Below are 72,089 nucleotides of genomic sequence, written 5' to 3' on the forward strand. Positions count from 1 at the left end.
TCGCAGAGGTCTTCAGCTCACCAACTGGGACAAGCTTCGCCCCCTTACTTTGAACTGGACACAAGCAGAGAGCCACTGCCTAAGCAGCCCAAGAGGAAAAGGAGGAGGCGAAGACACTGAGATCAGGAAAAGCAGCAAACATCCTTTTTACTATTTTAACTACTTTTCTTCTTCTTCTTCTTCTTCTTCTTCTTATTATTATTATTATTATTGTTGTTACTAAAATGCATTTTTTTTCTCTCATAACTGATGTACTGTCATGAACTTTGGCACAGAAATGTGCAATTGTGAAATATAAGCTTAATAATAGAACTGTAAATTTTACATTAGGGTTCACACCCTAATCTTTAAACCTATTCTAAAGAAAAGTTCTTTAGAACTGAGCTAAATTTCGCTGAACCAAACTGGATTTAACTTCAACAATGTACGGATACAGAACATGCTTACCATTTGCACTATGATTATTTGCACAGCTGTACAGATGTTAAGTTTCTGTAGATATTTATATCATATCTGTACATAATAGTTTGTGTATAGAGCGCTACTCGGGCTACATATTGATGTACAGTACAGATTTCTGATTACAGATTTTTTTTTTTTTTTTTACAGTTTTGTTACTTTTTTTAACTTATTATTTATTCGATTTATTGTTTTGTGTATTTTTCTCTTTTAGTATAATACTTGTTAATGGTCTGTTTTTTTGTTACATGTCATAATTGTGTTGCTCTCACCAAGTAAAATTGTAACATAGTTGGCGGAATAAAGAGATTCTGAGATTTGGGGCTTACTGTGTAAAGTGGTCTGTTTTCATCTATTTCCAGAGGTAAAAAATAACATTCCCACTTCTTTCATTACAGTAGTTTTAATAAAGTATGAGGACATCACATATTTGGGCCTAGGTCATCTTCATTAATCTTTAATCACTTTCAAATGCATTAATAAAAGGCTATTAATCATCAGCTGACAACGATGCCTCCCAAAACCTGTTAAAAATCTCTACTTTTCCAAACTGCAGATTACCTCTTCATCTAAAATGGTTTAAATTGGTTTATGCTGGTCTGGTTTGCTGGTGTGTTTTTTTTAGAAGGGCAGTTTCTCTTTGTGATGCTCTTATACTGTAACACCTGCTGGTGCGAGGTGCGTTCCACTGATGTCTGTGTGCATTTTCACCACTTAAATAATAAATAAACCTGTTAAAGAATTGATTGTCCATAAAATACTCTTATGAATTATTCACACAGGATTATGAATTCTTTCTAGAAAACAAGCAGTACATTCTAATACACCAAATACAATAATAATTAATAAATACAATAAATGAAAGTCTAAATGAACTAAAATAATGACAATCACTTGTTAGTGTTACCTTTATGGTAATAGAAGGGAAGTGGTATTTTGAGGAACCAATATTCTGTAGACAACAGTAAACAATTATTTAATATTTAAATACTTTTGGTATTATATTATAAATGGATTATTCTAATATATATTTTCATTATGTAATATAACATAATTATAATATTATTTTTATAAGCACAGTCTATACTTACCTGACATATTGAGAGTCTCTACACCCAGCTGAATGACATGTGGAAGAAGCGCCATGTAGCGATTATTATGTCAGTAACAGCTTCCTTGTATAAAGACTCAGCGCTTCTAGGTGTAAGTAGGTCAGACGGGCCGGTGCCGTGACACCTCTATTATATATAAATGTATCTTTATTAATCAAATGTTAAACACTAGCATGTTAAACTGATGTAATACTGTTGTTGCTACTCTGGTATTTAAAACTGATACTAACAGGTAAAGCTAGTGTGACCCATACTAAGGGTATTACAGTAGGAGAAGAGCAAGTACACCTTTCTAATTGTTTGCTCCAATTATCGTTTGGTTGCCAGGGACATGTGCAGGTAGCAGGAGGAGAGCTCTCGTTAAAGTTCAGCACAGCTTGGAATTCTTCATTCGGACGGTTTGGAGGATGTGGAGGAGTGAACTGCTGTACAGGTCAGGGAGTCCGGTATGCAGCATTGAAGGCCAGATGCAGGTATTTGCTGTGTGTTGGTTTTAGTAGTTGATGCTGTAACGGAGTCACAGTATCTGCTGCTGTTCAGCTTGTGTGAAAGCAGGTGTCTGTTGGTTCTAGTGTGCAGCAGCTTGGACTGCAGTTTTAGTGAGGCTTTGAGGGATCATTTAAAATGGATGGTGTCTGTGGCATTGAACCCGGTCTGCAACAGTGAGGCCTAGATACAGGTCCCTACTGTTTGTGTCCAAGTGAGCATGTAGCAAATGTAGAGTCTGCTCGCTAATGCACTTGTCTTTAAAGCAAACTCTTACTGACTGCAGCGTGTAGCAGTGCCTGGGGTTTGGGACTGAGTCTGGGTTAGTGAGCAGAGAGCAGAGCTCTAAGGCAGATGTACTAAACCTTTGGTTACAGGTGTGTAAATGTATGTAATTGACTGGGGGTTTTGGTGGAAGCTGCAGAGCATTAATGTAGTGTGTTTCCCCTTACAGGAGTCGAATCCCCTGCTAGTTTAAATGAATCACTGCTCTTTCCTTCCCCTTTACATGCTTTTATAAATAAGAGTCTTAATCTCATTGTTTTATTGAGTGCCAATATTTTAGACCAGTGTTCTCTTTAGATTAGTTGTTTCAATGTACAACAATTAGTAAATGAAAAGTAGTAACTCCTTTTTTTCTTTACTGTAACATCGTACATCGAAGTGAGTAACAAGCTTTGGGTCATTGTGGAATGTATAATTCACATGTATTTATAATTTGGTGGTTTTGTAGTGAAGTTTGTAGTGTTCACTTATTTATTGAATTAATTAATTTATTTTATTTTATTTTTGTTGTGCTCTTTAAGTTCTTGTATCTCATTGTGTTTGTTTCATGGTTGTGCTCCTGACTTCCTATATATCCAGTTAAATGGATAATTGGTACTTGAGGTTGTAATACGACACTGTCTTATTTTTACTCATTTTTATGCGCAATAATTTTACACTAGTTATCATGCACTTGCTATCTGCTATTGAGCTAACCTTGTGCAAGATCATCAGATAATTGTGATCCAAATAAAATAATAAAGCAATAAAAACAACTACCACTAGATAAAACACACTGTGAAGGGGGGGGGGGGGCAACTCGGCTGGCTAAGCAGTAGCATGCTAGCTAATACAATCCAAGAGAACTTGTAGTGACGAGAAATATCAGAGACCCCCCTACTGAGGACATTATATGACCTATACTATTAGACATTATTCTAAATGGATGAACCACTTGATTATGCCTTCCGTTTTGTTCGGACCCTAGAGGCCGCTCAACCACAAGTCCAAAATGAATGGGTCCATACAGAGCTTTTGTGCAAAAGTAATAATGATTTTGATATAGAAAACTGCTCACATTCTCCACACAATACATCATAAAACAACTCAACACACATTTTAATCAATTATAAGACATCATTTAAGACGTCAGTGAGTCTGACCAGCCAATAAGCAGTTCAGTTCACCAGTCAATCAGCACTCAGCAGCCAGAATGGGAGCGGTTTCTGCTCTACATCTGTTTCCTGTAGGGCAGGACGTGTGTGCTGTTACATTTTTTTTCTTATTAATTTATGTAAGGATTTCTTCTGCTTTAGTAATTAAAGATTAAAGATGATTCCTGCCTGAAAGACCAGAAAAACATTCAAACATTTTTAACCACTGAAACCACTGAAGTCTTATAATTGTTGATTAAAAGTGTGTTGAGTTGTTTTCCTCTGTTCTGTGTTACAGTGAGAGCTGTTATCTGTATAAAAATGATGAATCATTTATAAATGACAATTTTGGGTCTCTGGTAATTCTTGTTCCTCCAGCAGCAGCAGAGTCACTGGGTCAAACGAAACGAGCCTCGTCATTTCTTTTATGATTGATACAGTCAGTTACAGATTCTGGCCGCTAGACGGAGACAAAACGCCAATTACACGGGTGTTACTCCAGTAAGGGCAGACATATGTTTGTCGTAGCATCTCTGTTTCTGGTAAACGTGTTATTTATAACTGTATATTCAGTGCCAGCATTTAATAATTTATCTGGCGCCCTGGTGGTGTCCAGCACTTTTCTGATACAATCAACGAAAAAATCACCAATTTAATTTAATTTAATTTAATTACATTTAATTAATTTTAATTTAAAAACATCTGTTAAAAGCCACCACTGTTAATACATTTAAATTCATGTAAAATCATTGATTGAATAATTCAATATCAGTATAATTGAAAAATGTTAAAAATGATAAACGCTGTGAGGGGAAAATACAGCGCTGATGTAATGTGGTTAAGTGACCAGCAGATGGCAAATATACCGTTTAATATCAGACTGAGTTAAACCTGTGTTAAAAGACCAGCAGCTGGAAAGCTCCAGTAGAAATCCTGATTTAATGATCATATATATGATCAGGACAGACGAAGAGGTTTGTTAAGCAGGGTGACCAGACGCCCTCTTTTTACCGGACATGTTCTCTTTTTGGGATGTGAAAAATGTGTGCGCATTTATTTCACATCTGTGTCTCTTTCTACAGTCACTACTCAGTCTGTGTGCGGATTTATACACTGGAGTTTAATATTAGAGAACAACACACAATTTCCTAAATGTCAAGGTCACAATGTAGTCCTATGTGAATTTATCCTAACAGGAGTGAGCAGTATTTTAAACATACTTCATGAGTTGCATATCTTCTAATGCACAGTATAAAAACGTAAATGAGGTATTTGAAAAAGAACACTGATCAAAATTAGAGAACACTCTCAGACACCTGCAAATTGTTGGTGTTAATCTGGCACGTGGTGCTAATTTCCTTAATTATCTGACAAACCCTATTTAACTGGCAGCATAACTTTCCTGTTTTCACTGACTTTGCAAAATGGAAAGCCGTTCCAAAGTGACTGAAACCCTCCGTCAGCAGGTTGTCAAGACGAAGGCCAAAAGGGTGACCCTATCAGCCATAGCAAGAGAAGTTGGTCGTTCCAAGTCTGTGATTTCTAGAATACTGCATCTTTACAACACCACAAACTCATTTAAGTCCCCCAAGAAGGCTGGTCGTCCACGAAAGACAAATGCAAGAGAGGACAGGATAATGCGGAGAATCTCCATGGGCAATCGGTTCAACACTGCAGCTGGAATTGCTCACCAGTTCAACGTTTACAAGCATTTGGACTGAAATCCCACTCTGCAGTGACCAAACCTCTCATTAGCAGAAAGAATCAAAAGGCTAGATTAACCTTTGCTGAGGAGCATGTTGTGTGGACAGAGGAAAAGTGTTCCAGAGTTCACTTTAGTGATGAAAGCAAGTTTCATTTATTTGGGTCTGATAGGAAACATTATGTTCGTCGACAAGCTGGGGAAAGACTGAACCCAAAGTGTGTAAAGAAGTCAGTGAAAGGTGGAGGAGGAAATGTCATGGGTTGGGGAATGTTTTCAGCAGCAACCATTGGTCAAACTGCTTCTCACCACAGTAGATTGGCCACAGCCTAAAACACAAATGTAAATAAACACAAATGAGCTCGTCTGTATCTGAGTTTTTTATTTTATTTAGGAATTTGTTTATATATTTTACATTGACATGAATCTGAAAAACTTAAGTAAACGGTGGTAAAAGTAAAACTTTGTTTTTAATTATTTTACTTGACACTCAAGTTGGACTGAAAGGAGATGATTTGGCCCTGTAAGCAGAGTAAGGCTATTTATTAGTTTTGTTAAATGAGTAAATGTACGTGCTTTAATGTTCATAAACAAACTTGCTTGAGATATTAAACATTACATATTAATGTCCTTCTCTTACTAAAATGACACTCAATGGAGTAATAGTCATACTGTTCAGTAATGACAAACACTTCAATTAAAATAAAACCTTTATTCATTTTTAAGCTTCTCAGGTTGCAGCAGATTAGAGCTGCAACAAACAACTATTTTTACAATCGAATAATCTGACAATTATTGAAATAAATAACTGATTTAGCTTGAGGTAGTTTAAGGTATTTGCTAAGTAACAATTAAGTTAATAAAAAATTAATAACTTATTCAGAAATTCACTGTGTTAATGAATTACCCCGCTAATATAAAAGTTATATAATATAAAAGATTAATAAAACTCCAATACCTTTTCTCTTTTAAATTTTAAACCCAAGGATTTGTAATGTAGCAGCAATAAAATATAACAAAAATAGATCCGTTTTCCCTTAATCAGTTTTCATATACATTTTTGGATGAACAACAAAATAAAAGTGGAAGTGGGAATTAATGTAAGACAGTAATTTTTCTCAGTCAAAAAGTATTTTATGTTGCAGATTCGTTTGTATTAGTGACTTTTATTTTGTGGGGTCTGGCCAGAGCCACAAAGTAGTCGAGAGACTTTAGCTCATTACTGGAGAGCGGGACTTAATCTGTAAGCAGCAACCTGATTGGTTGTTTTTGTTGAAGGGCGGGACATAAAGTAGCTGAAAGCATTGTTTAGAAGGGGTGTCCACAAATATTTGGACTTAGACACTGCTTGATTAGCCGGCCTAGGACTGGAGGACTGGAGAGTGATCCATATTGAGGCCATGGAACAGCAGGGAGGCACTCCACCAATGAAGCTCCTCTCTAGGACTGAATCAGGAGCAGTGGGTGTTCAGAAGGCAGTCTGAATCAAGAAGCACAACAAGAAGATTCAGAACCTGATTTCTGAACATCTTCAGTTGAGTCATGTATGATTGTTCCTGATCTGTTTCTTAAACTGGTTGTTTTTGGACCTAAATCTACATCTACAGAGGAGCTTTACTGCCTCTGCTCTGAAGGAGGAGTATATTAAATGAGGGAGGATCATAGATGAGGGGTTTCTAGGTTGAGCTGGTGTGTGGTTTACCTGCTGAGGAGTACTGATAGACGTGGGCTGCAACTAACGATTATTTTAATAATCAATTAACCTGTTGAAAAAAATTAATTTCCATGTCTTTATTTAAAAATAGAACATTGAATATCAGAGCAAATAAGTGCGTACAATAATTCAATAATAATAGATTACATTATTATAGTAAGTAAATAAATTAAAAATAAAATAAATGAAATAATAAAGAAAAATAAGTGCATTGCTGATGCAAACACTGCACTGTATTGGAGTGAGGCGTGAGACAGGATGAACTGCCTTTAGTTTGTATGTTGTTTTTTTTAAACTCAGACTTAAAACTTGAAGCTTAATCATTATTTACCACCATTGTGTTCAAGTTACATGTTTTTATAAAGCACATTTAAACACTGCTTAAGCAAATTACACAGATAATAAAAGTAACACACACACACACACTTACACACTCTATCACTGTCATTGTCCAGTTAAGCAAAAAACAGCATGTGCCGTGTTACACCGGTTCACATAGTGTGAGTGCACCGTTACGTTTCCTCACTTCAAAACAGAACTAACTGGGGTTATTGTAGTGACTGTGCTCCCACATTGGTGAGGATTTAAGCTGAACTTCTTTTCTGCGTCATTCATGTTTAATTTTTTGGAATATTTTTACTACTTGATGTTAAATTTATTTTAAAGATTACGTCTCCGCTCTGACTCACTTCGTTTATCTCCCTCTCATTTATTAATTTTTTCCAGAGTAGACAAAGCGCCGCAGGTAACGTAAGCGGATATGACCTGATATGACAAGGTGAGTAACACATACATCGTGCAACACAACAAATCCATAATGAAATTCGTTGCCAACACTTTTAATAATCGATTATTATCAATTTTATAGATTCAATGTAGCAGCTCTAATGCAGACATTTCCTCCAAGTCAGCCGTTTTGTAGGTACTAGTGTCCTTCTGAAGCCGTACTGGTCTGCAGAGGAATGATTCCTTGAATTCTGAAACTAAAATCCGAATGTTTAATTATTATTATTAATTATTTTGCACAGTTTAAAATATTACTATTTTTTTACATATACATTTACCATTTCTGTACAAGATGTTAAGGTTGTATAGAGGCCAAACCTTAATCCACTGCATTCAACCGATACTCACTTCGTAATCAATGCTAAACGAGTCTGCTTTCACTAAAGCTTTCTCTTCTTTTAAGCATATCATGAGTTTTAACTCTTTAAACAGTTTAAGAACTAGAGCTCAAGCTGTACGCACCTCTCCTCAGCCGTGCCGCAGAAGACTGGTGTTCTGCTGATTTGTGCTACCCATCCAAATGTGATCTGCGCAAGCGCGGACACACAACCCACCAACAAATGCTTTCATGTGTTTTTTATGATAAACCTGTTTTTCTTACGTGCAAAATACAATCTCAGCAGACATGTAGAAAGTACTAGAGACCCAGACTTGAATTAAAGTAGAAGTGTCTTTAAGCTCCAGACTTAAGTGGAAGTACTTAAGTATTGCATGCAGTTACTTAAGTACTGAAAGTAAAAGTACAGTATTGTGTTCTGTAGTTCTTACAGAAAGCAGTTAAAAGTCTGAGTATCAGTGTTTCTATTATTTCAAATGCTCAGACTTAAGGACTGTCACAGTTCCTCTGGCTGTAGTAGAAGGACAGAACTGTAGAAGACGGAGTTCATGAACTCTCTAAACAAACTCGCCCAAAAGAGAGAAAGCTGAACAGAACTGACTCAACCTGCCACATCAAGAGTTTCATCTGTAAAAGCAGTGAGGAGAGCAGCTTAAAACCCTGAGCTTCACTCTCTATAAACTAGACTACAGCTAAAAGATCTCTGGCCATTCGGCCACATACGAGTATTTGAAGGTGGGAAAGGTGGTGTTTCTTCTAGCGGTTCTTCTATCTCGGAATAAACTACAGAGCTCTAGCGTTAGTGTCCTCACTGCAGCTGCAGCACATAAACATCTAACGGAGTAAAAGTATTAAACTCATCCAAAATATGTAGTGAAGTAAAAGTGGAAGTAGGAGATAAAATAATCCTCCAGTAGATATAGATACAGTATTGTAGTACTTAAGTACAGTACTGAAGTAGTTCTACTTCATTACTATATATCTCTGAATCTGAGGATTTACTTGGGTGTTAATATATATAAATATATAAAAATGATTTCTTATTACCTCTATTAGCTTATATTTACACTGACATGGTGATTTACACTCTCCTGCTGGGAGCGTTCTCTCATATAATGATTTTAGTCTATCATCATTTCCTACTTACTGGTGTATTTAGGCAGCTTTACCTGTAAATATACACTATGGTTACATTGACAGAAAATGTGAAACCAAGCACAAACCGTTCCTGGTTAATGCGAGAAACATGAGTGATGACATCAACTAATTTTTTTATTTAACTAAATGTAAAACTAACCTTAGTTGTTGCACCCAGACTTTGCAGAATAGTGTAAAATAGTGTGTATTTATGTGTATAGATTCTGGATTTGAATGCGTGTATCTTATATTATATAATAAAAGTCACTTGACTTGATTTAGGTAAGCAGCCACTGAATCTGGATCATGATAATATTGTTAATGGTGATAATTCTGCAGATGATGCAGATCATTTGTCAGCCTAATAATGTCTAGGTCTGTCTGTCTGTCAGTACACACAGTGGCAGGGCAGGTGCAGGGACCCTGTCAACAGATCAGTGAAATGTGAGTACACACACAGACTAGCTTTCATCGAGCGAACCATCATCACTATCTCAGTGTATGTTCAACAGGGTAAAGTTAGTTAAAGGTTTTGGATTGGAATTAGGTTTATGAGTAGTGTTATGCTTTATTTTATAGGTGTTTGAGGTGTAGGATAAGTGAGACTCATGCACTACATGGACAGATGTATTGGGACACCTGCTCATTCATTCTTGATGCTGTTTTATTGGATTGACTGTCTCTAGTGTCTAGGGAAGGCTGGAGACAGCTTACTAGATTTTGGAGCATTGCTGTGAGGATTTGATTGCATTCAGCAAGAAGAGCATTGGTAAGGTCAGGATGTTAAATAATCACCACCCCAACTTATTCCAAAAATATTGGATGAAACACCATTAATCACTCCAGAGAATGTGTTTGAGCTGTGGCGCAGTGGAACATTCCACAGTTCCACTGTGCCACAGCTCAATACTGGGGGGCTTTATACCCCTCTGCCCCACGACTGGCATTAGGCAGCATGGTGCCAATAGATGAATGCTCCAGAGAGTCCTATTCTGTTGGCACTACTTCTCTACAAAGACTAAAGTGTGTGCATTTGCATATATGTGCAATGGGTGCAATTTAAAGTAGCTGAATGCATTTATTAGAAGGGGTGTCCACAAACATTTGGGCATATAGTGTGGGTTAAGTGAAAGGGTTTGCAAGTAGTTTTAGACAACCCAAATTTTACAAATATTTTTACAGTAAAATGTTACAATATCTGCAGTTTATTGAACAATTCTTCATGCAGCTCATGATTAAACATGAGAGAAAAAGTACATTTATTTACAAGAGAAGTGATCATTAAAGTGCAGTGGTTGAATGCAGCACCACAGTCTTCACCTCTTCTTCTTGTCCTGCTCAGGCATCCACTTGCGTGTTCCAGAGGGTGACCTGAAGACCTAAGTGATGCGGACCTAAATTTCCACACTTAATTAGTGTTGGACAGCGGACCTCCTCTTACAGACACTGCTAGATTTTTTTGGCCCAGCTGCAGACTGTAGGACTGGAGATGTCCTACCACATTCTGGTAGTCCCTCACACTGAGGTCATGGACCAGCCCGTCCGGGGGGCAGCCCGTCTCTGTGACTGAATCAGGAGCAGTAGGTGGTCGGCAGGCAGTCTGAATCAAGAAGCACAACAAGAAGATTCAGAACCTGATTATTGAACATCTTCAGTTGAGTCATGTATGATTTTTCCTGATCTGTTTCTTAAACTGGTTGCTTTTGGAAGTAAATCTACATCTACCTCTGAAGGAAGAGTCTGATCATGAGGTCAGTATGGTCCAGCCTGGAGCTCAGCACCTGTATTGGAAACTAGGTACACCAGCACAACCTAGAAACCCTTCATCAATTCTCATTGATTTAATAGACTCCTCCTTCAGAGCAGAGGTAGTAAAGCTCCTCTGTAGATGTAGATTTAGGTCCTTAAACAACCTGCTTTTGTTGGATGTCTTTAGTGTCCAGGGAAAAAAGACTCTCTACTAGATTTTGAAGCATTCAGCCACAAGAGCATTAGTGAGGTCAGGATGTTGGATGATGAACACCCCACAGTTCCTCAGTTTGCACATATGTGTCAAAAGTGTGTGCAACATAAAGTAGATGAATGCATTTCTAAGAAGGGGTCTCCACAAACATTTGGACATAAAGTGTAAGTTAACTGAAACGCTTGGTTTTAGGGGCAGCGGTGTCTCAGCGGTTAGAGCGTCTGGCTATCGATAACAGGGTTGTGGGTTCAATTCCTGGGCTTGGCAAGCTACCAATGTTGGGCCCTTGAGCAAGGCCCTTTAACCTCTCTGCTCCCTGGGTCGCTGGAGTTGGCTGCCCACCGCTCGGGGTGTGTGTGTACTCCCTGCCCCTAGATCACTAGTGTGTGTGTGTTCACTACCACAGATCGGTTAAATGCAGAGGACACATTTCGCTGTGCAGTGACAAATACATGCACCTTTACCTTTTTCTTTTTTGGTAGGTCTGAAAGTAGGTTAGTTTTAAACAACTGAAAAGGAGAAATTTGAAAAAGATCTTTTTACAATGAAATTTAACAATATCTGCATTTCATTGTACAATTCTTCATGCAGCTCATGATTAAACATCTGTTCTGAGAGAAAAAGTACATTTATTTACAAGAGAAGTGATCATTAAAGTGCAGTGGTTGAATGTTCTTCACCTCATCTACAGAGGAGCTTTACTACCTCTGATCTGAAGGAGGAGTCTATTAAATGAGGGAGGATCATGGTTGAAGGGGTTCTAGGTTGTGCTGGTGTGTGATTTACCTGCTGAGGAGTACTTACAGACTTGGAGATGCAGCTGTAAGTGTGGACCAGCCTGGAGCTCAACACCTGTATTGAGATCTCTGGAGCTTTGGCCTTAGAAAGTCTACTTTTTAGCTGCAAGTACTTCAGCCGTCTAGTAGGTACTAGTTTCCTCCTGAGGCCGTACTGACCTGCAGAGGAACGATTCCTCAAATCCTGAAACTAAAATATGTATATTTAATTATTACACACAGTAACAATAATTAGTCTAATTTAATAAAAATACACCTCAGAAGATAAATGTACCATTTCTGTAGGAAATAAATCTTGCTGTTGTTAAAACAACCCTTGAGGAGCAGATCTGTGATACTCATCACACTGGTTCCTACAACAGCTTGCACTGCTAATGACAGAAAGAACAGAAAAACCAGAGGAAGCTGAAGGTGTGGAAGGCGATGCCAAGGCCCAGCTCATTTGTGTGACTACTTGATTTCAGATCCCCTGAGGTGGTGTACTGAAGCTAAATTACACACATTCAGTCACTGTCCAATTACTTGTGACCCTGATTGTATTTAAAACAGCCCAACATTTTAAGCTCTAATGTTTATCTAATGTTGGTCTTGTCCATGGTTAGGTTTGGAGTCTGACTGTTTGAGGCTGTGGACAGGTGTCTTTTATACAGATAACAAGGTCAAACAGGTGGCATTAATACAGGTAACAGGTGGAGGACAGAATAGCTTCCTAAAGAAGAAGTTACAGGCCTGTGAGAGCCAGAAATCTTGCTTGTTTGTGGGTGACCAAATACTTATTTTCCAACATAATTTACAAATAAATTCTTTAAAAATTCTACCATCTGATTTCCTGGATTTGTTTTCCTCATTGTCCTCCCTTGTCTTTCATAGTTTCACACACCTCTTATTGTTCTAAGTAGGAGAACTTGCACAATCAGTGGCTGACTAAATACTTTTTTTTGTCTCACTATAAATGATTATTAAATACAACAAATGAAAATCAAAATAAATGAACTAAAATAAAGAATGACGTTCACCTGTTAATGTTATTGTCATGGCGTGTACGGCCAGACCTGAAGGGATGAACACTCGCAGAAATGGAAATCGAAGCAAGATACTTTATTAACCAAATACAAAACAATGGGATCCAAAAAGCAAAGTGCAGCAACATGGGCAAAACCATGAACAGAACCAAAACGCAACAAGTCAGATGGCAAACAAAACAAACCTGGGACTGGGAGGAGCAGGGAGCTAAACGAGAGTGAAACGAGGGGGAAAACTAAAGGGGTATAAACACAAAGCCACAAACCTCGCTTGGGCAGAGAGGGGAGATACTAAGGACAGAGCCGAGCTCTGTGTACAAACAAAGGTAGCGGGGGAACCAGCTGCCAGACCAGAAAGCAAGGCCGACCTAACCTGAACCTGTAGAGTACTGCCTAGAACTTGGTTCACCATGGAACCTGAGCAGGAAGCGAACGTACCTGGCTTGCCTCCGAGTCGGACAGAGAATCTCTCCTAAACATGGGCCGCAAAACTAGAGCTGACCTGAACACGGCGGTAACGTGTGAGGAATCCCAGAGCGTCACAGGGATTCCAGTAGAGTCAATTCACGGCAGTGAACAAAGGGAACTACGCTCCTTTAGTACTCCCAGTCCCAGGTGAAACACATGAACAATGAATCAACACAAATGAACAGAAACGAACAGGAAGTCCTTATTATTATTACTATTATTATTTAATATCTTTTAATTATAATAATATTATTTTTGAACATCCAGTGAACAGTTTAAACTCACCTGGCATATCGAGAATCTCTACACCCAACTGAATGACGTGTGGAAGAAACGCCATCTAGCGATCATTATATGTCAGTAACAGCTTCCTTGTATAAATATAAAGTGGTATGAGGAGTTTAATTGAACCCTACGCCACTGTTTCCTTAAACTAGAAGCTGAGTGAATATTTACTGCTGGAAGGTCTAATTTACACTGGAGAGTGATATCATTTTTCTTTATGCTTTAAAAATTTAATTCTTTAGAAATTTTTATTCAGTTTTTATTACACACTGTGCTGTAATGGCTCCCGCAAGCTTAAGACTCTCCACAGGGGGTGCCATTAGTGCACAACTAGCTCTGTTTGAGTCGATTCTGCGCATGCGTGGACCAATTATGTTTACAGTTTTCATGTGTTTTTCATGATAATTCTGTTTTTCTCGTTGCTTCATGCAATCTCTGCTTACCGTTAATATTTGCTAGAGTGAAAAAGTGTAAACTGTGATTAAAAAAATAAAAGTAATAAAAAACGATTTCTTATCACCTCTGTTACCTCATAATTATTACTCTCATATAGTCACTAACACTATATCTCTCATATACGTCTGCTGGGAGCATTCTCTGATATGATGCTTTTAGCCTGTAGAAATATCCCACCTACTGGTTCATTTAGGCACATTTACCTTCATAAAGAAACACATGGCTGCACAACTCGACCGGACCGCCATCGTCTGCATAGCAATTATCAAACAGGTACAAACTACATCCTCTCCTTATTAGAAGTACTTGAGCAGCTTTGGTGTAGAGATGGTTATTGAGAAGCTTTTCAGAGTATTAACACAGTTCAGTGCTGTTGAAGCATTTGACTCCTGACTCCATGCTGCCACCTAGCGTCTAGTTTCATTTCCTACAATGACTGTTTCTGTCCTTTAATACAACGTAAATGTCAATTTGATATTTTCTAAATTAAATTAATATACCACTGATATAATTCTCATTCTTATTAACAACCGATAAAGATAATAAAATAAACTTTATTTTACCTAAAATGTCTCTCTCTTTTTTCTTTTTTTACACACTTTCACACACTCTGGAAAGTGGGCGTCAGAGTGACTGCATTCAACCCATATTTACTTCCTAATCAATGCTAAACGAGTCTGTGTGTGTCTGTTGGGATTGTTGGGCCCTCATCTGTTTAGACGCATGCTATCCTAATTGCTGCTGCCCTAACATTGCATTTAAACCACTCACATTTGTTCAGAGGTGAAATTTCCAGTAGTGAAATATCTTCAATTAAGTAAAAGGTTACTATTAAATTTCCAAATTGAATTCAAAGGTGATTTACATTTGTTCCCAAGAGAGGAACAAGGTAACTGAACAGTGATCAGTTAAAGGAGATGCTGAAATTTCACAGCTTAAAATACTATCCGTCACATTGTGAGGGATTAACCAGTAGTGTAGCCTTGAACACTGACCGTTATTGGAAGCATTAAACCAGGTGTACTGTCTGGCATTGGGGTTTCCTGTCCTCCAACAGTCTGTCAGATTAGTATTGGAGACTAAGTTATTGAAAATATAATCAAAAAGATGATGCTGTCCTCTAGAGGGAAGACGGTCAACTGAGCCATCTGGAACTACATTAAAGTCTTCTCCTATAACAACCTGATCTGTCGAGTATTTTACCTTCCATTACTTTATCTTCCTACAAAGGTCTGCTTCAAATATTTGGTTAATCGCAATACTGTTAATCGCATATACGCAAACTAAAATGAATTTTGCTCCATCAGTATTCACAACTACCAATGACTAATAACATCTGTATCACATACATGGTCCAATAAATCTACACTATGGTAGCTTGCTTTGACAAGTAAGTGAAACTCACCAGAACATGTGATCCATGTACAAACGGTCCGAGTTAGCACAAGAAATATGCGTGGTGACGTCAACAACTAATCGTCTATTAAATACTAATGAACTAATTGGGTCGTCGATTTTTGTAGACTATGTCGATTAGCTGTTGCACCCCTACAGCAGATATTCTGTCTGGTTTGTTCTGTAAAGTAATGAAATAAAAACAGTAATATTACTAATTACTAATATTAGAATCTAAACAGTTGGTAATTATGTGGAATATTATATGGAAATTATATAAACATCAGGGAAAATATGTAAAATTGGTATATTTGGAAATGTACAATAATATATGTTGTTTATATCCTGTAATATAACCTTATTTTCTACTACAGACTCACTCACTATAAGAGCTTATATGTAAATATGTTTATTTGGAACAGATCGTGCATAATAGTGTAAAATAGTGTATATGTTTATATATTCTGTATTTGAATGTGAATATTGTATACTTGGTCACTATAAAAGATTTTTAAATATAAATATAAAAGACTATAAAAGATTTTAGGGAAGCACTCATTTGTTAGCCTGATAATGTCTCTGTCTGTCTGTCTCTCAGTAAAGGCTGAAGAGGCCATGGACCAGCACAGAGGTCCCTCCACCAGTGGAGCTTGTCTCGGACTGAGTCAGAAATAGTGGGTGGACTAACGTAAGTCTAAATCAAGTGTGATTCAGAACCTGATTTCTGAACATCTTCAGTTGAGTCATGTATGAATGCTGCTGATCTGTTTCTTAAACTGGTTGTTTTTGGAACTAAATCTACATCCACAGAGAAGCTTTACTACCTCTGATCTAAAGGAGAAGTGTATTCAATGAGGGAGGAGCATAGTAATGAGGCCGCCCTGACCTGCAGACAAACGATTTCTCAAACCCTGAAACTAAAATATGAATATTTAATCATTATGTACATTTAAAAATATTTATCTAAATTTCATAAAAATATACCTCAGAAGATAAATGTACCATTTCTGTAGGAGATGTTCCCAAATAAATCTTGCTGTTGGTAAAACAACCATTGAGGAGCAGATTGTGGTACTCATCATCCATAAGGAGCTGAAGGTCTGGACAGCGATGCCAAGGTTCCTATTTTCCTGTTATTTAAACAATTATTTTTTAAACCAGATATGAACCAATTATGGTTACCTGGTGGATTTGATTGCATTCTGCGACAACAGCTTTAGTGAGGTCAGTATATTGGTTGATCACCCCACCTAATCATCCCCAACTCTCCAACCCATCTCTAAAATTTTGTATGGAGCACCATCCATCATTTCAGAAAACACAGTTCCACTGCTCCACAGCTCAATCTAACCTACAGGGGCTAGACAAGCTGTGTGTGTGTGCATTTGCACATCTGTGTCAGCAATGGGTGCAACATAAAGTAGCTGAAAGCATTGTTTAGAAAGGTTGTCCACAAATATTTGGACTTATTGTGTAAGTTAAGTGAAACGCTTGGTAGGTTTGAAAGTAGGTTACTCTCAGACAACCCTGAAAAAAGTGCAGTGGTTGAATGTTCTTCACCTCAGGCATCAGCTCTCCACTGGTGTCCAGTTCAATATGGAGGGTGAAGCTTGTTCCGGTGGCCTCAGTGATACAGACCAGAACTTCCACACTCTGTTGGACAGCGGATCTCCTCCCATAGACACTGCTTGATTTACCAGCCTAGGACCAGAGGACCGGAAAGTGATCCATACTGAGGCCATGGAACAGCAGGGATGTCTCTCCACCAATGAAGCTCGTCTCTGGGACTGAATCAGGAGCAGTGGGTGTTCTGAAGGCAGTCTGAATCAAGAAGCACAACAAGAAGATTCAGAACCTGATTTCTGAACATCTTCAGTTGAGTCATGTACAGGTGCTGGTCATAAAATTAGAATATTTTGAAAAAGATGATTTATTTCAATTCCATTCAAAAAGGTAAACTTGTATATTATATTAATTCATTACACACAGACTGATATATTTCAAGTGTTTATTTATTTTAATTTTGATGGTTATAACTGACAACTAATGAAACCCCAAATTCAATATTTATATTATATCTATCAATATATATATAATATTGCCGTTAAGTAAATTCTACTCAGCTAATTTTATTATTAAAGCAACATTTGTGTTACATACAATTAATAAAAACATTAAAAAACTCGATTTGATTTTAAACTACATATATTCTTATTTTATTATGTGTTGGTAACTTTTAATTATTTAGTAAATATTAATGAACCCCAGTCCCACTTTTTACAGTGCATTGCTTCTTAGTAAGTCCGCTTCATGTCCACATCAGAAACAACTAAGTTTCCATTTAGTCTAGAAGGACAAGACTTTACTCTATGAGGCCAAAACTTTGTCATAAGCCTAGCCTGATGATTCCCAACTCCACTCATTGAAGCAACCCTCCCTGCTTACTTTCCAGCTCTCTTTGCTTTAGCACAGCTGATCCAACTCATCAATGGTTTGAGGAGCAGCTGATCAGTCTGATCAGTTCTGCTAATGGAGAGAGAATGGATTTCTGATCACTGAACTGATGAGCTCAGTTAACTCATTACTGCCGGTGTACAACCTATAGAACAAAGCCCTTATTTAATGAACAGGGACATGTCCAGGACTTCTCAGTAATGATCCTCTATAGTTTCTATAATTAATAAAAAGAAATCATTATTCACAGGACCCACAGCATACCTGCATCACAAGTACATGTTCAGATCTATACATGCACCACAGTTTAGCCTCACAAAAACAGGTACAGACATCCTGATGAAATTTGAGATCTGGAACTTCTTAGTGTGGCAGACCAAGCTAAGCTGCAGTTGTTCTACAGGATATTATCAGAGTTATTCACTGACATATTTCTCAGGGCAGTCCAAAATGCCTATGAGAGCCGGCTTCTCCTCATTCATGGCTGCTGCTTTGTTCACCTTCAGCAGTTTTTAGGACCAGACCATTAAGTAGTCTGATAAAAGAGCGGAAAAGGTCTGTGCTGATGACTCTCTTTAACCGTGTCCTAATCTGAGGAGACAAGGACAGACATTAAATAATAGCTACATACAGCACACTTGAATAGAATATTGAATATATTCAGTAAATCTGACATTTACATTTACATCTGACTTGTGTGACTGGTTAGCTGTCTCTCAGTGACCAGAGCTGACCATCTCTCGAGGATCTCCTTTTGGGTTCCTTTGTATGTTGTACAAATTCCACATGAGATTAAGATAAGCGAGTGCAGATCATTTAATTCCTGCAGTATTTTCAAGCCTGTCAAGCAGACTGGCATGATCTACGGTGTCAAAGGCAGCACTAAGGTCAAGCAGCACAAGATTAGTAGTGCAGCCTCTATCAAATGAAACGAGGAGGTCATTTGTGGCTCTTAGTAACGCTGTTTCAGTGCTGTGGTTGGGTCTAAATCCAGACTGAAAGACCTTGTAAATGCTACTGTTGTGCACAGCAGCAGAAACACTGCTTTTTCTAGGACCTTGGCTATGAAGGGGAGATTTGAGATTGGTGTATAATTACCAAGCTCATTGGGGTCAAGGTTAGGTTTTTTGAGAACAGGTTTGATAATTGCTGAATTAAGGGATTTAGGTATGTAGCCAATGTTGAGGGAAGAGTTAACTATGGCCAGTACTGATTGTATAACCCTAGGCAGAACCTGTTTAAACAACTGTGTTGGAACAGGATCTAGTACACATGAGGATGACTTTAATAGGCTATTCAGAGTATTCAGAGTGTGCATTAAAGCTGGTGCACCATTCATCAACATTCACTGCAGTGGTCAGGGACTGACTATGAATTTTTAATGTTTTCAATTTTATCCTGCTAATGTCAGCAGGAATGGCTGAGTTAGTTTGTCTGTGACTGCTGGTGAGTTTATTCACAGTATTAAAAAGGAATCTGGGGATATTTTTGTTATTGTCTATTAGTGATGCGATTTATGAGGATTTGGCTTTAATTAAAGCTTTTTTGTATTCCGCATGACTATGATGCCATTCAAGCCGTAGAGAGTACGCATATGGTCATTACACCAAGGCGCTAGCTTTCTCTCCCTAATTTGTTTGATCTTAATTGACGCAACATTGTCAAGATTAGAGCGGAGCACAGACAGCAGATCATCTGGTTCATGCTCAAGTTCTATATGATGAGATGGGCTGGAGATGGTTAAATCTGGAAGGTTATTAATGAATACACTAGCTGTAGACATTGTTATGGTACGTTTGCTCATAAAGCGAGGCATCAGGTGGATATCCTGGTTTAAGATTACAAACATGATTAGGTAATGGTCAGAAATGGAGTCAGGCTGAGAAATGCTTACTACATGTTCTGTTTCAATATGCAGGGTCAGAACTAGGTCTAGTGTATGGTTGGACCTATATCTAGGAGTTGGACCTATAACATTTTGAATGAATCCCAAAGCATCTAAGATTGATTTAAACCTAATTCTAAGGGGGTCCTAAGGACTCTTTTCAAAGTGAATACTGAAATCTCAAACAATAAAAGCCTTATCAGTTGTGGTGGAAATCTGTCAGAGAGTGATGAAGCGGAATATGCATTGAGTAGCAAGTTTAATGAATCTGCACGCAGCTCGTGACCACGATACAGACTGCCTCAATGGTATTCAACATACATACTTATAGGAATATCCCCCACCCACCCTCACATGTTGCATACGCATCCTGAAGTCATGACTTACGACACCTGGCACCTCCTAAGAAGGAGTGTATGTAATTAACACTAGTGGTGTGTGACCTCTGGCACACTTTTCTGCCTATTGTTGATAGATTTAAGACACTGTGCCCCTGAGTGTGAGGGTGAGTAAGGGGACAACATGATTAACTGCTCTGTTTCAGCTAATGCTTACCCATATATTTCTTATCTGGCCTCGGCTGGCGCCAGACATAGTATCAGAATGTACTGTACAACTGTGCAGTAGATTATATAGAACAGAACATGATTTACGAATACGAAATATTAAGGGGATACAAGATTAAATGGATACATTATGAATCAGCATGATTACAATATTTTTCATGACACAGTAGAGACAGCTACTTCTGAAAAGAAGTCAGCAATTTCACTAACTAGATCTGTATAAGGTCCAGGAGGACGATAGACTGTAATAAGCAGGAAAGAGAGCTGCTTTTTAGAAGCCGGAGAAAAGCCTGCCACTTTTAGAATAAGCACTTCAAACGATTTAGCTTCATAACCTGAGTTTAGGATTATGCCTAGAACTGAATCATAGATTGTGGCAACGCCGCCACCACGACCACACCTGAGTGGATAACTGCAGTAGTTAAAGCCTGGGGGAGTTGATTCATTCACAGCAATAATTCATTAGGTTTAACCCACGGTTCACAGAGACACAGTGAACTGAGGAGGTTTACAGTTAGAATTTCATTGACAATGACGGCTTTACGTGTTAGAGACCGTACGTTTAACAGCCCAAACTTAACGCAGGAGTTGCTAGTACTCGGACATCACGAAGCGCTGTTGATTCTGATTGGGTTGTTAAAATTGATTTTTGAACGTCTATGATTATCTGCAAGACTAAGCACACACCAAAGCTCTGCATACTGTTGATTTACTCATTGTAGCAGTTACTGATTAAAGATTACCCAAGGAAAATGCACTGCTGGGATTCAAACCCAGGATCTCCTGTGTACTAGACAGGCACTACAACCAACTAAGCCACTGCGCCCTACCTGAAAGGTAATCTATATCAATACAATATAGCTTCAGGCAAATTCAAAAACATTCTCTTGCATACAAACTTGACACAGACAGAAAAAACAACTTCCCTGAATAGGAACCTCTGCATTTTCCAGAAACAAAAAACATCACATGTACATATACATGTACAGAGTAGGAGACCTGGTCACACAGAATGTACACACAAAAGCTTAGCATCTTTTGTGTGGCCTTCAGGTTCCGTTTAAACATCTTTTAATGGATCAGCAAACATCATTCTCATTCAGAAAAGGCTAAAATCCTACATTTCAAACTGCTTCATCTCACTTTTCACAAATACACGCAGAATCTTCTGCAGCACAAATATGTTCCAATACCCCAACATCAAACAGAATATTTCTGAAAGTTTGAAATTGCTATTAATTAGGTAAAAAGACTAGAGAAAATCTTGCAAATAAAAGTACAAAAAGGTAGTAGACAGAGCTATAAAGAAGAGGAAACACTCTCAACTCAGGTGGGACTCGAACCCACAACCATTGAATTGCCCCAGCTATTTATCTAGAAGTCCAATGCGCTATCCATTGCACCACAGAGCAAAGGTGAAGAAGCTGGTTCCTTGGCCAACCTTCCTATAAAATAACAGTAGTGCTGCTAATATTTGAATCAAACAATGAATTTCCTATGCATATGTAAATCCCAGTGGTCTGATGATTATTTGCAAGTCTAAGCACACACCAAAGCTCTGCATACTGTTAGTCATAGTCTGACGCCAATAAAAAAACGGGTTGATTTACTCATTGTAGCAGTTACTGATTAAAGATTACCCAAGGAAAAGGCACCGCTGGGATTCCAAGCCAGGCTCTCCTGTTTACTAGACAGGCGCTATAACCAACTAAGCCACAGCATCCTACCTGACTGGTCTTCTATATCAACACAATATAGCTTCAGGCAAACTCAAAAACATTCTCTTGCATACAAACTTCACACAGACAGCAAAAACAACTTCCCTGATTAGGAACCTCTGCATTTTCCAGAAACAAATAACATCAACTCTGAAAGCTTGTCTCAATTGCTTAAACCTATCATATACATGTACAGAGTACTAGACCTTGTCACACAGAATGTACACACAAAACATAGCATCTTTTGTTTACCCTTCAGGTTCCGTTTAAACATCTTTTAATGGATCAGCAAACATCATTCTGATTCAGAAAAGGCTAAAATCCAACATTTCAAACTGCTTCATCTCACTTTTCACAAATACATGCAGAATCTTCTGCAGCACAAATATGTTCCAAGACCCCAACATCAAACAGAATATTTCTGAAAGTTTGAAATTGCTATTAATTAGGTAAAAAGACTAGAGAAAATCTTGCAAATAACAGTACAAAAAGGTAGTAGACAGAGCTATAAAGAAGAGGAAACACTCTCGACTCTGGTGGGACTCGAACCCAAAACCTCTGAATTGCTCCAGCTATGCATCTAGAAGTCCAATGCCCTAACCATTGCCCCACAGAGCCCAGTTGAAGAGATTGGATCCTTGGCCAACCTTCCTATAACATAACAGTAGTGCTGCTAATATTTGAGGCAAATAATGAATTTAATATGCATATGTAAATCCCAGTGGTCTGATGATTATCTGCAAGTCTAAGCACACACCAAAGCTCTGCATACTGTTAGTCATAGTCTGATGCCAATAAAAAAAGAGTTGATTTACTCATTGCAGCAGTTACTGATTAAAGATTACCCAAGGAAAAGGCACCGCTGGGATTTGAACCCAGGACCTCCTGTTTACGAGACAGACGCTATAACCAACTAAGCCACGGCGCCCTACCTGACTAGTTTTCTATATCAATACAATTTAGCTTCAGGCAAACTCAAAAACATTCTCTTACACATAAACTTCACACAGACAGCAATTACAACTTCCCTGATTAGGAACCTCTGCATTTTCCAGAAACAAATAACATCAACTCTGAAAGCTTGTCTCAATTGCTTAAACCTATCATATACATGTACAGAGTACTAGACCTTGTCACACAGAATGTACACACAAAACTTAGCATCTTTTGTTTACCCTTCAGGTTCCGTTTTAACATCTTTTAATGGATAAGCAAACATCATTCTGATTCAGAAAAGGCTAAAATCCAACATTTCAAACTGCTTCATCTCACTTTTCACAAATACATGCAGAATCTTCTGCAGCACAAATATGTTCCAATACCCCAACATCAAACAGAATATTTCTGAAAGTTTGAAATTGCTATTAATTAGGTAAAAAGACTGGAGAAAATCTTGCAAATAAAAGTACAAAAAGGTAGTAGACAGAGCTATAAAGAAGAGGAAACACTCTCGACTCTGGTGGGATTCGAACCCACAACCTTTGAATTGCTCCAGCTATGCAGCTAGAAGGCCAATGCGCTATCCATTGCACCCCAGAGCCCAGGTGAAGAAACTGGTTCCTTGGCCAACCTTCCTATAAAATAACAGTAGTGCTGCTAATATTTGAGGCAAATAATGAATTTACTTTGCATATGTAAATCCCAGTGGTCTGATGATTATCTGCAAGTCTAAGCACACACCAAAGCTCTGCATACTGTTAGTCATAGTCTGACGCCAATAAAAAAAGAGTTGATTTACTCATTGTAGCAGTTACTGATTAAAGATTACCCAAGGAAAAGGCACCGTTGGGATTCGAACCCAGGACCTCCCGTTTACTAGACAGGCGCGAAAACCAACTAAGCCACGGCGCCCTACCTGACTGGTCTTCTATATCAATACAATATAGCTTCAGGCAAACTCAAAAACATTCTCTTCCATACAAACTTCACACAGACAGCAAAAACAACTTCCCTGATTAGGAACCTCTGCATTTTCCAGAAACAAATAACATCAACTCTGAAAGCTTGTCTCAATTGCTTAAACCTATCATATACATGTACATAGTACTAGACCTTGTCACACAGAATGTACACACAAAACTTAGCATCTTTTGTTTACCCTTCAGGTTCTGTTTAAACATCTTTTAATGGATCAGCAAACATCATTCTGATTCAGAAAAGGCTAAAATCCAACATTTCAAACTGCTTCATCTCACTTTTCACAAATACATGCAGAATCTTCTGCAGCACAAATATGTTCCAATACCCCAACATCAAACAGAATATTTCTGAAAGTTTGAAATTGCTATTAATTAGGTAAAAAGACTAGAGAAAATATTGCAAATAAAAGTACAAAAAGGTTGTAGGCAGGGCTATAAAGAAGAGGAAACACTCCTGACTCTGGTGGGACTCGAACCCACAACCGTTGCATTGCTTCAACTATGCATCTAAAAGTCCAATGCGCTATCCATTGCGCCACAGAGGCCAGGTGAAGAAACAGGTTCCTTGGCCAACCTTCCTATAAAATAACAGTAGTGCTGCTAATATTTGAGGCAAATAATGAATTTACTATGCATATGTAAATCCCAGCGGTCTGATGATTATCTGCAAGTCTAAGCACACACCAAAGCTCTGCATACTGTTAGTCATAGTCTGATTCCAATAAAAAAAGGGTTGATTTACTCATTGTAGCAGTTACTGATTAAAGATTACCCAAGGAAGAGGCACCGCTGGGATTTGAACCCATGATCTCCTGTTTACTAGACAGGCGGTACAACCAACTAAGCCACGGCACCCTAACCGACTGGTTTTCTATATCAACACAATATAGCTTCAGGCAAACTCAAAAACATTCTCTTGCATACAAACTTCACACAGACAGCAAAAACAACTTCCCTGATTAGGAACCTCTGCATTTTCCAGAAACAAATAACATCAACTCTGAAAGCTTGTCTCAATTGCTTAAACCTATCATATACATGTACAGAGTACTAGACCTTGTCACGCAGAATGTACACACAAAACTTAGCATCTTTTGTTTACCCTTCAGGTTCCGTTTAAACATCTTTTAATGGATCAGCAAACATCATTCTGATTCAGAAAAGGCTAAAATCCTACATTTCAAACTGCTTCATCTCACTTTTCACAAATACATGCAGAATCTTCTGCAGCACAAATATGTTCCAAGACCCCAACATCAAACAGAATATTTCTGAAAGTTTGAAATTGCTATTAATTAGGTAAAAAGACTAGAGAAAATCTTGCAAATAAAAGTACAAAAAGGTAGTAGACAGAGCTATAAAGAAGAGGAAACACTCTCGACTCTGGTGGGACTCGAACCCACAACCTTTGAATTGCTCCAGCTATTTATCTAGAAGTCCAATGCGCTATCCATTGCGCCACAGAGCCCAGGTGAAGAAACTGGTTCCTTGGCCAACCTTCCTATAAAATAACAGTAGTGCTGCTAATATTTGAGGCAAATAATAAATTTACTATGCATATGTAAATCCCAGTGGTCTGATGATTATCTGCAAGATTCCGGTTCCGGTCGGCGGCGCGTTAACACGCAGCGGCCACTCTTGGTCCGAGAAATGGTGCTTATTGTGTCATTGTTTGTGGATATTTACATCCATCTCTGCAAATATGTGCACCGGAACACCAGTGCACATATTCTACCACCGCCAGACCCTGCTTCAGTGGAGAAATCAGCCTAGAAACAATCTTCCGGACGAAGTTCTGCAGACGCTACAAGAGCTCAGCCTGCTACAAGACCCAGGCCTGCAGTCCGCGGCGTTTCCTGATGGCGGAGCCCGGCGGAAGTGTCATCGCAAGCGGTGCGAGCGAAAGCGGAAGCGCGGTAAGAGAGCCGGGGTTCGCGCAAGGCTAAAGGCTAGCCCTAGCCGCCCGGCTATACCATCGCTATTCCTCGCAAACGTCTGCTCCCTCGACAATAAACTGGACTGCATTCGACTCCAGCGAGCGACCCAGCGAGAGTTCAGAGACTGCTGTGCTTTAGTCTTTGTGGAATCGTGGCTCAGCGACAGTATTCCAGACAGCGCCATTTAGCTAGACGGGCTAGCCTCGTTCAGAGCGGACAGGAGCGCGGCTCTGTCCGGGAAGACCCGCGGTGGAGGCGTGTGTGTTTACATCAACACGGAATGGTGTAACAACGCTGTGACTGTCGCCAAGCACTGCTCTCCACTGGTGGAGTTCATCGTAGTCAAGTGCAGACCTTTTTATTTAGTACGGGAGTTCTCCGCCGTGCTGATAGCCGCCGTATACATACCGCCTAGCGCTAGCGCTAATGCTATAATGCTAAGGAGGCACTGTGGGAACTGCACGGGGGCATCAGCGATCTGCAGACCAAACATCCAGACGGGCTGTTCATTGTCGCCGGAGATTTCAACCATGCAAATCTCCAGTCAGTCCTCCCTAAATTCCATCAACATGTGGACTTTGCCACGAGAGGAGCGAACGCGCTGGACCTTGTTTACACAAACATCCCCAGCGCGTACCGGGCCGAGCCCCGCCCCCACCTCGCGTTCTCGGACCACATGTCTGTGTATCTGACTCCAGCTTACACACCCCTCATCAGACGCTCCAGACCAGTTCAGAAGCAGGTGAGAACCTGGCCGGCAGGAGCCATCTCTGCCCTTCAGGACTGTTTTGAGTGCACTGCATGGGACATGTTTAGGGAGGCTGCGACTGAAGGCGACTCTGTTAACTTGGAGGAGTACACAGCATCAGTCACTGGCTACATCAGTAAGTGTATTGATGATGTCACTGTCTCCAAGACCATCACCACACGCCCAAATCAGAAGCCGTGGATGACTCCTGAGGTGCGTGCGCTACTGAGGACCCGCGACTCGGCCTTCAGAGTGGGTGACAAGGCGGCCCTGAGGAAAGCAAGAGCCAAATTGTCACGAGCCATCCGAGAGGCAAAGCGCGCACACGCCCAGAGAATCCACAGCCACTTTAAGGACACCGGTGACACACGGCGCATGTGGCAGGGCATCCAGGAAATCACAAACTACAGGACAATGCCACCGTCCTGTGACAGTGATGCCTTCCTCCCAGATGCCCTGAACGACTTTTATGCACGGTTTGAGGCACAGAACAACACGTTGGTGAGAAAGACCACACCCAAGCCGGACGAGCAGGTGTTGTGCCTGACTGCAGTGGACGTGAGGAAAACTCTGCGCAGAGTCAACCCACGAAAAGCTGCAGGACCAGACAACATCCCCGGCAGAGTGCTCAGAGAGTGTGCAGACCAGCTGACAGATGTTCTCACGGACATCTTCAACGTCTCCCTGCGCAGCTCCACTGTCCCAACGTGCCTCAAGACCACCACCATCGTCCCCGTGCCGAAGAAGTCCACGGTGTCCTGCCTCAATGACTACCGTCCCGTAGCTCTCACGCCCATCATCATGAAGTGCTTCGAGAGGTTAGTCATGAGGAACATCAAGAACCAACTGCCCTCTTCATTGGACCCTCTGCAATTTGCATATCGTCCCAACCGCTCCACGGACGATGCCATCACCACCACCCTTCATCTCTCCCTTACCCACCTGGAGAAGGACACCTACGTCAGAATGCTGTTCATAGACTTCAGTTCAGCATTCAACACCATCATCCCACAGAACCTCACGAGGAAGTTAAGCCTGCTGGGCCTCAACACCCCCCTCTGCAACTGGATCCTGGACTTCCTGACAGGAAGGCCCCAGTTAGTCCGGTTCGGGGACAGCAGCTCCAGCACCATCACCATGAACACTGGGGCACCTCAGGGCAGTGTACTGAGTCCTCTGCTGTTCACCCTGCTGACTCATGACTGTGTTGCGAAACACAGTTCTAACAGCATCATAAAGTTCGCCGATGATACAACTGTGCTGGGTCTCATCAGCAAAGGCGACGAGTCAGCATACAGAGAGGAGGTGCAGCAGCTGACAGACTGGTGTACAGTCAACAACCTTCACTGGAATGTAGAGAAGACCAAGGAAATGGTTGTTGACTTCAGGAAATCAAGACCGGACCACTCTCCGCTTAACATCAACGGCTCCTCTGTGGAGATCGTTAAGAGCACCAAGTTCCTTGGTGTCCACCTAGCGGAGAACCTCACCTGGTCCCTGAACACCAGCTCTACAGCCAAGAAAGCCCAACAGCGTCTCTACTTCCTCCGGAAGCTGAGAAAGGCCCGTCTCCCTCCACCCATCCTCACCCTCTTCTATAGGGGAACCATAGAGAGCATCCTAAGCAGCTGCATCACTGCCTGGTTTGGGACCTGCACAGCCTCTGACCGCAAGTCCCTCCAACGCATTGTGAGGACAGCTGAGAAGATCATCGGAGTCTCTCTCCCCTCCGTCATGGACATTTACACCACCCGCTGCATCCGCAAAGCAACCAGCATTGTGGATGACTCCACCCACCCTTCACACAGTCTGTTCTCCCTCCTGCCATCAGGAAGAAGGTACCGCAGCATCCGGTCCAACACGACCAGACTCTGCAACAGCTTCTTCCCCCAAGCCATCAGACTCCTCAACACAACTCAACTCCTGAACTGATATCTTACACTCTCCCTCTCTCTCTCTCTCTCTCCCTCTCTCTCTCTTTCCAACCATTTATCCCAGATAACATGGGAAGCATTTTTTGCACAAGCATTTGCACTGATAACTTTACTACCTCACTGGACTCTATTTATCGCACATTGCACAACTTGCACACTACAGTCATTATTTATTATCCTCTGTCTGTACTGTGTTGTCTGTCCGCACTTGTTTGTTTGTGTTGCACTTGTGTCTTGTATGCACTGTCTATGTTGCACCATGGTCCTGGAGGAACGTTGTTTCGTTTCACTGTGTACTCTGTATGTAGTTGAAATGACAATAAACCCACTTGACTTGACTTGAAAGTCTAAGCACACACCAAAGCTCTGCATACTGTTAGTCATAGTCTGACGCCAATAAAAAAAGGGTTGATTTACTCATTGTAGCAGTTACTGATTAAAGATTACCCAAGGAAAAGGCACCGCTGGGATTCCAAGCCAGGATCTCCTGTTTACTAGACAGGCGCTATAACCAACTAAGCCACAGCACCCTACCTGACTGCTTTTCTATATCAACACAATATAGCTTCAGGCAAACTCAAAAACATTCTCTTGCATACAAACTTCACATAGACAGCAAAAACAACTTCCCTGATTAGGAACCTCTGCATTTTCCAGAAACAAATAACATCAACTCTGAAAGCTTGTCTCAATTGCTTAAACCTATCATATACATGTACAGAGTACTAGACCTTGTCACGCAGAATGTACACACAAAACTTAGCATCTTTTGTTTACCCTTCAGGTTCTGTTTAAACATCTTTTAATGGATCAGCAAACATCATTCTGATTCAGAAAAGGCTAAAATCCTACATTTCAAACTGCTTCATCTCACTTTTCACAAATACATGCAGAATCTTCTGCAGCACAAATATGTTCCAATACCCCAACATCAAACAGAATATTTCTGAAAGTTTGAAATTGCTATTAATTAGGTAAAAAGACTAGAGAAAATCTTGCAAATAAAAGTACAAAAAGGTAGTAGACAGAGCTATAAAGAAGAGGAAACACTCTTAACTCTGGTGGGACTCGATCCCACAACCTTTGAATTGCTCCAGCTATTTATCTAGAAGTCCAACGCGCTATCCATTGCGCCACAGAGCCCAGGTGAAAAAACGGGTTCCTTGGCCAACCTTCCTATAAAATAACAGTAGTGCTGCTAATATTTGAGGCAAATAATAAATTTACTATGCATATGTAAATCCCAGTGGTCTGATGATTATCTGCAAGTCTAAGCACACACCAAAGCTCTGCATACTGTTAGTTATAGTCTGACGCCAATAAAAAAAGGGTTGATTTACTCATTGTAGCAGTTACTGATTAAAGATTACCCAAGGAAAAGGCACCGCTGGGATTCGAACCCAGGATCTCCTGTTTACTAGACAGGCGCTATAACCAACTAAGCCACGGCACCCTACATGACTGGTTTTCTATATCAATACAATGTAGCTTCAGGCAAACTCAAAAACATTCTCTTGCATACAAACTTTACACAGACAGCAAAAACAACTTCCCTGATTAGGAACCTCTGCATTTTCCAGAAACAAATAACACTCAACTCTGAAAGCTTGTCTCAATTGCTTAAACCTATCATATACATGTACAGAGTACTAGACCTTGTCACGCAGAATGTACACACAAAACTTAGCATCTTTTGTTTACCCTTCAGGTTCCGTTTAAACATCTTTTAATGGATCAGCAAACATCATTCTGATTCAGAAAAGGCTAAAATCCTACATTTCAAACTGCTTCATCTCACTTTTCACAAATACATGCAGAATCTTCTGCAGCACAAATATGTTCCAATACCCCAACATCAAACAGAATATTTCTGAAAGTTTGAAATTGCTATTAATTAGGTAAAAAGACTAGAGAAAATCTTGCAAATAAAAGTACAAAAAGGTAGTAGACAGAGCTATAAAGAAGAGGAAACACTCTCGACTCTGGTGGGACTCAATCCCACAACCTTTGAATTGCTCCAGCTATTTATCTAGAAATCCAATGCGCTATCCATTGCGCCACAGAGCCCAGACGAAGAATTTGGTTCCTTGGCCAACCTTCCTATAAAATAACAGTAGTGCTGCTAATATTTGAGGCAAATAATAAATTTACTATGCATATGTAAATCCCAGTGGTCTGATGATTATCTGCAAGTCAAAGCACACACCAAAGCTCTGCATACTGTTAGTCATAGTCTGACGCCAATAAAAAAAGGGTTGATTTACTCATTGTAGCAGTTACTGATTAAAGATTACCCAAGGAAAAGGCACCGCTGGGATTCCAAGCCAGGATCTCCTGTTTACTAGACAGGCGCTATAACCAACTAAGCCACAGCACCCTACCTGACTGCTTTTCTATATCAACACAATATAGCTTCAGGCAAACTCAAAAACATTCTCTTGCATACAAACTTCACATAGACAGCAAAAACAACTTCCCTGATTAGGAACCTCTGCATTTTCCAGAAACAAATAACATCAACTCTGAAAGCTTGTCACGCAGAATGTACACACAAAACTTAGCATCTTTTGTTTACCCTTCAGGTTCCGTTTAAACATCTTTTAATGGATCAGTAAACATCATTCTGATTCAGAAAAGCCTAAAATCCTACATTTCAAACTGCTTCATCTCACTTTTCACAAATACATGCAGAATCTTCTGCAGCACAAATATGTTCCAATACCCCAACATCAAACAGAATATTTCTGAAAGTTTGAAATTGCTATTAATTAGGTAAAAAGACTAGAGAAAATCTTGCAAATAAAAGTACAAAAAGGTAGTAGACAGAGCTATAAAGAAGAGGAAACACTCTCGACTCTGGGGGGACTCGAACCCACAACCTTTGAACGGCTCCAGCTATTTATCTAGAAGTCCAATGAGCTATCCATTGCTCCACAGAGCCCAGGTGAAGAAACTGGTTCCTTGACCAACCTTCCTATAAAATAACAGTAGTGCTGCTAATATTTGAGGCAAATAATAAATTTACTATGCATATGTAAATCCCAGTGGTCTGATGATTATCTGCAAGTCTAAGCACACACCAAAGCTCTGCATACTGTTAGTCATAGTCTGACGCCAATAAAAAAAGGGTTGATTTACTCATTGTAGCAGTTACTGATTAAAGATTACCCAAGGAAAAGGCACCGCTGGGATTCGAACCCAGGATCTCCTGTTTACTAGACAGGCCCTATAACCAACTAAGCCACGGCACCCTACCTGACTGGTCTTCTATATCAACACAATATAGCTTCAGGCAAACTCAAAAACATTCTCTTGCATACAAACTTTACACAGACAGCAAAAACAACTTCCCTGATTAGGAACCTCTGCATTTTCCAGAAACAAATAACATCAACTCTGAAAGCTTGTCTCAATTGCTTAAACCTATCATATACATGTACAGAGTACTAGACCTTGTCACGCAGAATGTACACACAAAACTTAGCATCTTTTGTTTACCCTTCAGGTTCTGTTTAAACATCTTTTAATGGATCAGCAAACATCATTCTGATTCAGAAAAGGCTAAAATCCTACATTTCAAACTGCTTCATCTCACTTTTCACAAATACATGCAGAATCTTCTGCAGCACAAATATGTTCCAATACCCCAACATCAAACAGAATATTTCTGAAAGTTTGAAATTGCTATTAATTAGGTAAAAAGACTAGAGAAAATCTTGCAAATAAAAGTACAAAAAGGTAGTAGACAGAGCTATAAAGAAGAGGAAACACTCTTAACTCTGGTGGGACTCGATCCCACAACCTTTGAATTGCTCCAGCTATTTATCTAGAAGTCCAACGCGCTATCCATTGCGCCACAGAGCCCAGGTGAAAAAACGGGTTCCTTGGCCAACCTTCCTATAAAATAACAGTAGTGCTGCTAATATTTGAGGCAAATAATAAATTTACTATGCATATGTAAATCCCAGTGGTCTGATGATTATCTGCAAGTCTAAGCACACACCAAAGCTCTGCATACTGTTAGTCATAGTCTGACGCCAATAAAAAAAGGGTTGATTTACTCATTGTAGCAGTTACTGATTAAAGATTACCCAAGGAAAAGGCACCGCTGGGATTCGAACCCAGGATCTCCTGTTTACTAGACAGGCGCTATAACCAACTAAGCCACGGCACCCTACATGACTGGTTTTCTATATCAATACAATGTAGCTTCAGGCAAACTCAAAAACATTCTCTTGCATACAAACTTTACACAGACAGCAAAAACAACTTCCCTGATTAGGAACCTCTGCATTTTCCAGAAACAAATAACACTCAACTCTGAAAGCTTGTCTCAATTGCTTAAACCTATCATATACATGTACAGAGTACTAGACCTTGTCACGCAGAATGTACACACAAAACTTAGCATCTTTTGTTTACCCTTCAGGTTCCGTTTAAACATCTTTTAATGGATCAGCAAACATCATTCTGATTCAGAAAAGGCTAAAATCCTACATTTCAAACTGCTTCATCTCACTTTTCACAAATACATGCAGAATCTTCTGCAGCACAAATATGTTCCAATACCCCAACATCAAACAGAATATTTCTGAAAGTTTGAAATTGCTATTAATTAAGTAAAAAGACTAGAGAAAATCTTGCAAATAAAAGTACAAAAAGGTAGTAGACAGAGCTATAAAGAAGAGGAAACACTCTCGACTCTGGTGGGACTCAATCCCACAACCTTTGAATTGCTCCAGCTATTTATCTAGAAATCCAATGCGCTATCCATTGCGCCACAGAGCCCAGGCGAAGAAGTTGGTTCCTTGGCCAACCTTCCTATAAAATAACAGTAGTGCTGCTAATATTTGAGGCAAATAATAAATTTACTATGCATATGTAAATCCCAGTGGTCTGATGATTATCTGCAAGTCAAAGCACACACCAAAGCTCTGCATACTGTTAGTCATAGTCTGACGCCAATAAAAAAAGGGTTGATTTACTCATTGTAGCAGTTACTGATTAAAGATTACCCAAGGAAAAGGCACCGCTGGGATTCCAAGCCAGGATCTCCTGTTTACTAGACAGGCGCTTGTTGTGTTGACTTGTCGTTCAGAGTCAGACATTAACCACACACGATTATGGAACAGAGAGCTTACTATTTTGTTCATTCTTCCCCTCCTTTCCTCTCTTCTTTCTCTTACCTCAAACAGTCCACTAGTGCCCCCCAGTGTCCTAAATCCGTAACAACGAATTTGTTTAATATATGCATTAAACACATTGCATATGGACACAACATCTTCCCTCTTGAACAAAGAATACCTTCTTGTAACTCAGAAGAACCTGACAGTATTATTAATGTAACAGTAACACTTTAACTAAAACCTGAATATTGTAAATCACATTTTATGATCATTCCATAACAAAATCTTTAGTCCAGCTAGGTGCATTTCTTATTCTGACAGGTCTGGACTGGCTAACCGAGTCAGAGTTAGTTATTTGGTCAGTCCCTGTATCAGTACAGTCCATTGCCCTATCAGAATCCACATCTGTGCTCAAGTTGGGAAGTACGGACAGATGTGAGGAGTTCCAGGTTCTTCCATCATCCAACAAGTATGTATCCGGTCCTTTCTTTGTCACGATAGTTCTAGGTTGAGAAAACTTCAGTTCTCCTTTCTTCACTTTCCATGGTTTCCTCACCCTCACTTTGTCACCAGGCCGGAAGTTGGAAGACTTGGCATGTCTTTGCTGATCGGTGTACGCTTTCATTTTCTGTTGTTTACTCCCCACTCTTTCTCGCATCGCTTTCTTCTCTGTTAGTGGGGCAGGCATATCGATCACCTGTAGATTTGTTCTCATTCGCCGGCCATGGAGCAGTTCTGATGGGGATACTCCAGTGGTTGAATGAGGAGTTGCTCTGTAGTCCCTCAGGTAAGTTCTCAGGAATGACTTCCAGGGTTCTCCTTGAATGGAGGCAGTCTGTAAGCAGTCCTTAACGCTTCTGTTGAATCTCTCAACTTCTCCATTAGCTCTTGGGTAGTACACTGAAGATCTCAGGTGTTGTATTCCACTCTCTTTGAGAAAGTCAGCAAACTCAGCAGAGAGAAATTGAGGACCATTGTCACTTATCAGCGTCTTTGGGATTCCTTCTCGAGAGAAAAGGGCAGTCAGGAACTGTATAATAGTAGCTGTGTCAACGCGGTGAGCAAACGCTACTTCAGGCCATTTACTAAAGTAATCTACCAGTGATATGGCAAATCTACAATCAGGAGGAGCTTTCTCAAATGGGCCTATGATGTCTACGGACACCTTTTCCCAAGCAGCAGCTGGTAGGGGAACTGGTTGCAGTGGAGCATCATGGGTGACAGTTGTCTTGTCATTCTGTTGGCAGGTTGAGCAGTTCTTAATGCATATTTCTATCTGAGAGTCCATTTTGGGCCACCAGTACAACTCTCTAAGGCGTTGTTTGGTACGCACAATACCCTGGTGGGTTTCATGGGCTAGCACAATGAGTCTTTTCTGCAATGACTCTGGCACAAGTAATCTGTGAGACCCTCTGACTATGCATTCATTCATGACAGCAAGTTCATGGCGAATTGTAAAGTATGGCTGTATGTTAAGATCGAGTGTAGACTTCCGTGATGGCCAGCCTCTCTGTATCTGTGCACGGAGTTTAGTGAGCACTGGACAGTCATTACATTCTGAACGGAAGTCTTCCTCAGACACAGCACTCAGGTCAGTGAGTATGGCAGCCACTGACTCAATCTCTTCTGCGTATGCAGTGTCAGTTTCAGGCAGTGGGAGTCTCGACAGGCAGTCAGCAACATGGTTCAGGGACCCTGTTCTGTATTCAACGTCGTAGTCAAACTCTAGGAGACGAGCAGACCATCGGGTAATGCGGAGACCAGCACGGTTATTGCCTTTGGTAGTCAGCAGCGTGGTAAGTGCTTGGTGATCAGTGCGTAACAGGAATCTCCTTCCCCACAGCCATGTCCGCCATTTCTCGGCAGCCCAGATGCAAGCTAGCGCTTCCTTCTCGACTATAGAGTATTTCCTCTCTGCCTCAGAAAGACTGCGAGATGCAAAAGCAACAGTCTGCTCTGCCCCGTTACTGTCCATCTGAGTCAAGACTGCACCTACCCCATAGTCTGAGGCATCTGTTGAAACAATGGTTGACTTACTGGGGTCAAACATCACCAGTGCAGTGCTATGCACAATCAACTGCTTGACTTGCTTAAATGCTGCTTGAGCTGTCTTGTTCCAGTGAAATGAACAATCTTTTCAAAGAAGAGCTCTCATGGGCTCAACGACAGTTGCGTAATTTGGCACAAACTTGCTGTACCATGCACTCAGGCCAAGGAAAGAGCGCAAGGTTGCAGGATCGGAAGGGGACGGTGCATTCAGAATAGCAGCAACGTGAGAGTCATCTGGCAGCAGACCCTCTGGTCCAATCTTTTGACCAAGGAAGCTTAGTGTGGTTTGCCGGAGTTGGCATTTGTTAACATTGAGCTTCAGTCCAGCATCGTTGATTTTGCGCAACACCGCACTCAGGTTGGCGTCATGCTCCGCCTCTGACGATCCATATGTAATGACGTCATCAAGGTAGCATTGCACCCCCTTCATGCCACTGAGAATCTGCATCATCATCTTTTGGAAAGCTGCTGGGGCTGAACACAGTCCATATGGGACTCTGCAGTACCGGTACAGTCCTTCATGTGTAATGAAAGCAGTGAGCCCCCTACTCTCTTCATGCAGCGTCAGTTGATGGTAAGCAGATTTCAAATCCAGAGTTGAGAAAATCACGGCGCCACGCAGTTCTGACAGAATGTCCTCAATCAGTGGCAATGGATGGCTATCCCTAATCACAGCCTTGTTAAGTTCCCTCAGGTCAACACACATGCGTATGCCACCAGTTCTCTTTTTTGGTGACCACAATTGGAGAGACCCATTCAGACGCATCAATTTTCTCAATTATGCCGTGTTTTTCCAGGTCCTTGAGTTCCTCGGAGACAGCATCGCGAACTGAGAGAGGTAAGTGTCGGAGGTTCTGTCGTACAGGCTTCACATCAGGCCGGAGCTTCACTTTGTGCACGAAGTTTCTCGCACATCCGAACGTGGCAGGTGACCCACCATCATGTTCAAAGTGAGTAGATGGAGCTTTGGCTTGGTGGAGCGTTGCACAGATTTCCGACGCCTGTGTTAGTAACTGTCCTCCTTTAATCTGCAGCTGGAGAGCAGTAACCAGGTCCATGCCCAGTACAGGTGTCCCTGTCTTCACTATGTAAAAGTCAGTAGAGGCAGTACTACCATTGTGAGTAACGTCAGCTCTAAGACATCCTATCACATTCAGTTTTTCCTTAGAATACGTCACAAGCTGCACTTTTGGATTATGCAGTTTAACTGAGCTAAAATTAGCATTGTAAATACTATTAGGCAGTATAGAAACGCCAGATCCTGTATCAACTAGCAATTTTACATTACATGCAGCAGTAGTATTTGGTAGAGTGATGGTAACAGGGCACATTAGTTTAATTGCATCAACAGTGAAATTATTTTCAACACTTAAAACACACATTTCAGGCACAGTCACTTCATTAACTGGCTTTCGAGAGGACTTGCATACTCTTGAGAAGTGTCCCAATTTTCCACATGACTTGCATTTAGAGTTTGTTGCAGGGCACGACTTGTCATTTGCTTTGTGCTCAGCAGCACCACGCCGGTAGCATGACGTCGCACCATCAGTTTTACGAGCAGGTTTTTTTTTGGGTTACGTGCCTTCTTTTGCACTTGCACAGCAGCAACGGGCTTTGTATCAGTCACAGAAATCGCTAACAGCTATAGCGGCTTCAGTACGCCTGGCTACATCCAGAGTTTTATCCAGTGTCAAACCTTCTTCCATTGAAAGTCTTTCACGGATGCGGGAACTGTTTGTTTTCTCTACAATTTGATCCCGAAGCATCTCATCCTCCATAGCTCCAAACTGACATTTTTTTACCAGTTCACGCAATGCTGCGACATAGTGATCAATTGACTCACCTACAGCTTGTGCTCTTTGCCTAAAGCGGTATCTTTCTGCGACAATGTTTAGTTTTGGACTGAAGTGCTTCTCCAAAGCCTTTACTGAGCCCTCATAGTCATCTTTTTCGAGTGGTAAGGTGCTGTAGATTCGGTTACCCTCCGTTCCCAAGCAGTGAATAAGCAAGGCTCTCTTCCTCTCGGCAGGAAACTCGCCTCCCCCGACAGCAAGCAGATAGTTATCGAATAGCATTTTCCAAGTAGCAAATGGAATTGTCGGGTTGCCTGGGCAGTCCAGGAACACAGCAGGAGGTTGCAAGGAGAGCAGAGCCATGTCTGTATCTTCACTCCTTCTCTCGTCGCCACTTTGTTGTGTTGCTTGTCGTTCAGAGTCAGACATTAACCACACACGATTATGGAACAGAGAGCTTACTATTTTGTTTATTCTTCTCCTCCTTTCCTCTCTTCTTTCTCTTACCTCAAACAGTCCACTAGTGCCCCCCAGTGTCCTAAATCCGTAACAACGAATTTGTTTAATATATGCATTAAACACATTGCATATGGACACAACAAAGTTACAGCAGCTTCAAGAAAAATGACATTCACTGGCCTGATGGTGGCGTTACAACAAAGCATTAAGCGTTTTTATTCAATAGCATCTGGTCTGTAGCATCTGTGTCCTACACACAAAATTCTTTTTTTTTTTTTTTTTTTTGGGGGGGGGGGGTAATTTCTTGATCCTTTCTACTTCAAGAATTTTTTTGCCAATCTGGTAGCAAAATACCTGCAATATTTATAATTAATAATAATTATAAGGAATAACTTGTACCTTTTGAACACTTTGACTTTGAACAAGCCCATTTTAACAAAATCTGTTCTGCACATTATTTTGAGGGGGTATGTCAAGTTTGGTGGACATTTGTCACAAGAAAGCGAGGCCAATAGTACATAACTCTTAGAAACCATTCATCCAGTCAACCTACAATTTTACATGCTGCATCTTTAGCCTGTTCTATAATAGTCTGACCAGAGGACTTGATATGTCAATTATTGTGGTTGGTATTAGCCAATCACATTCAAGCATACATTTGACATGCTAAACATTCACCAATCAGGGTGCAACTTAAGGGGATTTATCAATGTAGGCATATTCTATTAACCAGTGAAGTTGCCAGAAATGCCTTACAATAATGCTGTCATATGCTGTTTCCTATATGTTACATTTACAGATACACCATACATAATCGATACCAATACATAAACTTATTGATCGATACAGAGTACCGATCCGATACCATTGTTAAATAAATAAACCGTATACCTCACCATGTGGGAGAGATTTAAAGCATCAGGATTTATGTAAACATTATCTCACTAACTTTGTAAAATAGTTATAAATGTATTAAACTGCTATTTATTTGTCACTAAAATAAGAAACAATTGTGCAGGACCTAAAACTTAGGCCTACTTGAAGCCATAGCTGACACTCGTGTGACTCCAGTGTTGTGACTGTTTTTTTTCATGGTAATTCCTACTCCATCCACTATGTGGCAGTATATTGGAAGTAGGCCAGGTTACAAGCCAAAAGGGAGGGAACTATGAAGCAGCAAGGTGGTTTAGATGTGGCTCACTTCAGGCCTCACTGTAATGAAGATCCTTACTGGTGGAACTATAGGTTCTAACACTCACTGTAAGTTTACTATCATTTAATTCTTTCTATATTCAGTCAAGCTTTGTGTATGTTTTATTCATGAGGTTTTGTGCTGTTCTGTTTTTGCAGAAAGCTTCACTTTTGTCTTGTTTTCTGTTTGTTTGTTTCTCTATTTGCAGTCCTTACAACTAACTTGCTCTTCTTATGGACATTGGGATAAACTTTACACACAGAAGACAAATGTATCACTCCTGAATTGACTCTCAGCAACTCAAACCAGGGATTTCCATGGTTTAGACTTTCCTCTCACAAGGAAACACCCAAGATTATAAACTGTTATCAGAAAGAAGGATGTCTGGAATACAAACCACTTTGTGAGAGCTTGGCACAGCATTCACCTTACAATGTGTTCATTTATTTATAAGTATTTATAGGAGACAGTCACACATGCCAGATTTTGTTCTTTTCAAAGGATACAAAAGTCTTCATATGAGATGTCTATTAACAGAATGTTTTTTTTTTTTAGTTGAAAATGCAATAAATTTGATGATTGGTTATGTGTATTGATTTGTAATTATCATTATCATTGGGCCTGTTGTGCTGGTTCTTTAGGTCTCATTGGGCCTGTTGTGGTTGGATCTTTAAACCACTTGCCTATTGTCTATTTTCTATATTGGCATAAAAAAAAAATCCTAAAACTTAGGCCTACTTGAAGCCATAGCTGACACTCGTTTGACTCCAGTGTTGTGACCTTTTTTCATGGTAATTCCTACTCCATCCACTATGTGGCAGTATATTGGAAGTAGGCCAGGTTACAAGCCAAAAGGGAGGGAACTATGAAGCAGCAAGGTGGTTTAGATGTGGCTTCATGAGGTTTTGTACTGTTCTGTTTTTGCAGAAAGCTTCACTTTTGTCTTGTTTTCTGTTTGTTTGTTTCTCTATTTGCAGTCCTTACAACTAACTTGCTCTTCTTATGGACACTGGGATAGACTTTACACACAGAAGACAAATGTAACTCCTGAATTGACTCTCAGTAACTCAAACCAGGGATTTCCATGGTTCAGACTTTCCTTTCACAAGGAAACACCCAGGATTATAAACTGTTATCAGAAAGAAGGATGTCTGAAATACAAACCACTTTGTGAGAGCTTTCCAACTCCTATGTTTTGGGTTGGTTCTATGGACTTCAAGTAAGTACCGTTAATAAGAGGGTGAGTACAGACAAAATTTTACCTACCTTCAAGCACTAGTGAGCAGTCCACAAGAAATCTGCAGGCTCTCTTAAGTACTTGTTTTGTAAATTGTGATCTGGCTATTCTAAGGGTAGTAGTATATTTCAGATGTCTCTCTACACTACAGCTGATTTTGGATTTATATGCTTTATGGATGTTTAACTGGAACAATATTACATTAAAATGGTTAAAATAGGCAGTGTCACAGTAGTGATTTATTCATTATGAAAATGCACTACATGCATGTTTAGAACCTCTAAAGTGCAAAAAAAATCTGTTTGTTGAAGAAGTTAAGGTTTGTCATTGATTTTAATTTCTTCTCTGTTCTTCAGTAGGTTTGTTTGTCTTTAAGTAACACCAGCAGCTCTTTATCTCTGAGAGTTTTTGATTTCCGCACATTTTGTCTTTTAGCATCAACAGCACCTGTTGCAGGAATTCTGGCTATTCTGATTAAATATCCTTGTCCAAATGGAAAGACTGGAAATGTTGAGGAAATATAATGAGTGTAGTTTCTTTGTTCTCCATTGTTTTTTTTTTAGTCATGTTTGAGGTTTTAAGGGATTTGTTTGTGAGTGAGAGGAGGGGCAAAGTGAATATCTAATGATCCAATATCAAACTAAGTTGACTGAGCTTTCCAAACTCAAGGTTCTCAAACTCAAATGTGCTTGGATTTTAAGTGACTGTGTTTTTTAGCTCATTAGTAAGACAGCCCGATTAATTTCTGTGAAGTTTCATTTACTAGTGTTTGCAAATGCAGCTTCTCCTAGTCTGAGAAATATGTGGAAATAGTACCACCAGTTAAAGTGATGAAATTGGGTATGATGTCCGGTCCTCTATCACAGAGAAAGGCTTCACCTCTGCTGCCTGGAACCTGTTGTGCTCTCCGGAAACATTGAGAAGGTGCTACACCAAGACCTTACCCAGTCACACCAGTCAGGTAAGTGATGGTTTACTTTATTCAAATCTTTATTCAGTCAAAAGATTTTTAGTTGCTGGACCAGGGAAAATGGAAAAATCAGCTGATCTAACATTAAGTCTAAATAAAAAGTTTATTTCTAGTGTCTTTTGGACCTAAAAGGAAAAGTTTTGTTTTGTTACTGTTAAGAAGCAAGAAGTTATGTGACATCCAGAGTTTTATATCCTTTACACAGTCCTCCATTTTCTTTAATCTAAATTTATCAACATGTTGGGCTGATATATAGAGCTGTGTGTCATTGGCAATGGCAATGGAAATTATAACTGCCTAGTGGTAACATGTATAATGTAAATAATAGCAGTCCTAAAATAGAGTATTGTGGAACTCCATATCTTACTTGTGTAATTTGATGATAAATCTTTTATCTTTATAAACTGATGGTGTTCAGTTAGATATGATTTGAACCACGGTAGGGCTGTTCCTGTGATTCCAACCATTTTCTCTAATCTTTCTAGTAGAATTGTGTGACCTATTGTATCAAAGGCTGCACTGCGGTCTAGTAGGGCTAATAAAGAATACGTAGCCTTGATCAGAGGCAAGAAAGAGATCTTTGTAATCTTCATTAGGGCTGTCTCTGTGCTATGATGGGGTCTGAATCCAGATAGGAATTTCTTATTCATGGATGGACTAGGAGATTTGGTTTCTTAATTAAAGGTTTCATGACTGCTAATTTAAGGGTTCTGGGTACATGCCCTAAGCTAAGGGATGAATTTACTATTGTTAAAAGAGGTCTGATTAAAATTGGGAGTATTTCGTATAGTATTTTAGAGGGAATTGGGTCAAGTGTACAGGTTGTGCAATTTGCTGAGGAAATCTTTTTTTAGTTCTGGCTGTGGAAGTGGGTAGAAGGCTTCCAGCCTTTATTCTACAACCAAGTTATGTTCTAAAGCAGCTATACCAGGCAATTTTGATTTAAGGTCAAATGTTTGATTTAATAAGGAGTGTTGGATTTGTTGTTTAATGCTTTCTATTTTATTATTAAAATAGTCCATAAAAACATTACTGGTTAAAGAAGCTGGAATCTTGGGACACTTGGGTCGTCCGCCATTTTTGCTGTAGTTTCTGCGCTGTTTGTTTTAAGGTACGAGTTTGATCACTGTACCACTGTGCGGGCGGAGCCACCTTGTCTACGGTTAATTGAAGGGTATTTTATAGACCGTTTGTTAATCTATCTAGCTATGTTTAATCTAACGGAGTGTAAGCTAAGGTCGGTAGGTCTGGGAGGTTTTCCGTAAACTGTACAGTGGTCATTGGGTTTTTGCATGCTTTAAAAAGTGGCAAGGGGCCAAATTAACATTTTGCCTAAGATGTAGCTCATAGGAGATTAGATAATGGTCTGATGTTACTAAGCTTAATGCTAACACCCAGGGTCAGGACTAAATCTAGGGTATGATTACAGTAATGTGTGGGTCCAGTTACAGTTATCTAATATCGATGCAAGGGCCTTTGTTAATGGATTGTCTGCTTTTTCAAAATGAATATTAAAGTCTCCTACTATTATAACTTTGTTGTTGCACACTGCCAAGTCTGCAGCAAAATCACTCAATTCTTTTAAAAATTCAGAATGTGGTGCTGAAGGCCTACAAATAATAGTGTGAATGCATTTTTATTTGTGGCTGGATTTGATATATTAATGTAGAGAATCTCAAACAAAGTGAATTTGATACAGTGTTTTTGAATATCAAGCGTTTTCTGGTAGATTATGCATACTCCACCTCCACTGCCTGATAATCTAGGGCTATGTACATATAACCTGCGGGGGTGGCTTCATTTAGTGCTAAATATTGATCAGGTCTAATACAGGTTTTCAGACATCTGTAGTAGAGATGTATTCATTCTCCATCTACCTCTTCTAGGCCTGTCTGAATGTATATTCACACAAAGCTAAACAGGTGCATGGTCCGACAGGGAAATAGCGTTGATAGTGCTATCAGTGATATTATTGGTTAGACTCTGGGAGATTAAAATCAAGGTCAAGTCTTGGGTAGGAATTATGGCAATGGTAGTAAAATGTGCATTCCTGGTTTCTAGGATTGAATCAGGTCATTGTCCACCATCAGCATGTGAATGGCAGCTCTATCCTTCGGCGTTGAGGTACCTGATTATTTACTTTTATCTAATATCCCATTTAAGACCTAATTGAAGTCTCCTGCCAAAAGCATTTGTCCTTGGGCATTTCCCAATTTATTAACTCCATGAAAGAAAGATGGGTCCTCCATGTTAGGAGCATAGATATTACACAGTGTTATTTACCCCCCCCCCCCCCAATTTATATTGGCTTCTATATAAATAACTCTACCATTACTATCCTTATACTCTCTCAGCAAAGTTCAACCTCCTATGGACCAAAATAAGAACTCCATAAGAACCATTAATATTCCAGGAACATTAACATTAGCACTATTTGCCATTCATATGATAAGATAACAAAACTGAAATAAAAGATTGGCATAGCAATCGTTCCATGCCATCTGACCTTCCTAATTTCAAAATATAGGCTACTGCTTTTGTACCAGTGAACATTATTAGGATACCTGTAATTCTAAATAGAACCAGCATAGCCAAACAGGCCAACAAAAATCTTTTCTCCACAGCAGAGGAGAGAACATGAACAGAAAAATGTCTCCAGTAGCCAGCTGAGGATTCTCTTCTTGTTAAATTCATGTCCACAAAACTAACAACAAAGAGAAAAAAGGAAGAAAAAAAAGAAGAGAACTTAACTTGGGTCAGTGGAATGTCTGAGACTTCTACTAGGTTATAGCCTAAACAGCTACACAAAGCTATCCAGACCAATCATACCTCTCAGTCTCCTTGTGCTAGTGGATGTTTTATAGTTTATTCTCTATCAGTAACTTGCTTCTTGATGAACTTGACAGCTTCTGTTGTGACGTCAAACTTTGTTTCTCCTCTTCCACGCAAACTGGAGCGCTGCAGGAAAGACTAAAGGAAACCTCACTTTCTTGTCACGCAGCAGCTGTTTCGCCAATCAGAACGTTTTCCTCCTCTCAACCAGCTTCTTCGACATGTATGGAAGCAAGGAAATGTTGCTTCCACTCCACACTACACCTCCTTTCTCCCTCACAGCTTTTAAGACATTATCTCACTAACTAACTTCTGTTTACTTTCGAGGAATATGGTGGCCATGGAGAGGCACTGGGAGCATCAGCATGACCAGGGCCAGCCCAAGACTTTATGGGGCCCTAAGCAGATTTTCATTTGGGGCCCCCATACCACTACCTTAGCACCAGATGCTTCATCATTCCGTATGCTGCACTGTGTGTATTGTACCCATTAGCATTATTTGTAATTAGCTTACATCGTACACAAAAATGTTCTAATTAATTTTTACTTTTAAATACAGAGTGATGTATACATGTTCAGTATCATTAGCAGACAAGACACTGCATTTACAGTAAACAAGTTAATGAGATTTTTCTTAATTTTTTCTTCAACAGATGTAGAAAAGTGTGAGAAAGGCACCTATTATTAATATCGGGCCCAAAGAGTAATGCTGCGGTACCTGTGGCCTGGAAGACCTCTAGTACACTAAATTCCAGACACCGTTTGGAAGAAAACAGACGACAGGATCGAGGAAGCAAGCCATTCAGCTGACTCTTCGCGCAGGGTTGACATTCTGTCCTCTACCACCGAGAAAGGCTACACCTGTGCTGCCTGAGATCTGTCAGGTAAGTGATTATTTACTATATTCAAACCATTTGTTCTTCCCTTTCTCTGCTTGTATTAAAAAAGTAATATTAGTATCACTTGCTCACATTTAAACAAACCCTGCAGTATCGACAATTGGTTTTAACAGTCTTGGGGGGAAAAAAGGAAACTTACATATCAATTCTTACCAGTACCAGTAACTTCCACAAATAAATTTAAATTTAGACTGTTAAATATACAACCTAAGTCAGGTATGCCAGGCAGATTCTCAACCCCAGATCCCTACTACCTTAACCAGTAATATTTTTATAATAAATTTTTTATAATACAGCCTGTACACTCGACCCAATTCCCTTTAAAATACTGACAGAATTACTCCCAATTATAATCAGACCTCTTTTAACAATAGTAAATTCATCCCTTACCTAAGGCCATGTACCCAAATCCCTTTAATTTGCAGTTATAAAACCTTCAATTAAGAAACTAAATCTTGGTCCTGGTGTACTGTCAATTACAGACCCATCTCAAGCCTGACATTTCTGTTCAAGATATTAGAAAATGCTGTGCCTCAACAACTCTGCTTATACCAGAGTAAAAATTAAATGTATGAGAAATTCCAATCTGGATTCAGACAGCCCAAGTAAAGATTACAAACGATCTCTTTCTTGCCTCTGATCAAGGCTACGTAGCCCTACTCGCCCTCAGTTTAGCCTTTGACACTATAGATAACACTATTCTCTTTGAAAGATTAGAGAACATGGTTGGAATCACAGAAACAGCCCTATTGTGGTTCAAATCATATCTAAACGAACCCTATCAGTCCGTATTTCTAAATTACACAGAAGTCCGATATGGAGTTCCACAAAGCTCTATTTAAGGGTATCTATTATTTACATTATAGATGTTACCACAGGGCAGTTATAAGCAGACAGGATGTTAACTTACAGATGCAAATGACACTGCTCTATATATCAGCCAAACCTGATAGTAACTCTAGATTAAAGAAAATTGAGGACTGTGTGAAGGATGTACTCTGGATGCCACATGACTTCGTTCTCCTTAACAGTAACAAAACATAGGTTCTCTTTTTAGGTCCAAAAGACACTAGAAGTAAACTCAGACTAAATGTTAGACTTGGCTGTTTTTTTTGCATTGTTCCGGGTCCAGCAGCTACAAATCTTGGTGTCTTATTTAATTCGGATCTATCATTTGAGCAACATATAGCTAAATAACTAAGACGGCCTACATTGCCAAACTAAGAAATTCCTTCTCTACAGGATGCAGAAAAGCTAGTACACACTGTCGTGGAATTCTGTCAAGAATCAATAAGGCACACAAGAATATGCATTGAGTAGCAAAGTTTTATTGAGTCTGTTAGCAGTTCGAAACCACAGTGCAGACTGAGGTAAAAACAATTGACGTACATATTTATAGTATAGATTAGGGAGTTGAGAAAAGCGAGGGGAAGAGGGTGTGCGTGCCACACCGACATCTGAAGAGATACATTGTTCAGGTCGCTGTGACCCATAGATCAGAGTGCTGGCGCCTGAGAGGACACATTGTCTGGGTCGAGAGGTTACTAGCAGGTCAAGATAGGCTGTAAATATGTCAGGTGCACTCTCAATGTAGCTGTAATCTATGCTAGGAAAAACAATAGCGTTTCATGGAAAAAGAAGAGCGATTTAACATGCCGTACAGGCAGTTGCAAGGCCAACACATGATTATAGTTAGCACACACTATCACCAGGCTAAGCATGATTACAATAAATGAGTGGATTTTAAATGAGTCTATTATGAATCAACATAAAATTATAATGTGGTTATAATATAATTTTCCATAACAACACTTAACCTCACGGTTAGATTATTGCAACACACTTTTGTCAGGCTGTTCCAGCAGGTACCTCAATAAACTTTGTCGTGGTTCTTCTACTTCTTCTTCAGAGGACTTCTTTTGAATGGAGACTCGTGACCAATGTCTTTCAGTTGTAACAATGAAACATTTTATTCCAAACAAAAGTACAGTGTGGAGGGAGTCTGCCAATTCTGGGTGCCCCTCTTCTCTCTCTCCCAGACAAAGGAATACCTTATGTTTTATACCCTTCTATACGTCATATGTTGTAAGATTGTTCTCATATGCAGGATGTCTGCATTTCATCCATAAGGAATCATCATTAGCCCCCACCATCTCCTTTCCAAGACTACCCCATGGGCCTCACTATATTCAGTTTTTATACATGTATTGACTTTCTTTTTTGTCTTTCAGGTTTTTCGGACCGCATGAACCAAGGGTATGTGCATTTGCAACTGTGTGTGACTCGCTACTATCTGTCTGCAAGTGTGTAAAAGGTAGGTGATCATTCAGTTTCTATACATGTATTGCCTTTTCGTTGTCTTACAGGCTTTCAGGACCAATGGCTCCCCCCTTCCTGATAGTATATACAGCCAACAAGGGTCTTTCTATTTCCACTGTGTGTGGCTCGCTACTATCTGCCTGCAAGTGTGTAACAGGTAGGTGATCATTCAGTTTCTATACATGTATTGACTTTCTTTTTTTGTCTTGCAGGTCTTTCGGGCCGCATGAACCAAGGGTCTGTGCATCTGCAACTGTGTGTGGTTCGCTACTATCTGTCTGCAAGTGTGTAACAGGTTGGTGATCATTCAGTTTCTATACATGTATTGACTTTCTTTTTTTTGTCTTACAGGTTTTTTGGACCGCATGAACCAAGGGTCTGTGCATCTGCAACTGTGTGTGACTCGCTACTCTCTGTCTGAAAGTGTGTAACAGGTTGGTGATCATTCAGTTTCTATACATGTATTGACTTTCTTTTTTTTGTCTTACAGGTTTTTTGGACCGCATGAACCAAGGGTCTGTGCATCTGCAACTGTGTGTGACTCGCTACTCTCTGTCTGAAAGTGTGTAATAGGTTGGTGATCATTCAGTTTCTATACATGTATTGACTTTCTTTTTTTGTCTTACAGGTTTTTTGGACCGCATGAACCAAGGGTCTTTCCATTGCCACTGTGTGTGTGGCTCGCTATCAATCTGTCTACAAGTGTGTAACAGGTAGGTGATCATTCAGTTTCTATACATGTATTGACTTTCTTTTTTTTGTCTTACAGGTTTTTCGGACCACATGAACCAAGGGTCTGTGCATCTGCAACTGTGTGTGACTCGCTACTATCTGTCTACAAGTGTGTAACAGGTAGGTGATCATTCAGTTTCTATACATGTATTGACTTTCTTTTTTTGTCTTACAAGTTTTTCGGACCGCATGAACCAAGAGTCTGTGCATCTGCAACTGTGTGTGACTCGCTACTCTCTGTCTGAAAGTGTGTAATAGGTTGGTGATCATTCAGTTTCTATACATGTATTGACTTTCTTTTTTTGTCTTACAGGTTTTTCGGACCACATGAACCAAGGGTCTGTGCATCTGCAACTGTGTATGACTCGCTACTATCTGTCTGCAAGTGTGTAACAGGTAGGTGATCATTCAGTTTCTATACATGTATTGACTTTCTTTTTTTGTCTTAAAGGTCTTTCGGACCACATGAACCAAGGGTCTGTGCATCTGCAACTGTGTGTGACTTGCTACTATCTGTTTGCAAGTGTGTAACAGGTAGGTGATCATTCAGTTTGTATACATGTTTTGACTTTCTTTTTTTGTCTTATAGGTTTTTCGGACCGCATGAACCAAGGGTCTGTGCATCTGCAACTGTGTGTGATTCGTTACTATCTGTCTGCAAGTGTGTAACAGGTTAGTAATCATTCAGTTTCTATACATGTATTTACTTTCTCTTTTTGTCTTAAAGGTCTTTCGGACCACATGAACCAAGGGTTTGTGCATCTGCAACTGTGTTTGACTCGCTACTATCTGTCTGCAAGTGTGTAATAGGTAGGTGATCATTCAGTTTCTATACATGTATTGACTTTCTTTTTTTGTCTTACAAGTTTTTCGGACCGCATTAACCAAGAGTCTGTGCATCTGTAACTGTGTGTGACTCGCTACTCTCTGTCTGAAAGTGTGTAATAGGTTGGTGATCATTCAGTTTCTATACATGTATTGACTTTCTTTTTTTGTCTTACAGGTTTTTCGGACCACATGAACCAAGGGTCTGTGCATCTGCAACTGTGTATGACTCGCTACTATCTGTCTACAAGTGTGTAATAGGTAGGTGATCATTCAGTTTCTATACATGTATTGACTTTCTTTTTTTGTCTTACAGGTTTTTCGGACCACAAGAACCAAGGGTCTGTGCATCTGCAACTGTGTGTGACTTGCTACTATCTGTTTGCAAGTGTGTAACAGGTAGGTGATCATTCAGTTTCTATACATGTATTGACTTTCTTTTTTTGTCTTAAAGGTCTTTCGGACCACATGAACCAAGGGTCTGTGCATCTGCAACTGTGTTTGACTCGCTACTATCCTTCTGCAAGTGTGTAACAGGTAGGTGATCATTCAGTTTCTATACATGTATTGACTTTCTTTTTTTGTCTTAAAGGTCTTTCAGACCGCATGAACCAAGGGTCTGTGCATCTGCAACTGTGTGTGACTCGCTACTATCTGTCTGCAAGGTAATAGGTAATAGGTAGGTGATCATTCAGTTTCTATACATGTTTTGACTTTCTTTTTTTGTCTTACAGGTTTTTCGGACCACATGAACCAAGGGTCTGTGCATCTGCAACTGTGTGTGACTCGCTACTATCTTTTTGCAAGTGTGTAAGAGGTAAGTGATCATTGAGGTTGTATACATGTATTGACTTTTTGTTGTCTTACAGGCTTTCAGGACCAATGGCTCCCCCCTTCCTGATGGTGAATACAGCCAACAAGGGTCTATCTATTGCAACTTTGTGTGTGGCTCGCTATCTATCTGTCTGCAAGTGTGTAACAGGTAGGTGATCATTCAGTTTCTATACATGTATTGACTTTCTTTTTTTGTCTTACAGATTTTTCGGACCACATGAACCAAGGGTCTTTCCATTGCCACTGTGTGTGTGGCTTGCTATCAATCTGTCTGCAAGTGTGTAACAGGTAGGTGATCATTCAGTTTCTATACATGTATTGACTTTCTTTTTTTGTCTTAAAGGTCTTTCGGACCACATGAACCAAGGGTCTGTGCATCTGCGACTGTGTGTGACTCGCTCCTATCTGTCTGCAAGTGTGTAACAGGTTTCTATAACAGGTAGGTGATCATTCAGTTTCTATACATGTATTGACTTTCTTTTTTTGTCTTACAGGTTTTTTGGACCGCATGAACCAAGGGTCTTTCCATTGCCACTGTGTGTGTGGCTCGCTATCAATCTGTCTGCAAGTGTGTAACAGGTAGTTGATCATTCAGTTTCTATACATGTATTGACTTTCTCTTTTTGTCTTAAAGGTTTTTCGGACCTCATGAACCAAGGGCCTTTACATCTGCAACTGTGTGTGACTCGCTACTATCTGTCTACAAGTGTGTAACAGGTAGGTGATCATTCAGTTTCTATACATGTATTGACTTTCTTTTTTTTGTCTTACATGTTTTTTGGACCACATGAATCAAGGGTCTGTGCATCTGCAACTGTGTGTGACTCGCTACTCTCTGTCTGAAAGTGTGTAATAGGTTGGTGATCATTCAGTTTCTATACATGTATTTTTTTTTTTTTTTTTGTCTTACAGGTTTTTCGGACCACATGAACCAAGGGTCTGTGCATCTGCAACTGTGTATGACTCGCTACTATCTGTCTGCAAGTGTGTAACAGGTAGGTGATCATTCAGTTTCTATACATGTATTGACTTTCTTTTTTTGTCTTAAAGGTCTTTCGGACCACATGAACCAAGGGTCTGTGCATCTGCAACTGTGTGACTCGGTACTATCTGTCTGCAAGTGTGTAAGAGGTAAGTGATCATTGAGGTTGTATACATGTATTGCCTTTTTGTTGTCTTACAGGCTTTCAGGACCAATGGCTCCCCCCTTCCTGATGGTGAATACAGCCAACAAGGGTCTATCTATTGCAACTTTGTGTGTGGCTCGCTATCTATCTGTCTACAAGTGTGTAACAGGTAGGTGATCATTCAGTTTCTATACATGCATTGACTTTCTTTTTTTCTCTTAAAGGTCTTTCGGACCACATGAACCAAGGGTCTGTGCATCTGCAACTCTGTTTGACTTGCTACTATCTGTCTGCAAGTGTGTAATAGGTAGGTTATCATTCAGTTTCTATATATGTTTTTACTTTCTTTTTTTGTCTTACAGGTTTTTCGGACCACATGAACCAAGGGTCTGTGCATCTGCAACTGTGTTTGACTCGCTACTATCCTTCTGCAAGTGTGTAACAGGTAGGTGATCATTCAGTTTCTATACATGTTTTGACTTTCTTTTTTTGTTTTAAAGGTCTTTCGGACCACATGAACCAAGGGTCTGTGCATCTGCAACTGTGTTTGACTCGCTACTATCCTTCTGCAAGTGTGTAACAGGTAGGTGATCATTCAGTTTCTATACATGTTTTGACTTTCTTTTTTTGTCTTACAGGTTTTTCGGACCGCATGAACCAATGGTCTGTGCATCTGCAACTGTGTGTGACAATCTACTATCTGTTTGCAAATGTGTAACAGGTAGGTGATCATTCAGTTTCTATACATGTATTGACTTTCTTTTTTTGTCTTAAAGGTCTTTCAGACCGCATGAACCAAGGGTCTGTGCATCTGCAACTGTGTGTGACTCGCTACTATCTGTCTGCAAGGTAATAGGTAATAGGTAGGTGATCATTCAGTTTCTATACATGTTTTGACTTTCTTTTTTTGTCTTACAGGTTTTTCGGACCACATGAACCAAGGGTCTGTGCATCTGCAACTGTGTGTGACTCGCTACTATCTTTTTGCAAGTGTGTAAGAGGTAGGTGATCATTGAGGTTGTATACATGTATTGCCTTTTTGTTGTCTTACAGGCTTTCAGGACCAATGGCTCCCCCCTTCCTGATGGTGAATACAGCCAACAAGGGTCTATCTATTGCAACTTTGTGTGTGGCTCGCTATCTATCTGTCTGCAAGTGTGTAACAGGTAGGTGATCATTCAGTTTCTATACATGTATTGACTTTCTTTTTTTGTCTTAAAGGTCTTTCGGACCACATGAACCAAGGGTCTGTGCATCTGCGACTGTGTGTGACTCGCTACTATCTGTCTGCAAGTGTGTAACAGGTAAGTGATCATTCAGTTTCTATACATGTATTTACTTTCTTTTTTTGTCTTAAAGGTCTGTCGGACCACATGAACCAAGGGTCTTTCCATTGCCACTGTGTGTGTGGCTCGCTATCAATCTGTCTGCAAGTGTGTAACAGGTTTCTATAACAGGTAGGTGATCATTCAGTTTCTATACATGTATTGACTTTCTTTTTTTGTCTTACAGGTTTTTTGGACCGCATGAACCAAGGGTCTTTCCATTGCCACTGTGTGTGTGGCTCGCTATCAATCTGTCTGCAAGTGTGTAACAGGTAGGTGATCATTCAGTTTCTATACATGTATTGACTTTCTCTTTTTGTCTTAAAGGTTTTTCGGACCTCATGAACCAAGGGCCTTTACATCTGCAACTGTGTGTGACTCGCTACTATCTGTCTACAAGTGTGTAACAGGTAGGTGATCATTCAGTTTCTATACATGTATTGACTTTCTTTTTTTTGTCTTACATGTTTTTTGGACCGCATGAACCAAGGGTCTGTGCATCTGCAACTGTGTGTGACTCGCTACTATCTGTCTGCAAGTGTGTAACAGGTTGGTGATCATTCAGTTTCTATACATGTATTGACTTTCTTTTTTTGTCTTACAGGTTTTTTGGACCGCATGAACCAAGGGTCTTTCCATTGCCACTGTGTGTGTGGCTCGCTATCAATCTGTCTGCAAGTGTGTAACAGGTAGGTGATCATTCAGTTTCTATACATGTATTGACTTTCTTTTTTTGTCTTACAGGTTTTTAGGACCGCATGAACCAAGGGTCTGTGCATCTGCAACTGTGTGTGACTCGCTACTATCTGTCTGCCGTTTCTATACATGTCTTCAGTTTCTATACATGTTTTGACTTTCTTTTTTTGTCTTACAGGTTTTACGGACCACATGAACCAAGGGTCTGTGCATCTGCAACTGTGTGTGACTCGCTACTATCTGTCTGCAAGTGTGTAACAGGTTAGTGATCATTCAGTTTCTATACATGTATTGACTTTCTTTTTTTGTGTTACAGGTTTTTCGGACCTCATGAACCAAGGGTCTTTGCATCTGCAACTGTGTGTGACTCGCTACTATCTGTCTACAAGTGTGTAATAGGTAGGTGATCATTCAGTTTCTATACATGTATTGACTTTCTTTTTTTGTCTTACAGGTTTTTCGGACCACATGAACCAAGGGTCTGTGCATCTGCAACTGTGTGTGACTCGCTACTATCTGTCTACAAGTGTGTAACAGGTACGTGATCATTCAGTTTCTATACATGTATTGACTTTCTTTTTTTGTCTTAAAGGTCTTTCATACCACATGAACCAAGGGTCTGTGCATCTGCAACTGTGTTTGACTCGCTACTCTCTGTCTGCATGTCTGTAATAGGTAGCTGATCATTCAGTTTCTATACATGTTTTGACTTTCTTTTTTTGTTTTAAAGGTCTTTCGGACCACATGAACCAAGGGTCTGTGCATCTGCAACTGTGTTTGACTCGCTACTATCCTTCTGCAAGTGTGTAACAGGTAGGTGATCATTCAGTTTCTATACATGTTTTGACTTTCTTTTTTTGTCTTACAGGTTTTTCGGACCGCATGAACCAATGGTCTGTGCATCTGCAACTGTGTGTGACAATCTACTATCTGTTTGCAAGTGTGTAACAGGTAGGTGATCATTCAGTTTCTATACATGTATTGACTTTCTTTTTTTGTCTTAAAGGTCTTTCAGACCGCATGAACCAAGGGTCTGTGCATCTGCAACTGTGTGTGACTCGCTACTATCTGTCTGCAAGGTAATAGGTAATAGGTAGGTGATCATTCAGTTTCTATACATGTTTTGACTTTCTTTTTTTGTCTTACAGGTTTTTCGGACCACATGAACCAAGGGTCTGTGCATCTGCAACTGTGTGTGACTCGCTACTATCTTTTTGCAAGTGTGTAAGAGGTAAGTGATCATTGAGGTTGTATACATGTATTGCCTTTTTGTTGTCTTACAGGCTTTCAGGACCAATGGCTCCCCCCTTCCTGATGGTGAATACAGCCAACAAGGGTCTATCTATTGCAACTTTGTGTGTGGCTCGCTATCTATCTGTCTGCAAGTGTGTAACAGGTAGGTGATCATTCAGTTTCTATACATGTATTGACTTTCTTTTTTTGTCTTACAGATTTTTCGGACCACATGAACCAAGGGTCTTTCCATTGCCACTGTGTGTGTGGCTTGCTATCAATCTGTCTGCAAGTGTGTAACAGGTAGGTGATCATTCAGTTTCTATACATGTATTGACTTTCTTTTTTTGTCTTAAAGGTCTTTCGGACCACATGAACCAAGGGTCTGTGCATCTGCGACTGTGTGTGACTCGCTACTATCTGTCTGCAAGTGTGTAACAGGTAAGTGATCATTCAGTTTCTATACATGTATTTACTTTCTTTTTTTGTCTTAAAGGTCTGTCGGACCACATGAACCAAGGGTCTTTCCATTGCCACTGTGTGTGTGGCTCGCTATCAATCTGTCTGCAAGTGTGTAACAGGTTTCTATAACAGGTAGGTGATCATTCAGTTTCTATACATGTATTGACTTTCTTTTTTTGTCTTACAGGTTTTTTGGACCGCATGAACCAAGGGTCTTTCCATTGCCACTGTGTGTGTGGCTCGCTATCAATCTGTCTGCAAGTGTGTAACAGGTAGGTGATCATTCAGTTTCTATACATGTATTGACTTTCTTTTTTTGTCTTACAGGTTTTTAGGACCGCATGAACCAAGGGTCTGTGCATCTGCAACTGTGTGTGACTCGCTACTATCTGTCTGCCGTTTCTATACATGTCTTCAGTTTCTATACATGTTTTGAATTTCTTTTTTTGTCTTACAGGTTTTACGGACCACATGAACCAAGGGTCTGTGCATCTGCAACTGTGTGTGACTCGCTACTATCTGTCTGCAAGTGTGTAACAGGTTAGTGATCATTCAGTTTCTATACATGTATTGACTTTCTTTTTTTGTGTTACAGGTTTTTCGGACCTCATGAACCAAGGGTCTTTGCATCTGCAACTGTGTGTGACTCGCTACTATCTGTCTACAAGTGTGTAACAGGTAGGTGATCATTCAGTTTCTATACATGTATTGACTTTCTTTTTTTGTCTTAAAGGTCTGTCGGACCACATGAACCAAGGGTCTTTCCATTGCCACTGTGTGTGTGGCTCGCTATCAATCTGTCTGCAAGTGTGTAACAGGTTTCTATAACAGGTAGGTGATCATTCAGTTTCTATACATGTATTGACTTTCTTTTTTTGTGTTACAGGTTTTTTGGACCGCATGAACCAAGGGTCTTTCCATTGCCACTGTGTGTGTGGCTCGCTATCAATCTGTCTGCAAGTGTGTAACAGGTAGGTGATCATTCAGTTTCTATACATGTATTGACTTTCTCTTTTTGTCTTAAAGGTTTTTTGGACCTCATGAACCAAGGGCCTTTACATCTGCAACTGTGTGTGACTCGCTACTATCTGTCTACAAGTGTGTAACAGGTAGGTGATCATTCAGTTTCTATACATGTATTGACTTTCTTTTTTTTGTCTTACATGTTTTTTGGACCGCATGAACCAAGGGTCTGTGCATCTGCAACTGTGTGTGACTCGCTACTCTCTGTCTGAAAGTGTGTAATAGGTTGGTGATCATTCAGTTTCTATACATGTATTTTTTTTTTTTTTTGTCTTACAGGTTTTTCGGACCACATGAACCAAGGGTCTGTGCATCTGCAACTGTGTATGACTCGCTACTATCTGTCTGCAAGTGTCTAACAGGTAGGTGATCATTCAGTTTCTATACATGTATTGACTTTCTTTTTTTGTCTTAAAGGTCTTTCGGACCACATGAACCAAGGGTCATTGCATCTGCAACTGTGTGACTCGGTACTATCTGTCTGCAAGTGTGTAAGAGGTAAGTGATCATTGAGGTTGTATACATGTATTGCCTTTTTGTTGTCTTACAGGCTTTCAGGACCAATGGCTCCCCCCTTCCTGATGGTGAATACAGCCAACAAGGGTCTATCTATTGCAACTTTGTGTGTGGCTCGCTATCTATCTGTCTACAAGTGTGTAACAGGTAGGTGATCATTCAGTTTCTATACATTTATTGACTTTCTTTTTTTGTCTTACAGATTTTTCGGACCACATGAACCAAGGGTCTTTCCATTGCCACTGTGTGTGTGGCTTGCTATCAATCTGTCTGCAAGTGTGTAACAGGTAGGTGATCATTCAGTTTCTATACATGTATTGACTTTCTTTTTTTGTCTTAAAGGTTTTTCGGACCTCATAAACCAAGGGTCTGTGCATCTGCAACTGTGTGTGACTCGCTACTATCTGTCTGCAAGTGTGTAACAGGTAAGTGATCATTCAGTTTCTATACATGTATTGACTTTCTTTTTTTGTCTTACAGGTTTTTCGGACCGCATGAACCAAGGGTCTGTGCATCTGCAACTGTGTGTGACAATCTACTATCTGTTTGCAAGTGTGTAACAGGTAGGTGATCATTCAGTTTCTATACATGTATTGACTTTCTTTTTTTGTCTTAAAGGTCTTTAGGACCACATGAACCAAGGGTCTGTGCATCTGCAACTGTGTTTGACTCGCTACTATCCTTCTGCAAGTGTGTAACAGGTAGGTGATCATTCAGTTTCTATACATGCATTGACTTTCTTTTTTTCTCTTAAAGGTCTTTCGGACCACATGAACCAAGGGTCTGTGCATCTGCAACTCTGTTTGACTTGCTACTATCTGTCTGCAAGTGTGTAATAGGTAGGTTATCATTCAGTTTCTATATATGTTTTTACTTTCTTTTTTTGTCTTACAGGTTTTTCGGACCACATGAACCAAGGGTCTGTGCATCTGCAACTGTGTGTGACTTGCTACTATCTGTTTGCAAGTGTGTAACAGGTAGGTGATCATTCAGTTTCTATACATGTTTTGACTTTCTTTTTTTGTCTTAAAGGTCTTTCGGACCACATGAACCAAGGGTCTGTGCATCTGCAACTGTGTTTGACTCGCTACTATCCTTCTGCAAGTGTGTAACAGGTAGGTGATCATTCAGTTTCTATACATGTTTTGACTTTCTTTTTTTGTCTTACAGGTTTTTCGGACCGCATGAACCAATGGTCTGTGCATCTACAACTGTGTGTGACAATCTACTATCTGTTTGCAAGTGTGTAACAGGTAGGTGATCATTCAGTTTCTATACATGTATTGACTTTCTTTTTTTGTCTTAAAGGTCTTTCAGACTGCATGAACCAAGGGTCTGTGCATCTTCAACTGTGTGTGACTCGCTACTATCTGTCTGCAAGGTAATAGGTAATAGGTAGGTGATCATTCAGTTTCTATACATGTTTTGACTTTCTTTTTTTGTCTTACAGGTTTTTCGGACCACATGAACCAAGGGTCTGTGCATCTGCAACTGTGTGTGACTCGCTACTATCTTTTTGCAAGTGTGTAACAGGTAAGTGATCATTCAGTTTCTATACATGTATTGACTTTCTTTTTTTGTCTTACACGTTTTTCAGACCACATAATCCAAGGGTCTGTGCATCTGCAACTGTGTGTGACTCGCTACTATCTGTCTGCAAGTGTGTAAGAGGTAAGTGATCATTGAGGTTGTATACATGTATTGCCTTTTTGTTGTCTTACAGGCTTTCAGGACCAATGGCTCCCCCCTTCCTGATGGTGAATACAGCCAACAAGGGTCTATCTATTGCAACTTTGTGTGTGGCTCGCTATCTATCTGTCTGCAAGTGTGTAACAGGTAGGTGATCATTCAGTTTCTATACATGTATTGACTTTCTTTTTTTGTCTTAAAGGTCTTTCGGACCACATGAACCAAGGGTCTTTGCATCTGCAACTGTGTTTGACTCGCTACTATCTGTCTGCAAGTGTGTAAGAGGTAAGTGATCATTGAGGTTGTATACATGTATTGCCTTTTTGTTGTCTTACAGGCTTTCAGGACCAATGGCTCCCCCCTTCCTGATGGTGAATACAGCCAACAAGGGTCTATCTATTGCAACTTTGTGTGTGGCTCGCTATCTATCTGTCTACAAGTGTGTAACAGGTAGGTGATCATTCAGTTTCTATACATTTATTGACTTTCTTTTTTTGTCTTACAGATTTTTCGGACCACATGAACCAAGGGTCTTTCCATTGCCACTGTGTGTGTGGCTTGCTATCAATCTGTCTGCAAGTGTGTAACAGGTAGGTGATCATTCAGTTTCTATACATGTATTGACTTTCTTTTTTTGTCTTAAAGGTTTTTCGGACCTCATAAACCAAGGGTCTGTGCATCTGCAACTGTGTGTGACTCGCTACTATCTGTCTGCAAGTGTGTAACAGGTAAGTGATCATTCAGTTTCTATACATGTATTGACTTTCTTTTTTTGTCTTACAGGTTTTTCGGACCGCATGAACCAAGGGTCTGTGCATCTGCAACTGTGTGTGACAATCTACTATCTGTTTGCAAGTGTGTAACAGGTAGGTGATCATTCAGTTTCTATACATGTATTGACTTTCTTTTTTTGTCTTAAAGGTTTTTCGGACCTCATGAACCAAGGGTCTTTGCATCTGCAACTGTGTGTGACTCGCTACTATCTGTCTGCAAGTGTGTAACAGGTAGGTGATCATTCAGTTTCTATACATGTATTGACTTTCTTTTTTTGTCTTACAAGTTTTTCGGACCGCATGAACCAAGGGTCTGTGCATCTGCAACTGTGTGTGACTTGCTACTATCTGTCTGCAAGTGTGTAACAGGTAGGTGATCATTCAGTTTCTATACATGTATTGACTTTCTTTTTTTGTCTTAAAGGTCTTTAGGACCACATGAACCAAGGGTCTGTGCATCTGCAACTGTGTTTGACTCGCTACTATCCTTCTGCAAGTGTGTAACAGGTAGGTGATCATTCAGTTTCTATACATGCATTGACTTTCTTTTTTTCTCTTAAAGGTCTTTCGGACCACATGAACCAAGGGTCTGTGCATCTGCAACTCTGTTTGACTTGCTACTATCTGTCTGCAAGTGTGTAATAGGTAGGTTATCATTCAGTTTCTATATATGTTTTTACTTTCTTTTTTTGTCTTACAGGTTTTTCGGACCACATGAACCAAGGGTCTGTGCATCTGCAACTGTGTGTGACTTGCTACTATCTGTTTGCAAGTGTGTAACAGGTAGGTGATCATTCAGTTTCTATACATGTTTTGACTTTCTTTTTTTGTCTTAAAGGTCTTTCGGACCACATGAACCAAGGGTCTGTGCATCTGCAACTGTGTTTGACTCGCTACTATCCTTCTGCAAGTGTGTAACAGGTAGGTGATCATTCAGTTTCTATACATGTTTTGACTTTCTTTTTTTGTCTTACAGGTTTTTCGGACCGCATGAACCAATGGTCTGTGCATCTACAACTGTGTGTGACAATCTACTATCTGTTTGCAAGTGTGTAACAGGTAGGTGATCATTCAGTTTCTATACATGTATTGACTTTCTTTTTTTGTCTTAAAGGTCTTTCAGACCGCATGAACCAAGGGTCTGTGCATCTTCAACTGTGTGTGACTCGCTACTATCTGTCTGCAAGGTAATAGGTAATAGGTAGGTGATCATTCAGTTTCTATACATGTTTTGACTTTCTTTTTTTGTCTTACAGGTTTTTCGGACCACATGAACCAAGGGTCTGTGCATCTGCAACTGTGTGTGACTCGCTACTATCTTTTTGCAAGTGTGTAACAGGTAAGTGATCATTCAGTTTCTATACATGTATTGACTTTCTTTTTTTGTCTTACACGTTTTTCAGACCACATAATCCAAGGGTCTGTGCATCTGCAACTGTGTGTGACTCGCTACTATCTGTCTGCAAGTGTGTAAGAGGTAAGTGATCATTGAGGTTGTATACATGTATTGCCTTTTTGTTGTCTTACAGGCTTTCAGGACCAATGGCTCCCCCCTTCCTGATGGTGAGTACAGCCAACAAGGGTCTATCTATTGCAACTTTGTGTGTGGCTCGCTATCTATCTGTCTGCAAGTGTGTAACAGGTAGGTGATCATTCAGTTTCTATACATGTATTGACTTTCTTTTTTTGTCTTACAGATTTTTCGGACCACATGAACCAAGGGTCTTTCCATTGCCACTGTGTGTGTGGCTTGCTATCAATCTGTCTGCAAGTGTGTAACAGGTAGGTGATCATTCAGTTTCTATACATGTATTGACTTTCTTTTTTTGTCTTAAAGGTCTTTCGGACCACATGAACCAAGGGTCTGTGCATCTGCGACTGTGTGTGACTCGCTACTATCTGTCTGCAAGTGTGTAACAGGTAAGTGATCATTCAGTTTCTATACATGTATTGACTTTCTTTTTTTGTCTCAAAGGTCTGTCGGACCACATGAACCAAGGGTCTTTCCATTGCCACTGTGTGTGTGGCTCGCTATCAATCTGTCTGCAAGTGTGTAACAGGTTTCTATAACAGGTAGGTGATCATTCAGTTTCTATACATGTATTGACTTTCTTTTTTTGTCTTACAGGTTTTTTCAACCGCATGAACCAAGGGTCTTTCCATTGCCACTGTGTGTGTGGCTCGCTATCAATCTGTCTGCAAGTGTGTAACAGGTAGGTGATCATTCAGTTTCTATACATGTATTGACTTTCTTTTTTTTGTCTTAAAGGTTTTTCGGACCTCATGAACCAAGGGCCTTTACATCTGCAACTGTGTGTGACTCGCTACTATCTGTCTACAAGTGTGTAACAGGTAGGTGATCATTCAGTTTCTATACATGTATTGACTTTCTTTTTTTTGTCTTACATGTTTTTTGGACCGCATGAACCAAGGGTCTGTGCATCTGCAACTGTGTGTGACTCGCTACTATCTGTCTGCAAGTGTGTAACAGGTTGGTGATCATTCAGTTTCTATACATGTTTTGACTTTCTTTTTTTGTCTTATAGGTTTTTCGGACTGCATGAACCAAGGGTCTGTGCATCTGCAACTGTGTGTGACAATCTACTATCTGTTTGCAAGTGTGTAACAGGTAGGTGATCATTCAGTTTCTATACATGTATTGACTTTCTTTTTTTGTCTTACAAGTTTTTCGGACCGCATGAACCAAGGGTCTGTGCATCTGCAACTGTGTGTGACTTGCTACTATCTGTCTGCAAGTGTGTAACAGGTAGGTGATCATTCAGTTTCTATACATGTATTGACTTTCTTTTTTTGTCTTAAAGGTCTTTCGGACCACATGAACCAAGGGTCTGTGCATCTGCAACTGTGTTTGACTCGCTACTATCCTTCTGCAAGTGTGTAACAGGTAGGTGATCATTCAGTTTCTATACATGCATTGACTTTCTTTTTTTCTCTTAAAGGTCTTTCGGACCACATGAACCAAGGGTCTGTGCATCTGCAACTCTGTTTGACTTGCTACTATTTGTCTGCAAGTGTGTAATAGGTAGGTTATCATTCAGTTTCTATACATGTATTGACTTTCTTTTTTTGTCTTAAACGTTTTTCGGACCACATGAACCAAGGGTCTGTGCATCTGCAACTGTGTGTGACAATCTACTATCTGTTTGCAAGTGTGTAACAGGTAGGTGATCATTCAGTTTCTATACATGTATTGACTTTCTTTTTTTGTCTTAAAGGTCTTTCATACCACATGAACCAAGGGTCTGTGCATCTGCAACTGTGTTTGACTCGCTACTCTCTGTCTGCATGTGTGTAATAGGTAGCTGATCATTCAGTTTCTATACATGTTTTGACTTTCTTTTTTTGTCTTAAAGGTCTTTCGGACCACATGAACCAAGGGTCTGTGCATCTGCAACTGTGTTTGACTCGCTACTATCCTTCTGCAAGTGTGTAACAGGTAGGTGATCATTCAGTTTCTATACATGTTTTGACTTTCTTTTTTTGTCTTACAGGTTTTTCGGACCGCATGAACCAATGGTCTGTGCATCTACAACTGTGTGTGACAATCTACTATCTGTTTGCAAGTGTGTAACAGGTAGGTGATCATTCAGTTTCTATACATGTATTGACTTTCTTTTTTTTGTCTTAAAGGTCTTTCAGACCGCATGAACCAAGGGTCTGTGCATCTTCAACTGTGTGTGACTCGCTACTATCTGTCTGCAAGGTAATAGGTAATAGGTAGGTGATCATTCAGTTTCTATACATGTTTTGACTTTCTTTTTTTGTCTTACAGGTTTTTCGGACCACATGAACCAAGGGTCTGTGCATCTGCAACTGTGTGTGACTCGCTACTATCTTTTTGCAAGTGTGTAACAGGTAAGTGATCATTCAGTTTCTATACATGTATTGACTTTCTTTTTTTGTCTTACACGTTTTTCAGACCACATAATCCAAGGGTCTGTGCATCTGCAACTGTGTGTGACTCGCTACTATCTGTCTGCAAGTGTGTAAGAGGTAAGTGATCATTGAGGTTGTATACATGTATTGCCTTTTTGTTGTCTTACAGGCTTTCAGGACCAATGGCTCCCCCCTTCCTGATGGTGAGTACAGCCAACAAGGGTCTATCTATTGCAACTTTGTGTGTGGCTCGCTATCTATCTGTCTGCAAGTGTGTAACAGGTAGGTGATCATTCAGTTTCTATACATGTATTGACTTTCTTTTTTTGTCTTACAGATTTTTCGGACCACATGAACCAAGGGTCTTTCCATTGCCACTGTGTGTGTGGCTTGCTATCAATCTGTCTGCAAGTGTGTAACAGGTAGGTGATCATTCAGTTTCTATACATGTATTGACTTTCTTTTTTTGTCTTAAAGGTCTTTCGGACCACATGAACCAAGGGTCTGTGCATCTGCGACTGTGTGTGACTCGCTACTATCTGTCTGCAAGTGTGTATCAGGTAAGTGATCATTCAGTTTCTATACATGTATTGACTTTCTTTTTTTGTCTCAAAGGTCTGTCGGACCACATGAACCAAGGGTCTTTCCATTGCCACTGTGTGTGTGGCTCGCTATCAATCTGTCTGCAAGTGTGTAACAGGTTTCTATAACAGGTAGGTGATCATTCAGTTTCTATACATGTATTGACTTTCTTTTTTTGTCTTACAGGTTTTTTGAACCGCATGAACCAAGGGTCTTTCCATTGCCACTGTGTGTGTGGCTCGCTATCAATCTGTCTGCAAGTGTGTAACAGGTAGGTGATCATTCAGTTTCTATACATGTATTGACTTTCTCTTTTTGTCTTAAAGGTTTTTCGGACCTCATGAACCAAGGGCCTTTACATCTGCAACTGTGTGTGACTCGCTACTATCTGTCTGCAAGTGTGTAACAGGTTGGTGATCATTCAGTTTCTATACATGTATTGACTTTCTTTTTTTGTCTTACAGGTTTTTTGGACCGCATGAACCAAGGGTCTTTCCATTGCCACTGTGTGTGTGGCTCGCTATCAATCTGTCTGCAAGTGTGCAACAGGTAGGTGATCATTCAGTTTCTATACATGTATTGACTTTCTTTTTTTGTCTTACAGGTTTTTAGGACCGCATGAACCAAGGGTCTGTGCATCTGCAACTGTGTGTGACTCGCTACTATCTGTCTGCCGTTTCTATACATGTCTTCAGTTTCTATACATGTTTTGACTTTCTTTTTTTGTTTTACAGGTTTTTCGGACCGAATGAACCAAGGGTCTGCTCATCTGCAACTGTGTTTGACTCGCTACTATCTGTCTGCATGTGTGTAATAGGTAGGTGATCCTTCAGTTTCTATACATGTTTTGACTTTCTTTTTTTGTCTTACAGGTTTTTCGGACCACATGAACCAAGGGTCTTTGCATCTGCAACTGTGTGTGACTTGCTACTATCTGTTTGCAAGTGTGTAACAGGTAGGTGATCATTCAGTTTCTATACATGTTTTGACTTTCTTTTTTTGCCTTATAGGTTTTTCGGACCGCATGAACCAAGGGTCTGTGCATCTGCAACTGTGTGTGATTCGCTATTATCTGTCTGCAAGTGTGTAACAGGTTAGTGATCATTCAGTTTCTATACATGTATTGACTTTCTTTTTTTGTGTTACAGGTTTTTCGGACCGCATGAACCAAGGGTCTGTTCATCTGCAACTGTGTTTGACTCTCTACTATCCTTCTGCAAGTGTGTAACAGGTAGGTCATCATTCAGTTTCTATACATGTTTTGACTTTCTTTTTTTGTCTTACACGTTTTTCGGACCGCATGAACCAAGGGTCTGTGCATCTGCAACTGTGTGTGACAATCTACTATCTGTTTGCAAGTGTGTAACAGGTAGGTGATCATTCAGTTTCTATACATGTATTGACTTTCTTTTTTTGTCTTAAAGGTCTTTCATACCACATGAACCAAGGGTCTGTGCATCTGCAACTGTGTGACTCGTTACTATCTGTTTGCAAGTGTGTAACAGGTAGGTGATCATTCAGTTTCTATACATGTATTGACTTTCTTTTTTTGTCTTACAAGTTTTTCGGACCGCATGAACCAAGGGTCTGTGCTTCTGCAACTGTGTGTGATTCGCTACTATCTGTCTGCAAGTGTGTAACAGGTTAGTGATCATTCAGTTTCTATACATGTATTTACTTTCTCTTTTTGTCTTAAAGGTCTTTCGGACCACATGAACCAAGGGTCTGTGCATCTGCAACTGTATTTGACTCGCTACTATCTGTCTGCAAGTGTGTAATAGGTAGGTGATCATTCAGTTTCTATACATGTTTTGACTTTCTTTTTTTGTCTTACAGGTTTATCGGACCGCATGAATCAAGAGTCTGTGCATCTGCAACTGTGTGTGACTCGCTACTATCTGTCTGCAAGTGTGTAACAGGTAGGTGATCATTCAGTTTCTATACATGTTTTGACTTTCTTTTTTTGTCTTAGAGGTTTTTCGGACCACATGAACCAAGGGTCTGTTCATCTGCAACTGTGTGACTCGTTACTATCTGTTTGCAAGTGTGTAACAGGTAGGTGATCATTCAGTTTCTATACATGTTTTGACTTTCTTTTTTTGTCTTACAGGTTTTTCGGACCGCATGAACTAAGGGTCTGTGCATCTGCAACTGTGTGTGACTCGCTACTATCTGTATAAGTGTGTAACAGGTTGGTGATCATTCAGTTTCTATACATGTATTGACTTTCTCTTTTTGTCTTAAAGGTCTTTCGGACCACATGAACCAAGGGTCTCTGCATCTGCAACTGTGTTTGACTCGCTACTATCTGTCTGCAAGTGTGTAATAGGTAGGTGATCATTCAGTTTATATACATGTTTTGACTTTCTTTTTTTGTCTTACAGGTTTTTCGGACCGCATGAACCAAGGGTCTGTGCATCTGCAACTGTGTGTGACTCGCTACTATCTGTCTGCAAGTGTGTAACAGGTTGGTGATCATTCAGTTTCTATACATGTATTGACTTTCTTTTTTGTCTTAAAGGTCTTTCGGACCACATGAACCAAGGGTCTGTGCATCTGCAACTGTGTGTGACTCGCTATCAATCTGTCTGCAAGTGTGTAACAGGTTGGTGATCATTCAGTTTCTATACATGTATTGACTTTCTTTTTTGTCTTAAAGGTCTTTCGGACCACATGAACCAAGGGTCTGTGCATCTGCAACTGTGTGTGACTCGCTACTATCTGTCTGCAAGTGTGTAACAGGTAGGTGATCATTCAGTTTCTATACATGTTTTGACTTTCTTTTTTTGTCTTACAGGTTTTTCGGACCACATGAACCAAGGGTCTGTGCATCTGCAACTGTGTGACTCGTTACTATCTGTTTGCAAGTGTGTAACAGGAAGGTGATCATTCAGTTTCTATACATGTATTGACTTTATTTTTTTGTCTTACAGGTTTTTCGGACAGCATGAACCAAGGGTCTGTGCATCTGCAACTTTGTGTGACTCGCTACTATCTGTCTGTAAGTGTTTAACAGGTTGGTGATCCTTCAGTTTCTATACATGTATTGACTTTCTTTTTTGTCTTACAGGTTTTTCGGACCGCATGAACCAAGGGTCTTTCCATTGCCACTGTTTGTGTGACTCGCTATCAATCTGTCTGCAAGTGTGTAACAGGTTTTGACTTTCTTTTTTTGTCTTACAGGTTTTTCGGACCACATGAACCAAGGTTCTGTGCATCTGCAACTGTGTGTGACTCGCTACTATCTGTCTGCAAGTGTGTAACAGGTTGGTGATCATTCAGTTTCTATACATTCATTGACTTTCTTTTTTTGTCTTACAGGTTTTTTGGACCGCATGAACCAAGGGTCTGTGCATCTGCAACTGTGTGTGACTCGCTACTGTCTGTCTGCAAGTGTGTAACAGGTAGGTGATCATTCAGTTTCTATACATGTATTGACTTTCTTTTTTTTGTCTTAAAGGTTTTTTGGACCGCATGAACCAAGGGTCTGTGCATCTGCAACTGTGTGTGACTCGCTACTATCTGTCTGCAAGTGTGTAACAAATTGGTGATCATTCAGTTTCTATACATGTTTTGACTTTCTTTTTTTGTCTTACAGGTTTTTCGGAACACATGAACCAAGGGTCTGTACATCTGCAACTGTGTGTGACTCGCTACTATCTGTCTGCAATTGTGCAACAGGTAGGTGATCATTCAGTTTCTATACATGTTTTGACTTTCTTTTTTTGTTTTACAGGTTTTTCGGACCACATGAACCAAGGGTTTGTGCATCTGCAACTGTGTGTGACTCACTATTATCTGTCTGCAAGTGTGTAACAGGTAAGTCATCATTCATTTTCTATACATGTATTGACTTTTTTTTTTTGTCTTACAGGTTTTTCGGACCGCATGAACCAAGGGTCTTTCCATTGCCACTATGTGTGTGGCTCGCTATCAATCTGTCTGCAAGTGTGTAACAGGTAGGTGATCATTCAGTTTCTATACATGTATTGACTTTTTTTTTTGTCTTATACGTTTTTCGGACCACATGAACCAAGGGTCTGTGCATCTGCAACTGTGTGTGACTCGCTACTATCTGTCTGCAAGTGTGTAACAGGTTGGTGATCATTCAGTTTCTATACATGTATTGACTTTCTTTTTTTGTCTTAAAGGTCTTTCAGACCGCATGAACCAAGAGTCTGTGCATCTGCAACTGTGTGTGACTCGCTACTATCTGTCTGCGAGTGTGTAACAGGTAGGTGATCATTCAGTTTCTATACATGTATTGACTTTCTTTTTTGTCTTAAAGGTCTTTCGGACCACATGAACCAAGGGTCTGTGCATCTGCAACTGTGTGTGACTCGCTACTATCTGTTTGCAAGTGTGTAACAGGTAGGTGATCATTCAGTTTCTATACATGTATTGACTTTCTTTTTTTTATCTTAAAGGTTTTTTGGACCGCATGAACCAAGGGTCTGTGCATCTGCAACTGTGTTTGACTCGCTACTATCTGTCTGCAAGTGTGTAACAAATTGGTGATCATTCAGTTTCTATACATGTTTTGACTTTCTGTTTTTGTCTTACAGGTTTTTCGGACCGCATGAACCAAGAGTCTGTGCATCTGCAACTGTGTGTGACTGTCTACTATCTGTCTGCAAGTGTGTAACAGGTAGGTGATCATTCAGTTTCTATACATGTTTTGACTTTCTTTTTTTGTCTTACAGGTTTTTCGGACCACATGAACCAAGGGTTTGTGCATCTGCAACTGTGTGTGACTCACTATTATCTGTCTGCAAGTGTGTAACAGGTAAGTCATCATTCATTTTCTATACATGTATTGACTTTTTTTTTTTGTCTTACAGGTTTTTCGGACCGCATGAACCAAGGGTCTTTCCATTGCCACTATGTGTGTGGCTCGCTATCAATCTGTCTGCAAGTGTGTAACAGGTAGGTGATCATTCAGTTTCTATACATGTATTGACTTTTTTTTTTGTCTTATACGTTTTTCGGACCACATGAACCAAGGGTCTGTGCATCTGCAACTGTGTGTGACTCGCTACTATCTGTCTGCAAGTGTGTAACAGGTTGGTGATCATTCAGTTTCTATACATGTATTGACTTTCTTTTTTTGTCTTAAAGGTCTTTCAGACCGCATGAACCAAGAGTCTGTGCATCTGCAACTGTGTGTGACTCGCTACTATCTGTCTGCGAGTGTGTAACAGGTAGGTGATCATTCAGTTTCTATACATGTATTGACTTTCTTTTTTGTCTTAAAGGTCTTTCGGACCACATGAACCAAGGGTCTGTGCATCTGCAACTGTGTGTGACTCGCTACTATCTGTTTGCAAGTGTGTAACAGGTAGGTGATCATTCAGTTTCTATACATGTATTAACTTTCTTTTTTTTATCTTAAAGGTTTTTTGGACCGCATGAACCAAGGGTCTGTGCATCTGCAACTGTGTTTGACTCGCTACTATCTGTCTGCAAGTGTGTAACAAATTGGTGATCATTCAGTTTCTATACATGTTTTGACTTTCTGTTTTTGTCTTACAGGTTTTTCGGACCGCATGAACCAAGAGTCTGTGCATCTGCAACTGTGTGTGACTGTCTACTATCTGTCTGCAAGTGTGTAACAGGTAGGTGATCATTCAGTTTCTATACATGTTTTGACTTTCTTTTTTTGTCTTACAGGTTTTTCGGACCACATGAACCAAGGGTCTGTGCATCTGCAACTGTGTGACTCGTTACTATCTGTTTGCAAGTGTGTAACAGGTAGGTGATCATTCAGTTTCTATACATGTTTTGACTTTCTTTTTTTGTCTTACAGGTTTTTCGGACCGCATGAACTAAGGGTCTGTGCATCTGCAACTGTGTGTGACTCGCTACTATCTGTATAAGTGTGTAACAGGTTGGTGATCATTCAGTTTCTATACATGTATTGACTTTCTCTTTTTGTCTTAATGGTCTTTCGGACCACATGAACCAAGGGTCTGTGGATCTGCAACTGTGTTTGACTCGCTACTATCCTTATGCAAGTGTGTAACAGGTAGGTCATCATTCAGTTTCTATACATGTTTTGACTTTCTTTTTTTGTCTTAAAGGTCTTTCGGACCACATGAACCAAGGGTCTCTGCATCTGCAACTGTGTTTGACTCGCTACTATCTGTCTGCAAGTGTGTAATAGGTAGGTGATCATTCAGTTTATATACATGTTTTGACTTTCTTTTTTTGTCTTACAGGTTTTTCGGACCGCATGAACCAAGGGTCTGTGCATCTGCAACTGTGTGTGACTCGCTACTATCTGTCTGCAAGTGTGTAACAGGTTGGTGATCATTCAGTTTCTATACATGTATTGACTTTCTTTTTTGTCTTAAAGGTCTTTCGGACCACATGAACCAAGGGTCTGTGCATCTGCAACTCTGTTTGACTTGCTACTATCTGTCTGCAAGTGTGTAATAGGTAGGTTATCATTCAGTTTCTATACATGTTTTGACTTTCTTTTTTTGTCTTACAGGTTTTTCGGACCACATGAACCAAGGGTCTTTGCATCTGCAACTGTGTGTGACTTGCTACTATCTGTTTGCAAGTGTGTAACAGGTAGGTGATCATTCAGTTTCTATACATGTATTGACTTTCTTTTTTTGTGTTACAGGTTTTTTGGACCGCATGAACCAAGGGTCTGTTCATCTGCAACTGTGTTTGACTCTCTACTATCCTTCTGCAAGTGTGTAACAGGTAGGTCATCATTCAGTTTCTATACATGTTTTGACTTTCTTTTTTTGTCTTACACGTTTTTCGGACCGCATGAACCAAGGGTCTGTGCATCTGCAGCTGTGTTTGACTCGCTACTATCTGTCTGCATGTGTGTAATAGGTAGGTGATCCTTCAGTTTCTATACCTGTTTTGACTTTCTTTTTTTGTCTTACAGGTTTATCGGACCACATGAACCAAGGGTCTGTGCATCTGCAACTGTGTGACTCGTTACTATCTGTTTGCAAGTGTGTAACAGGTTGGTGATCATTCAGTTTCTATACATGTATTGACTTTCTTTTTTGTCTTAAAGGTCTTTCGGACCACATGAACCAAGGGTCTGTGCATCTGCAACTGTGTGTGACTCGCTATCAATCTGTCTGCAAGTGTGTAACAGGTTGGTGATCATTCAGTTTCTATACATGTATTGACTTTCTTTTTTGTCTTACAGGTTTTTCGGACCACATGAACCAAGGGTCTGTGCATCTGCAACTGTGTGACTCGTTACTATCTGTTTGCAAGTGTGTAACAGGAAGGTGATCATTCAGTTTCTATACATGTATTGACTTTCTTTTTTTGTTTTACAGGTTTTTCGGACCGCATGATCATTCAGTTTCTATACAGTTTCAGTTTCATTCATTGACTTTCTTTTTTTGTCTTACAGGTTTTTTGGACCGCATGAACCAAGGGTCTGTGCATCTGCAACTGTGTGTGACTCGCTACTATCTGTCTGCAATTGTGCAACAGGTAGGTGATCATTCAGTTTCTATACATGTTTTGACTTTCTTTTTTTGTTTTACAGGTTTTTCGGACCACATGAACCAAGGGTTTGTGCATCTGCAACTGTGTGTGACTCACTATTATCTGTCTGCAAGTGTGTAACAGGTAAGTCATCATTCATTTTCTATACATGTATTGACTTTTTTTTTTTGTCTTACAGGTTTTTCGGAACGCATGAACCAAGGGTCTGTGCATCCGCAACTGTGTTTGACTCGCTACTATCTGTCTGCAAGTGTGTAACAGGTAGGTGATCATTCAGTTTCTATACATGTATTGACTTTCTTTTTTTGTCTTACAGGTTTTTCGGACCGCATGAACCTAGGGTCTTTCCATTGCCACTGTGTGTGTGGCTCGCTATCAATCTGTCTACAAGTGTGTAACAGGTAGGTGATCATTCAGTTTCTATACATGTATTGACTTTTTTTTTTTTGTCTTATACGTTTTTCGGACCACATGAACCAAGGGTCTGTGCATCTGCAACTGTGTGTGACTCCCTACTATCTGTCTGCAAGTGTGTAACAGGTTGGTGATCATTCAGTTTCTATACATGTATTGACTTTCTTTTTTTGTCTTAAAGGTCTTTCAGACCGCATGAACCAAGAGTCTGTGCATCTGCAACTGTGTGTGACTCGCTACTATCTGTCTGCGAGTGTGTAACAGGTAGGTGATCATTCAGTTTCTATACATGTATTGACTTTCTTTTTTGTCTTAAAGGTCTTTCGGACCACATGAACCAAGGGTCTGTGCATCTGCAACTGTGTGTGACTCGCTACTATCTGTTTGCAAGTGTGTAACAGGTAGGTGATCATTCAGTTTCTATACATGTATTGACTTTCTTTTTTTTAACTTAAAGGTTTTTTGGACCGCATGAACCAAGGGTCTGTGCATCTGCAACTGTGTGTGACTCGCTACTATCTGTTTGCAAGTGTGTAACAGGTAGGTGATCATTCAGTTTCTATACATGTATTGACTTTCTTTTTTTTATCTTAAAGGTTTTTTGGACCGCATGAACCAAGGGTCTGTGCATCTGCAACTGTGTGTGACTCGCTATCAATCTGTCTGCAAGTGTGTAAGAGGTTGGTGATCATTCAGTTTCTATACATGTATTGACTTTCTTTTTTGTCTTAAAGGTCTTTCGGACCACATGAACCAAGGGTCTGTGCATCTGCAACTGTGTGTGACTCGCTACTATCTGTCTGCAAGTGTGTAACAGGTAGGTGATCATTCAGTTTCTATACATGTTTTGACTTTCTTTTTTTGTCTTACAGGTTTTTCGGACCACATGAACCAAG

General features: G+C 40.0%; 6 non-coding genes across 6 annotated transcripts; all 6 read right to left on the bottom strand.

The window, feature by feature from the left end:
* Positions 1–23,014: 23,014 nt before the first annotated feature.
* trnat-cgu (transfer RNA threonine (anticodon CGU)) lies at positions 23,015–23,088 on the bottom strand. Its single transcript has one exon. It is a non-coding gene; the product is annotated as a tRNA-Thr (tRNA).
* Positions 23,089–25,457: 2,369 nt separating this feature from the next.
* On the bottom strand, positions 25,458–25,547 carry trnar-ucu (transfer RNA arginine (anticodon UCU)). The gene is given in 2 exon segments: positions 25,458–25,493; positions 25,511–25,547. It is a non-coding gene; the product is annotated as a tRNA-Arg (tRNA).
* Positions 25,548–29,751: 4,204 nt separating this feature from the next.
* trnar-ucu (transfer RNA arginine (anticodon UCU)) lies at positions 29,752–29,841 on the bottom strand. The gene is given in 2 exon segments: positions 29,752–29,787; positions 29,805–29,841. It is a non-coding gene; the product is annotated as a tRNA-Arg (tRNA).
* A 236-nt stretch (positions 29,842–30,077) lies between these two features.
* On the bottom strand, positions 30,078–30,151 carry trnat-agu (transfer RNA threonine (anticodon AGU)). Its single transcript has one exon. It is a non-coding gene; the product is annotated as a tRNA-Thr (tRNA).
* A 2,321-nt stretch (positions 30,152–32,472) lies between these two features.
* trnar-ucu (transfer RNA arginine (anticodon UCU)) lies at positions 32,473–32,562 on the bottom strand. The gene is given in 2 exon segments: positions 32,473–32,508; positions 32,526–32,562. It is a non-coding gene; the product is annotated as a tRNA-Arg (tRNA).
* Positions 32,563–32,798: 236 nt separating this feature from the next.
* trnat-agu (transfer RNA threonine (anticodon AGU)) lies at positions 32,799–32,872 on the bottom strand. The gene has a single exon. It is a non-coding gene; the product is annotated as a tRNA-Thr (tRNA).
* Between the last annotated feature and the right edge of the window lie 39,217 nt (positions 32,873–72,089).

Source organism: Salminus brasiliensis, chromosome 4 (genome assembly GCF_030463535.1).
Source record: "Salminus brasiliensis chromosome 4, fSalBra1.hap2, whole genome shotgun sequence".
Lineage (NCBI taxonomy): Eukaryota > Metazoa > Chordata > Actinopteri > Characiformes > Bryconidae > Salminus > Salminus brasiliensis.